The sequence below is a fragment of the Equus asinus genome, chromosome 23 (assembly GCF_041296235.1).
Source record: "Equus asinus isolate D_3611 breed Donkey chromosome 23, EquAss-T2T_v2, whole genome shotgun sequence".
Taxonomy (NCBI): domain Eukaryota; kingdom Metazoa; phylum Chordata; class Mammalia; order Perissodactyla; family Equidae; genus Equus; species Equus asinus.
This window is the reverse complement of record NC_091812.1, coordinates 27,108,624-27,175,000: the sequence shown is the minus strand read 5'-3', so window position 1 is coordinate 27,175,000 and position 66,377 is coordinate 27,108,624. Positions and strand designations below refer to the sequence as shown.

General features: G+C 42.0%; 1 protein-coding gene and 1 pseudogene across 1 annotated transcript; both read left to right on the top strand.

The window, feature by feature from the left end:
* Positions 1-5,269: 5,269 nt before the first annotated feature.
* Positions 5,270-7,974, top strand: FOXB2 (forkhead box B2). Its single transcript, XM_044766679.2, has one exon. It carries the CDS (start codon positions 5,307-5,309, stop codon positions 6,606-6,608), a length of 1,302 nt encoding a protein of 433 aa, XP_044622614.2. The 5' UTR covers positions 5,270-5,306; the 3' UTR covers positions 6,609-7,974.
* A 33,788-nt stretch (positions 7,975-41,762) lies between these two features.
* On the top strand, positions 41,763-43,526 carry LOC106825646 (replication factor C subunit 5 pseudogene; annotated as a pseudogene).
* The last annotated feature ends 22,851 nt before the right edge of the window (positions 43,527-66,377 follow it).

The following is a 66,377-nucleotide window of genomic DNA, read 5'->3' as shown; positions in this document are numbered from 1 at the left end:
CCAGCGGCACTTGGGGAAGGAGCCGCGTGCGGTCCGCAGTGGACCAGCCCTTCGGTGCCCCAACACCCACCCACTCATGCACCCTTCTCGGGCTCCATTTTCTCTAAGCCTTCTTGAGTACAATTCAATTAGGAGAGGGAAAAGATTAGCGCATGGAGCTCAAAAAAACCAATAATAGCGTCCTACGTGTTCATCATGCCCTACAGTGCGCAAAGCGCTTTCTCAGGCCGAGCACACAGTAGGCTCTCAATAAAGGTTTGCTGGATGAACATGTTCTATCCCACTCCTCATAATCACACCACGAGGTAACAGAGTTAAGGCCACTTTACGGAAGAGGAAACTGAGGCCCAGAGAAGAAGCAATCACAGCCAGTAGGTGGCGAAGCTGGGTCTAGAGTCTTATCTAATAAATTCAAGGCCAGTGCTTTTTTTCTCTAAGAAATAAATACCCCGAGGCTCAGCGTTTTCGCTTCTGCCTTCCATCCGCGGGGAGCCAGAGAAATTCCGGAAAGGCAAATCAAGCCTTTGCGCACAAATCCAAGGGCCGCAGCGAACACCTGTGCCCCCGGCGCCCGCTGGGCCAGGCGCCGGGCTGGACCGCTCGGAAACGTTGGGGGAGGGCTGCACTTCACGAGGCTGCGGGGCCCGGTGGCGACGCTAGAGATGACGAATTCCTAGGACGCCGTGAGCGGAGGGAGGCCAGCGCTGCTGCCCCTCAGCGCCCCGGGCTGCACAGGTCCTGAGCTCCCTGCGCCAGCGCCCAGGCCCCAGCACACCGCCCGTCGGGATCATAGCCTCGAACCTCAGCTCCTTGGAGCACGGGGCCTTCGAAGGTGCAGTTCTGACTCCTGCATATTTCCGGGGAAGAAAATAAAGCCCAAAGAGAGGAAACGACGCCTCCAGGGTCATCCAGCCGGTGGTGCCAGGGCTGGGGCTGGAAAGCATGTGTCCGGGATCCAAGGTTGTACTTCTGCAACCATCTTCAAGCCCAAATTAGGGAGTGTGGCTGGGAAAGATATGGGAGGAAGAGTCAGCTGGGGTCAGGCGAGAGGCCGGATGGGGTGACGGTGAAGGCGTCTGGGAGAATCCCAACCGTAATTAACCGAGGCAACCTTCCACACGTCCGAGGTCAGTGGGTAAAGAGAGAACCCATGAAAATCGAGATGTGCGCAGTAACCCTTTATCTTCTTCCTAGTCCTGCACGTCATCCTAGCCCGGTCGGTGACCCGCGCTCCTCCTCACTCTGGGCACAGCTGTCCGCGGAAGTTATGGGACGGCCTGGCCTAGATCCAGGCTAAGGAGTGTGTGGGACCTTCCGGGGGCTGTGGGGATAAAGGAGAGAGAATGAATAAATAGCTTCTCCGAAAGTTCCACATCTTATTCTGGCAAATTTTTACTCCCCTCCATAGAGCCAATTAAACGCAATAAAACCTTGCATGGAACCCCTATTCCTAGCAAAGCGTCGCCAACAATTGCCTAAGGGGTAAACCAAATACGCCTGAGATAATTACACTAAGCCCGGGGCAATGATTTGCCTGCCAGCGTCATCAGCGCCAGCCAATATTTGGATAGTGTAGTGGTTGTTTTGGTTTTTTTTTTTTTTTAATTGCACGAGGAAACTTGAAACCGACTGCTTGGTGCCAGGGTGGGTTACATGATCTGTTTTTTTTGAACGGGGGTCTGCAGGCAGCTGGAGCGCCCGCGTACCGGCCCCCGCCGGTGCTGCTGCGCGCCTGCAAAACTTGCCGGAATTAAATCAACCTCGGGGGAAGGAGGGAGAGAGAGAGCGCGCACCCCCCACGGTGGCCCAAGCTCGGCTGCCAGGCCCCCGCGCCAAGCCGGGAATCCCCCAGAATACTCTGCGGCGGCGGCGGCGGCGGCGGCAGCCGGCCCCTCTCCAAAAGGGACACGCGGCCGGCGCACTGGGTCTGCGCTCTCCGCTGCGACGGCGGCGTGGGCTGGCTGAGGCTTCCAGTGTCCGGGAGCACTTTCGATCCGCGACAAGTCCACCTGGAATGCGAAGGCGTGAGGCTTGGGGCGCTTGGGTCGACCTTCGCGGCTCTGTGTTGGTCCAAGTTGTGCGGGGCCGCTCTCAGCCAGCTGAACGCGGTTGCCTCGCCCAGGCCGAAAGCACCGAGCCCGAGGTGGTGGCGGCGCGTCTGTGGGCTGTAACGGGCTTCCCCGGTGAGAGTCCAGCTCACAGCCTTAGAGTTCAAGCGCTGCGCGTAAAGCTTGCCAGGCGCGCCCTCGAAGGGCCCCTCCCCTCGCCTTGTCCCCAGACGCCGCGGAGCCCGCTTGCCCGACGGGAATGAGCTGCTCCCAAAGAGGAAGCGCTGCTTTTCAGGGAGCCGGCGAAAAAGATACTCTCGCAAGGCGTCAAGGAGATGCTTTCGCCCGCGCTGCGTGCAGGACCGGGGCCGCAGGGAGCCTTTGAGCTCTCCGCACGCCGAGCTCTCACCAGCAGCCTTTCGGCTGCTCCTGGGCCTGGATAGGGCTGTTCTCGCACCACATCGGTCAAGGGAGAAGGGAACCCCCGGCCCCAGCGGGCTCTAGCTGTCACTGTAACTGTGGGCGTCCTCGGAATTCCTCCATGGCTGCGCGAGGCCAGGAGGCCGTCTGCTGCTCGGCTCCTTAAACTGCCTCAGCAGACCAAAAATCCCGTAGAAACTTCATTGGTGGAAGGAAAGTTCCTAGCATGGAGTGACAGCGAAAGCATCCTCCTCTGAAAGGGTCTCCTTTTCTTAGGACGGGCGAAGAGGCTGCCCTTTCCCCTGGGGGCCTTTTTGCACGCTTCACCTTAACTCCTGCTCTAAAACGTCTGCTGGCCCAGGACAAACTGGCCAAACAGCACTAGCCAGAAATCTAGCTCCCGACTAAAGCTGAAAATCACGAATCTGCCCCGCTCCCCGCACTCCTACCACCAGAGGAAGCAGCCCGACGGGCACAGCCCCTCTCGTGGTCCTCCCTTCGGGCTGCTCAGCAAACGTCGGAAGCTAAAACCCTCGACCTGGTGTTGCCAAGGTTGGAGGGCAAAAGGCAGTCTCCCAAGTAGTCTGGGCCCACAGCCTTCTGCCTTCTGGGTTTAGAAGAAATTAAAAACCGAGTGAGCCACAGTCCCCAAGTGCTGTCTTCTCCTCAAATCGCAGGACTGGAAGGGCCCTGTGAAATTTCCAGTTTCAGACATCTCATTTTACAAATAATGAAACTGAGGCCCAGAGACAGGAAGAGAGTATATATTTTCTAAACTTTTCTTTTCCTTTCAGCCTAAAGACAAAGGCAGCCAAAACCAGAATATAACTTCGGGTTCCCCCGGCAGTCAATTGGGATTCGCTGCTGGGTGTGCTGATGAGGGCAGAGAAGGAGCCTGCTTCCCAGACTGCAGCAAGCACAGGGACCTCAGCACTGCAGCTCATCACCTTTCTCGCAGGTCACATCAGAGCCCTATGGTCATCATTTGGACCTCCTATTTAATTTTAATTATCTCCCTTTGCCCGAGAATAGCAAAGACTTCGTTCCGATTCACCCAGGTAATGGGACCTCTGAGCTCCCAACTCTTCCTTCTGGCCCCAGATCAGACGTCACCATCCGAGAGAAATGCCTCACCCTGTCCCATCCACCCGCTCCTGACCAGTGCGGTGGAGCCTCCATCCACCAGGCCCTTAGTATCTACGCTAATTTTCTGGTTACTGTCAGTCTCTCCTTCTAGACCGCGGTCCTGGAGCGCAGAGACCTGTCTGGTGCCTCCGTGTTCCTGGCGCTGACCACTGGGCCAGATATACAGTTGGCGCTCAAAGAAATTGAGATGAAGGTGGCATTTGAAGAAAACGCCCCTGGCTCTCTTCCCCTTTTCTCTCCAACCCTCCGGGCATTGGGATTTCTTGCAGAGGAGGCCTTGAGACCACGGTGCTCCGAACTTGGCCCAGAGTGGCTAGTACAGGAGAAAGGTGGTGTACGGAGAGAGAAGCTCAGAGCGGGTAGGTGGGAAGAGGAAGGAGTGAAAGAGCAGGGACAGGCAGAAGATGCAGGAGAGCAGCGAGAAAGCAGTGTCCTCTGCCTTGCGTCGCGACCTGGGTGGGGTGCAGCGGCGGGGACCGCACCGGGCGCTGCGCCCCTCCCTGAGAACAGCCCGCGCATCCCGCCCCACTCGGCCGCGGCTGGGGGCTGCCGCGCGGGTGGTGAATGCTGGGGGTGGGGGCGCCCGAACCCAGGTGGAGGAGGGGGCGGGGGCGAGGCTCAGCGCCTTCTCGCCCCTTCCGCAGCTAGAGACGCGGCGGCGGCGGAGTCCCTCAGCCTCGGTCATGTGATAGTCTCGAAGCGCGAGCTGCGGGGGTCTCGGCGTCTCGGGGACCATTACAAAACGCAGCCAGGAGAGCGCGTCGCTGCCACAGCCGCCGCCGCCGCCTCTCCAGCTCAAGACGGGCCCGAGAGAGCGGCGGCAGCTGCGGCGCGGACGGCTGAGCCGGCCCCGGCCAACCTCGCATCCTCCCGGCATTCGCAGACGCCCCTTCGGCCGGCGGCTTGCGCCCCCCGGTCCGGAGCCCCCGGCCCGGAGCCCCCGCCCCTCCGCAGAACCCGCGGGCGCCGCTGCTGCAGAACCACCAAACTTTTCCCCCAAGCGATCGCCTACAGCTCCAACCCCGGCCCCGCTGCGAGCCGCCGGAGAAGAGGGAGACGCAGGCTGCCGGGAGCGAGCTTCCCTTCCCCTTACCTCACCTCTCCCTTCCAGGAAAACAAGAACTCCAGAGCGACTTGAGGGGCCGTTCAGGGCGCAGCGCTCAGGTCTCTGTAAGTCCCGCAGTCCCCAGCCTCCGGGACATCGAGTGCCAACTTGGATTTAAAGGGCCCGAGAACTGACTGTCCACTCCTACCTCCCAGCCCGCTTGGCCTGCGCTTCCCTGGGACCGAGAAAAAGCAAAGAGGAGGCCAGAAGGGAACGCGGCCCCTCTCCACTCCTCGTCCGCCAGCTCCTGCGCGCAGTCTCTGCCCACCCGCGGGAAGACGCCGAGAGGGTGGCGGTGAAGCTGGCGCGCCCCGCTTGCGACTGTGCGCGCCGGTCGGGGACCGTCGGGGCCAGAAATTGCGAGCGTCAGAGAGTTAAGTTGGCCCAAGAGGCTAATCGCGGAGACCCTGGCCAACTGAGAGAAGCACGGAGAAAAGCGGCGAGAGGGTCTAGGGGGAGAGGAGGTGGGGTGGCGGGGCTGGGTGGGCGAAGTCGGGGTTAGTGGAGACAGCCAGGCCCTGGGAGCCGGGTGCGGAGCGGCGCCGCCGTCCACTGTGGGCCGGAGGGCGGTAGAGGTGCCGGGGGCGATGCCGCGGCCGGGGAAGAGTTCGTACAGCGACCAGAAGCCGCCCTACTCGTACATCTCTCTGACCGCCATGGCCATCCAGCACTCGGCCGAGAAGATGCTGCCGCTGAGCGACATCTACAAGTTCATCATGGAGCGCTTCCCCTACTACCGCGAGCACACGCAGCGTTGGCAGAACAGCCTGCGCCACAACCTCTCCTTCAACGACTGCTTCATCAAGATCCCGCGGCGGCCCGACCAGCCCGGCAAGGGCAGCTTCTGGGCGCTGCATCCCGACTGCGGCGACATGTTCGAGAACGGCAGCTTCCTGCGGCGCCGCAAGCGTTTCAAGGTGCTGCGCGCGGACCACACTCACCTGCACGCGGGAAGCACCAAGGGCGCGCCGGGCGCGGGGCCCGGAGGGCACCTGCACCCCCACCACCCTCACCACCCGCACCACCACCACCATCACCATCACGCTGCCGCGCACCACCACCATCACCACCACCCGCCCCAGCCGCCCCCGCCCCCGCCCCCGCCACCGCCGCACATGGTGCATTATTTCCACCAGCAGCCGCCTCCGGCTCCGCAGCCGCCGCCGCACCTCCCGTCGCAGCCCCAGCAGCCGCCGCCCCAGCAGTCGCAGCCTCAGCAGCCGTCTCACCCCGGCAAGATGCAGGAGGCGGCGGCCGTGGCGGCGGCGGCGGCGGCAGCGGCGGCGGCGGCGGTGGGCAGCGTGGGGCGCCTGTCGCAGTTCCCGCCCTACGGGCTGGGCTCGGCCGCCGCCGCTGCCGCCGCCGCCGCTGCGTCCTCGTCGGGCTTCAAGCACCCGTTCGCCATCGAGAACATCATCGGCCGGGACTACAAGGGCGTGCTGCAGGCCGGCGGGCTGCCCTTGGCGTCCGTCATGCACCATCTGGGTTATCCTGTGCCAGGCCAGCTAGGCAACGTTGTCAGCTCCGTGTGGCCGCACGTCGGCGTCATGGATTCGGTGGCCGCGGCTGCCGCTGCCGCCGCTGCCGCGGGGGTCCCAGTGGGCCCGGAGTACGGGGCCTTCGGGGTGCCGGTCAAGGCCCTGTGCCATTCGGCAAGCCAGAGCTTGCCTGCGGTGCCGGTGCCCATCAAGCCCACTCCAGCGCTGCCGCCGGTGACCGCGCTGCCGCCGACGCTCGCTGTCCCCGGGGCCGCACCGCCGCCGCCGGCGCCGTCCACCGTGTGCCCGGCGGTCTCGGCCTCGCCGGCCGCCTCCCTGCTGGAGCCCACGGCCCCGAGTGCGGCCCAGAGCAAGGGCGGCTCCTTGCACTCGGTGCTGGTGCACTCCTAGAGTCCCCAGAGGGCTGGGGGTGACAAACGCATGAGAGACGCCTGGCCCGGGAGGGCCGGAACCGGAGAGGGTGCTCTGACGGGGCGGGGCAGGGTTGGCCAGCCCCAGCCTTTGCGCGAAAGGACCTTATTTAAACAGACAACCCCGAAAGTGGATTCTCCAGTGGTCTGAATAAATATAACACTTCTGGTGTCCGTGTTTATACTATGTTGTACAATCACATGAATGAAAGCCAATTTTCAGGTAAGAGTTTCTATTGTAATTAATATTATGAATCAATAAGTTATGGGGGGAGGGAGCGACGGAGGTTGGGGAAACCTCATTTGCCGGCAAATTGGAAATGGATTTCGACCCTAATCCCTGAGAGCACAAGGTGGTGGAGCTAACTTCCCCGGGAGAAACCCAGCAGAGTGACCCCGAAACAGACCTGGGCCACCAAGTTTCTCTCCGCTGTCTCGTCCGCGGGCAGTCGCCTCTCATGAACATTCAAGACAAAACTGCTGTTCACTGAGGAAATCTCGTTTTATTTAAGAAGGAAAAGAGGGAGAGTTTGTTGCCGTTATTTTCTTGGTTGGTTAAATGGGCGAGGACACGGTATCCTGAATGACCGCCGCTTTTGGGGGGCAGTGGGAACCCCACGAAGGATCTTGGCAAGCAGTTAAGTTTCTTGGCTCTGACTCGGGGGTCGAGAAGGATAGCAGGAACAGCTAAAGCAATTAGTTTGCACAAAAGAGAATGGCAGCAGCTTAAAGAGCAAAGCCCCAGATTCCAAAAGTAAAGTTCGGGAAACACAACCAAAGAGAGTGGATGAAGGTGACTTTCCTCCAGCACTTCGTTTGTGCATCAATCGGATGAGACCATTAAGGAGCCCCCAAAATAAAGTGAATTCCCACGATTGATCCATTCCATCTGGGATTTTAAAACAAATCGCTTGAATCACGGGATTTTGTTCCCCTAACTCATGAACGCGGGAAAAGCCTACTACATCACCCGACAGTATTGCTCTCAACGCTTCCTGGAGTGTTTCGTGGCCGGTGCCTTCCAGCCTCCTCGGGACCGATGCGCCAGGACGACCCGGGCACCTGTGCGCGCTGCGGTCGATTTGGTATTCCGTGGGCCCTTTTGAATTCTTCAGTTTCAGTTCGTGAATGGAAAAGAAACTTGCCTCGCGGCTGTTGCTCCTTCCCCCTTCAGGAACCCCAGGAATAGCACTTTACTCCAACAAACTTTGGGGAACGAAGGGGGGCGGTTGGGAGGAGGCGGCTGCCCTTTGTCACCTCTGGCTCGTGTTGGCGCCGCGTTCGGGTTGTGACTTTGTGACAAGTTCTTGTCTGCCAGTGTTGTACGCGGTGTTCTCCATTAAAGCTTCTCTCTGGATCTGCCGGTGCCCGTGTGAAGGTGTTTGCCTTCTCAGGAGACGAGGCCGCGGTCTGAGTGCCCACTGGGCGGTCAGGGGACTTCGCAAATCCTCCCCCTCCCCTTTATTTCTTAACTTCAAAACTTTAAAGGAGTGAGTTCACAGGAGAGCCGCCAGCAGGGCCAGGTCCCTCCTTTGCTCCTTTTATCATTTGGCGCAATTGTCTCCTATTCTACCTGCTCTATAGTCCAGCTCGGTGCTGGAGACTGAACTTGCAAAAACCAGCCACCGTGAATTTTTTCTGTTCCTACCTGAGGTTCATTTCAATATAACGTCACCATCACCGCCACCTAACACCCTTTGCCCTTTTCTGAGCGCCTCGAGGGCGGGCCACGGCCGGGGACCCAGTGCCATTGGGTGGGTGCCCGCCAGCTCTCCCTTTAGCCTGTGGGGCGGGCCCGGGGTGGGGACGCTGCCGCTGCCGCCTAGGCTGTATTAACGAGGAGCGCGGCCCCGCCACGGCGGCCTGGGGGACTTGTTGCATGCGGGCGCCGGGCCACATCCTCGGCGAGCAAGGCCTCGGGGGCGGCGGCAGCCTGGGGCCCGGAGCCGCAGGGCGCTGGGCCCGCGAGAGCCGGCGGCTCCGCAGCCCGCGCTCCCCGGAGCTCCTGCGGGCTGCAGCCGCTGCGGATGCTGCGCCGGGAGAGGGCGAGGCGGCCCGCCCGTTGGCAGGACCCCGCTGGGGCCAGGGAAGCCGTGGCCGGGCCTCTGCTCTCCATCCTCCAGCAGGGCTCCATCTTGAACCAGCTTGCTTCTGCCCAGCCTCGCGAAAGAAAGCCTCCTCTAACCTTTCATTAGAAGAAAATAAAGGGGCAACACGATGACCTGTGCATAGCCACGACACTGGGGGGATTTTGGTTTCATCTTAAAAATAGGTGTTTCCACGCATCCCTTATTTACAACTCCCATCGCAGCGTGCAGTGAAGTTTTGGCCTCGCTGGGGAGACTCGTCTCAGTTTAGGTCGCTGACCCCTTGGAGGCTCAAACAAATCTTTCATCCCGTTCTTTCAACTTGGGACTCTGCAAGGTGTCCTGCAGGGTTTTTCTCCACACTAGTCTGAGGCTGCTGAAAGAGAGACGAGGGGAGACACTGAATGGGGGTCACACATTTCATTTCGGGGGACTTGGGAGTTTGGCGTCTTGGTACACCTCTGGGTGAATTGGTGCCTGGAAGTCCGGGGTTGGGGGTGGAGGGGAGGGTAGGCAGGGGGAGAGAGCGAGTCACTCGCCCAAAGGAGGGGTTGCTGGATCCCAGAGCTTTCTTCAAAAGAACATCTCGTCTTCCTTCTCCACCTGCCGGAAAGGGCCAGAGTGCTATTTAGCGGTGCCCACGGTCCCATTTCCGGGAAAGGGGTGCAGCCCAAAGTGACGTTTGGCGCTCAGAGGGCTGGCCTAAGTGACAGCCCCTCCTGAGGAGAGAAGAGCCTGTGGGCCACCGCAGCGGTTAAGGAGAATAATTGACTCTCAGTGTTTTCCCAGACCCTCTTAGCGCCCAGCCCCATACCCGCACACCCCGGAGGACCCCCTCCTACCTCTGTTGGGAAAACACGGTTGTTTTGATTTGTTTTTACCGTAAGGAGAAAGAGAAATGAGAAGGGAAGGCAAAGTGAGCTGAGAGATGATTCTACTCAAGTAGAATCTACTCATCCAGTAGGAGACCCCGGTACCCAAAGGAAGCTATGTGGCATTGAGACTGGAGAACATGGGAATTTATGTAAGTAAACAAGGTGGGAGGAGCTTTCCACCACAGCTCTGGTCCCAAGGGAGGTCCCAACTAAAGCCCTAGACACCACTCTGAAGACCCCTCTTAACTAAGATGGGATCTGGAGTCTAATGTAACAGTGTTGTGAGGGGCGTCAGCCCAAGTGACCACTGCCCCACTGCCAAGCCAGGAAGCTGGCAGGATTAATGTTGGCAGACCTCCTGGATACCAGGACTGGGAGGTCCCCAGGCCCTGACTCACTGCTCCTCACCAGAATCAGATTTGCATACCCATATGCCAAAAATCACCCACCCAAAGACACTGGAGCCAGACTCAGTGCTTATTTTAAATATGTTAATGGGAGTCAAGCCATTACAAAAGTATTGTCCTGGTAACAATCGAAGTATATAGAGAACCACTAAAGCTAATAAGAACAATAAACTGATGGTAATATTTTGATAATCCTCTCACCTGAGTACGTGATCTCATACGATCTTACAGGTATTCTTTCTCTAGCTACATCTTGGGATAGAGAGAAAGTAAGTTCTGGACATAAGTGAGGTGGAAGTAAAGGCATTTATAAATTTATGACCATCTCAGTTCACAAATTTACTAAAGTCACTCTTGGCCTGCTAAGCACTGGTGGAGATAACATGAAATTATGCTCCTGGTTTCCAGGATGATAGAAAAGACTGTAGTTGCTCAGCCTGTATCCCACTTAACTGAAAACACAGAACACTGAGAAAGATGAGGAGAAGCAAGGAGGAGAGAGAACGGTCTTGGTGTAGATGTCCTTACAATAAAGGTAGAAGGAAAACAACCTGGAATGATCTGTTTGATTATATTTCCTTGGGAAGCTGAGATGAGAGCTAAGGACTAAGGGAGGACGAAGCTAGTTTAGCTGTGGTTCCTAGAAGAACAGGCCTTCCTGTAAAGGCCAGAATTGGCACAGTTGGCATCTGGCACTTAGGAAGCCTGTCAGTCAGGCTGGCTTGTGGTCAATTATCTCCCTAAGTAGACTGGCATTAGTCCAGCCAGGGAGGAGGGCTGGTTGCATCCATAGGAATCAGAGCCAGTGAGCTGGAAGTGGCATGCTGAACTCCAAGCATCTTTGCGTTGGGGAGTTTGGAAGGCTGATCAACACATCTCCTGGGACTCAAAGGTGACATTTGCCTGCTTGGCACTAGTACAGAGTCTGGAAGAGTATGGAAATAGAATGCCTTAGGAGAAAAAGCATTGATCATAAAAAACCGTTGATTCCCCTAAATTTCAATCACCAAGAAAATGGCCATTTCTGAAATGCACAAAATTATACAAAGATCCTTGTAAATGGTGGTGGGATTTTCCTCCTCCGTTGGATAAGAATTCTCATTCTTCACTGCGAAATGGGCAGAAAGGATAGTTCAGGGGCATGTTCAGGCTTGGATATGTGGCAAGGGTTTGAAGCGGTATTGGTGTTAATCGAACTGTGTGTATGTGATTCTATGTGAGTGTGTGGGGGCAAGACGGAGATGGCACTGAAAAGAAGAAACTGAAGAAATGGCATCAAGGGCTGGTGATAACTTCTTTGGTGGAAAGGCAGAGTGGGGATCCAAGTGGAGGTGGGAAGTTCTTAAATTCCAGAGGACAAAACAATTTCTTCAAGCCCAACGTTCTCATTTTGCTCATTGAAAGTATTTTCATTAACTTTATCTTTCAAAGCTGAAATGCTACCTTATGCCCTTTGGGGGAGATTGAAGAGATCTGCTTGGGACTTGAATTCAGTCTTAAACCATTGTTTAAATGGTATGAGTTTGGCAAGACTCCAGATGTACTCTGTCCCAAGCACTTTTCCCTCTTAACTATCCCCTGTGTATTTTAAGGAAAATTCAAGCCACATGTTGCTCTTTCCCCTTTGCATCCAAATGTAGTTTTATTGAATTCTAGCGTGGTCCATGAAATTCAAATTCTGAGTTTTAAGCCATAATATATTCATATGATCTACATTCAGTCACATGATATGCACATATATCATTAAGCAGAAAATAAAGAATCTGAGAACTGTAGTTGTATTATTATACTAACATTTCTGAAGACGGAGGGCCATGCTGAGAATGCCATATTAAAAAGGATTTTATAAAATTACCCAAAAATTCAAAAAAGCTAACAGTGACTCATGAAGATATTTTTAAAAGAATATTGTTAAATGTATATTTTGGTTATGTTTAGTTTGATCCAAATAGTTCTTTTCTGCCACAAAGAACAGGTCTTTTGTGTGCACAAGACACCCAAGATTTGCCTGTAAGTCACAGATCTCATTATTGCAGCATCATTTAAAAAATGCATTCAAATACGCTTTCCCATCTGAGCCACTTCCAGTCCTGTCAGCACCTTCACGGACAGCGTGTTTTTACTGTTACTGCGGATGGATGCTTAGCAAGAGAGGAGCTGGAGAGCTGTAGTCCAGGCCCAGCTGAGCTAGATTCATTCCAGAAAGAATTCACAACATCGAAACACACAGATGGGAAAAGGAAGGAAGGAGAGAAGGAAGCAAGGAGGGAAGGAGGGAGCAAAGAAGGAGAGGGGGAGGTAAGAAAGGAAGGAAAAAGAGACAGGCAGATGTGTGCATCTAATACTGACAAAGCCAAAATTTTTTTTAATTATAATTTTCTAACCTAATATTGCTTTGGTTTTCTCTCAGGAAATTGTAGATCAATTTTTTCAATGTATGTGACTATATCTGTAGCAATACTTATTCAAAGTAATCTTGCTTTAAAAACAATACTCCTCTTCTCTTAAAAATGTTTCTTAGCTAAAGAGGACAGAGCATTGTACAACTGACAGCTTCATTAAGTCCGTAAAAAGATGAGGCTTTAGTCTGCCTAATAATTCATCCCAGGTGAGGATTTTGTGACACTAACTCTGTTGCAATTTATTTTATAGGGATTAACCTAAATCCCCATAGGGAAATGTTTAAATAAATGATGCTATTTGCATACTATGGAATATAATGCAGCCATTACAAATAATGCTTATGAAATTTTACTCATATAGAAAATGTTTATGAAATTCTATTGAGGGAATAATATCAACACTCTAATGTACATTGAAAATGAACTAGAAGAAACTACACCAAATGTTAACAGTGCTCCCTTTAGATTGGTGAAATCAGAAGTCATTTTATTTTCTTGTTTTCCACATGTTCTAGATTATTTTAGGTCATCTATATACACCAATTGTGTTTTACTCTTATAACCAGGGAAAGGATTACTCAAAAATCTATCCAGTCAGTCTAACTGGCATTTCAACAAAATATGAATAATTATTTTTAAGGGTAGTATCTTAAGTAGGGGGAGGAGAGAAGAACTAGCTGATTGAAATATACATTAGAAGCAAAGAGCTACAAAGATAAATGGAACTGCATACACCTTGCTGTCCTCCTACTGTGCCTTTGACAAGAGCCCCTTTGCAGCTGACACTTCTGGCAGGAAGAAAAGGAGGCTGTCACTTTAAGCTTTGACTCTTGGGGAATTTTCTGAGAATCGCTATCCCATGAAGCTGGAATGGGAAAATATGAAGGGGTTAAAATTACAAAGGAGGTTTGCTAAAGAATAAATCTCACATTCTTTTACTACCCTTCCTACTAGCTTCCTTTCTCCTCATCTTTTGCATTTCATGTATTTTTGTAGTAGCCTGGATCCCTTTTTGAAACTAGGCAGATAATGAACATGAAATAAATGCATTCTACATGCTTAGGCATTTCCTTCCAAATGAAAAATAATATGCAGTTTTTCAAAATAGTAATATAATTTTTCTTTTTCCTAGTTGGCAAATCTTTTTTGTGTAGTGACAACGGTTTCAAGGGGAAAGTTTTCGATACTATTTACACTAGTTTGAATAAGCCTGTATTGTAGCTTGCCTATCTACACTGAAATAGCTTATTGTCAGAAAAATGCAAAAGCGTGTAACTATCCAGAAGATGCATGTTTTCAGAAGATTCAACATGTCTCGACTTTTATGCTAGAAGCCTAATATCCTCCCAAAATGGCCCCAGGTCACTGAGATTTGAGTTTTTAAATAAGTTGCACTGAATAACTAAAATTGTTGAAATTATAAGACTGCATTTTTAATCCAAGAGAACGAAGGAACCCAAGTAGAATCAAATACATCCTGCTTTACCAGCTTGGAGAACAAAATAAGACCCTATTTCTTTGATACACAAAAAAATTTGAACCCTCATCCCAGTTACCACTGCAAAATTTCTTCTCCTCTTCCCTGCCAGGGGAGCCCAGGCTGGCTCCTGCCTTACAAAGAAAAAGTGAAAAGTCTAACCTGTCTGCTAACATTGCTTCTCAAACTTTAGATGCACATGGGTCATCAGGAGAGGTTTTCAAAACAGTGTGCTGGGCCCCACTCCTAAAGATTCTGATTCAGCAGGTATGAAGAGGAGCCTGGAATTGTGCATTTCTAACCAGCTCCCAGGGATGCTGATGTTGGCCGGACCCCAAATCACATTTCCAGAAGTTCTGTGCTACAAGAGATTCCTTTTAGTCAGTTTGTCTCAGCTGTAGCCATCTCAGTCCATCAGAGATAGCCAAATAACTCCGAACATCACAGAAAAGACGTTAAGATTTCTATCCCTTTTCTCTCAAAAACTCATTGGTGTCTATCAAATCTACCCATCCCTTTCCCAGCGACCTTTGAATACTATATAAATGCACAAAGGAGGCATAGAAAAACTCCATATGCCTCCAGAATTGGAGCATTCCCCATTGTATGTCACATGAAGACATAGAAAAGTCAGGTTGGAAAGCAAGCGTCTTATTTCATCAACAAGGCAATTGAGACATGAACTGCTTGAAAAGGAAATTAATCAAAACTAGACCTAGAAGTCAGTTCACTCTTGCTTCCATTCCCATCTTTACATCATAAGCCAACTCCATCACAAAAGTACTTTAACCAATGGCATTAAGGAGCTACTGTGTTACTTCACTTCCTTCCTTAATGTAGTGTAATTATGTTCGCATACCATGCTTTATTCATTATATTGAGGGATTTTTATATCTACTATTTTATGTAGAGGGAATAGGTTTGCTCAGAGTTTATATATACCCAGGCTCAGATCCACAACTTGGACGATGGGGTTCACACAGACATTCAAATGATGCATCATCTCAGCGACCTCACACTTTGCTGGAAAATGGAGCCATTCAGCCAAATATTTATGAGATATTTTGTTCTTCAGCACTGAGGCACTAAATGGTGTGCAGTTGAACAAAACAAATGTTACCAGGATACTAGAGGAACGAGGGTCCCCTCTGATCTTTGAGAGTTCATGACATTTCCTATAGCCTCACCACGGACTGTGGCAGACTCCCGTCCCAGTCTCTCCGGGGAATTTTAGTGAGTGGCAAGGAAGGTGTAAGGTATGTTGCTCCCAGCTGTCTCTGACTTATAACTCAAGCTCCTACAGATTTGGTTCAACTTATGAATCATCTCACCATCCAAAGCATACTGCCCCTTTCTTTGTAAATACTCCAGACGTAAACCAGAGTGAGCAGCAAATGCCAACGCCTTGAAGATTTTATTTTACCTTACTTCAGAGTCACGGTCATAAACTGAAATTCAAATATTTATCATTTCTCCTTCTAGAAGTCCATCCAGCATCTTTCTACCAGGAATTTCTCCTTGGTTACCTTTCGCCATCCACTGCAGTCTTCCTACCATGTGCTTGGCCTTGACTCTCTTCTTTGACGAGTTGATCTCCCCTCTCCTCTCCAGCTGCTTTCTTTGCCCCTCAACCCACCTCACCTCAATTCCTGCTAACTCCTTATGAAGTGCACTTTAATTCTGTTTCTCTAACTCTTTCCAGACCTTAACAATGGGACCTCACCTTGTACAATGAAAGTGCTCTATCAAATTATTTTCCCAAATGAAGACAGCTCTTTTTATAAGAGGAATTAAGATGTTAGCTATTAAAATCACATTTTTAACCTAACTGTACACACATATCCATTCCACAGGAATTTATTCAATAATGTATTGCAGGACCTATGCCAGGTGCTGACGATACGACATGGTCCCTACTGTGCCAATTACTAAGCTATTGTCTCTCATCTCCAAACCTACCCTTTCCAACTCTGCTCTGAGATGCTGGGGCTGGAACTTTGCAAACCACATTTCTGCTTTGCCAACTGATGATAGATTGGGTCCTGGTAATATGGGGCTCAAGTGGGAGTTAGCAAGGATGGAAAAAGAAGGGATTTGCTTCTTCCTGTTTGTTCCCTCTGGGGCTTCCTTTCTGTTTGCACTTCCTGGGAGCATCAAGAAGGCAAAGTTTATCCTGCTGTTCCTTCCTACAGCAGCCACTAAATCTAGTTGGAAGTTTTTCCAACACTTGAAGAACCAGCCTCATCACGACCCATCTCAGAGACACCAGCACTGGTCAACAGGTTGCCTCCTGAGGTTCTGAAGTTTAGCTCCCTGGGGACCACCTCTAAGTTTCTAACTGTTAATAATTCCAACTTCCCTGGAGTGGTAGTTGCTTCCTACAGTTGCTATGTCTGTGGCATCTTAGAGTTCTCTTTCTACCCTTTCAGTTATTAACATTCTTACACTTAGTTAACAATTCGTTATATTCAATTCTGTCTGTAAAAATAACTGGAGTGGTTTCTGTCTCCTGACTAGACTTTGATCTGATTTTTTGAAGGAGAAGATTGTCAAGTGCAGGGGAGTATGGAGGAGAACGTTAAGGTTGAAAATTATAATATAAAACAATATGTATAGACATAGATATGCTGCTAATAGATATCAACCAAGAAAAACATTTAAAGAAATTTCTTCACCTTTGCAAATAATAAAACGTATGCTTAAAGAAAACTGTTAAAGCATAACTTCATTGCAACACGGCTTTGAAAAGTTGCTTTGGTTTGCAGATAGGGTCTGCAATCTCAGCGTGATAGATCCAGTCCGGGAGCTAAGTCCCCAGGGTGAGGCTGCTCCAGACCGCACTCTTGGGGCTACACCCTCCCAGAATCAAGGGACAAAAATGATCCAATTCTCCCTGGGAAGCTAGGAGACTAGGGAGCAAAGTGCTTAATTAAAAAAAAAAAAAAGAAAAGAAAAAAACTCACCATTGGGAACAAAACAACTAATCAAGTAAGTTGAAGGTAAATAGGGTGTTTTTTGAAATTTCTGAATTTGACAGTTCTGCTTATGGATGTAATATGAGGATATCGAAATGTTTTAACTGCTTAGAATAATGAAAGCTAGTATTTATTGAGCTTTCTTATTTAGCTTCTATGAGCTAACTGCTTTACATCCTAAATCTCATATAACCCCACAACAAATCTTTAATTCAGTGCTTCTATAATCCTCATCTTACAGACGAGAGAACTGAGACATAGGCTGTTTGAGGAACTTGTTCAAGTTTTGGGGCACTTTGCTTAACCAACCAAATAGCTAATGAAGGAGTTCAAGACAAATTTGAGCACTATGGGGTCCACGCAAGATTTGTTTTGATATCAGAGACCAAGTTGACACAGTACGTATTATTTTTTGCTTGATATGAATATTTGTGGAAACTTTTTCAAAGTTTCTCTATCTTTTTCGTCTTTGTATCTCCGCTGCCTAGTGTAATACCTGGCTCGTGGTAAGTTCTTAATAAAGATTTGTTGAAGAGAAAGAAGAATTTAGTTAATACATACCTCCATACTGATTTACTGAATATTCAAATGTGTGGACTCGTTACCAAACCAGGTCCATTTTTGCCCATTGCCCAGAAAGCCAAACACTTAGATGATGAGATCACAGGAGAGAGAGGCTTTTAATCACAAGGCAGCCAAGTGAGGAAGTGGGAGAATGAGTCCCAAATCCACCTTCCCGAAAACGGGGGCTCAGGGACATTTACGGGGTAGGAGGCAAGTGGGCTGAAGTGTGAAGATAGATGACTGGAGGTGAGGTAACTGATGATGTACACAAGCATAGTCAGACTTCATGCCTCTTCATAGGACATGTGTTCATAAAATGGTGGCATTAGCATGATCTGAGGGTGGAGTTTTTAGACTCGACGTCGAAAGGTCACTTATTGGGCATCGGCATGGGCCCTGTTGATGGGTTGGTGGTCTCAACCAGCCTGAACTGGAGAAGGGGGTCCTAATTCCTGAAAAACAGCTCAAACACCCATTACCATGGTGAGCCAGGTGCCAGGGAGATGTTATCTATAGTCATCCGGTGGGAGTCAGACAGCATATTGCCTAAGCAGCACAGTTAACAGTGGGCCAAGGGACAACTAAAACCTATAATCAGTAATTGTGAAAAAGAAAAAAACCTTTAGTTACTGGCTAATCATCAATGGCTAACTGTTTGCCAGTTTTAGACTGTCTGCCTAAATGGTTAAAAAAACAAACTTAGATAACCAAATCCTAGGTAGCTTAAATGGCTGAGAGAGAGAGAGAGAGAGAGATTCAGCTACTTTGCCAAGGTCATTTAGCTAGTTTGTGATGGAGCCAGGATTGGGTTTCACGGCAGTCAAACTCAGCCCAGCTCTCAGCCACAGTGTTGAGCTATTTTGAAGTCTCTGAACTTCTCTGTTTCTTAGTTTTTCACATCTGTAAGATTGGACAAATAATACTTACCTAATTAGGTTTAACTTAACCAATAAATAAAATCAAGTATGATGACAATCAAAATTGAAATTCATATTTTCAGAAACCTATTGAGAAATGTTTCTTAGTAATTGGAGACAGATTGAAAAACTCTCAAAAATTAATATGATTCGGTAAAGAAGGCCAACTGAAAAGAGGAAATTGTTTTGGACAATATTTAAAAAACTATATCCAGGCAGTACTTCTTATAACTTTTCAAAGCTGTGTGATGATTTTAAAACCATATTTATAGAAACAATTTCCTATCTTTAAAATTAATTTTGGTATTATATGATGTTTACTTAAAAGTAACTTTTCCTGGTTTCAAAAATATTAAAAGCATATTAAAAGAAATTGTAAAATGATTTGAACATTATTTAAAATGAAATTTTAGACTATATCATGACAGACCTTGAAATTGACTGTAATTGAAAGTTCCTGTGAAAATGTGGATTCACCCAAGATGATGAGTAACCCTGTGCCGTTTAAATCATAACTACTCTCAACAGCCCAGGCATATTTCTCTCTCTCTCTCCCTCCCTCCTTTCTATACCCATCTATTGAGTTTTGTCTTTCCTTCAAAATTCAGCTTAAAAGCCATCTCTTATGGTGCCTAATAGATTGTAGGAACACAATGTTTCCTTTCTATCTTTTTTCCAAGAATTCTCTGTTGTTAATCTTCCTTTCCTCATTCTTAGAGCGTGTTGGGAGATCCATGGCGCAGCATGCCTTGATTTGGACTGGGTGTGTCACTGGCTCTCCTGCCAAAAATAACTGTAGAATAGTGTGGACTTCGCCTTTATAGACATCTTCATATTCCTCACCGCAGGATGTTTTCCACACAGTATGGACTCAATAAGTGTGTGTGTGTGTGTGTGTGTGTGTGTTTGTGTGTGTGTGTGTGTGTGTGTGTGTGTGTGTGTGTGAGAGAGAGACAGAATTACCCTTTGCTGGTCTCCTTCAAAGCTGATTTCTAAAGACACAGGTAAATTCTTCTTTCTTGACTCCATTTGTATCTCCTGGTACCCATTTCATGTCCTGTAACTTGAAATTATGTGCGACTGATGGCCTCTATCCCATATTCTTGCAGCCATTGATAGCAGTAAATTTAAGACATTACAGGTGCTCCCATTGTAGATGGGCAACTTGCTCCACAGTAGCTTTAAACTGACCAGAAAGGGCATTTTAAAGTTCTAATCCCAAATATCTCACTATGACAAATTCTGGCCTTCATGAACATCATTCAAAGGGCGACATGGTGCAACGAGGACAGCTTGAGCTTTGAACCCCATTTTGGAAATTTACCACCTCAAGCGCTTTAAAGATAATAATTGATTGAGTATTTAGAGTCAGATATTAATCCCCAAAACAAGTGAATGCAGTAGGTCCTAGTCCCAAATCCCGTCCCTATTTTACCGGTAAAGAAACTGAGAATCAGAGAGTCAACTTTCTCCCCAAGGTTGAAACTGGCAAACAGCTAGCCATTGATAATTAAGTAGCTAGTAACTAAAGGTTTTTTTTTCCCTTTTGCAATTACCAATTATAGCTTTTAGTTGTTCTCCGCCCCCCCCACACACATACGCACTGTTAACTGTGCTGTTTAGGGATTATGCCATCTGACTCCCAGTAGGTTCCTAAAGATAACATCTCCCTGGAGCCTGGTCACCATAGTAATGGGGGTTTGAGCTGGAATTAGGATCTCTTGTCCAGTTCAGACCGGTTGAGATCACCAACCTATCAACTGGGCCTGCACAGATGCCCAATAATCGACCTTTTGACTTCAAGAAGCTAAAAACTCCACCCTCAGGTCATGCTAACACTGCCATTTTGTGAACACATGTCCTATGAAGAGGCATGAAGCTTGACTACGCTTGTGAAGATCATCAATGACCTCACCTCCGATCATCTATCTCCATACTTCAGACCACCTTGCCCCGTCCTCCATAAATATCCCTGAGCTCCCTTTTTCAGGGAGGTGGATTTGACTCATTCTCTTGCCTCCTCACTTGGCTGCACTGTGATTAAACTCTCCTTCTGCTGCAATCTCACATCTCAGTGTTTGGCCTTCTGGTTGACAGAGAAAGATAAACCTAGGTTCAGTGACAAGGTCACAGTTAATAATTGTGTCAGGATTGGAACTCAAGGCAATAAAACTCAAGCCTCAACTTTTAACTTTCATGTCATATTGCTTCATTAAGTTCCTTAGCCTCTCCATTTCTCAGTTTTCTCACCTTAAAAATCAAAGAAATAGGGGCTGGCCCCATGGCCGAGTGGTTAAGTTCGCGCGCTCCGCTGCAGGCAGCCCAGTGTTTTGTTGGTTCGAATCCTGGGCACAGACATGGCACTTCTCATCAAACCACGCTGAGGCAGTGTCCCATATGCCACAACTAGAAGGACCCACAATGAAGAATATACAACTATGTACCAGGGGGCTTTGGGGAGAAAAAGGAAAAAAATAAAATCTTTAAAAAAAAATTAAACAAATAATTTCTACCTCATTGGGTGGTTGAAGCAGCAGCCCAACGAACATTAGCTTCCTTTCACCTGGAACTGTGGAACTTCAAGCTAAATCAATCTGAATTAGGACTGTCAGTAGAAAAAATGGAATATTCTATGTAATGCCCTAAATTTCATCCTGTTTTGCCAACAATTATTGGCTTCCCAGTGACCCACTTCCTCCCTGGATGCAGAATTGGATCTCCAACAGAGAGCAAGAATTCGAGATGCCTTCCTTGATCCTCAGCAATTTAAACACATTTGCTGTGAGTGATTCAGGACTTCTAAAAGGCACTCACCACGTTTTGTTGACAGCAGCTTTTCCCTTTACAAATAGAAATAATTGTCTAAATTTACATATGTATCCACCTAAGATGGGATAGTTGTGTATTAACCACTGATGAGGAAAACAGAAAGTCTGGAAAAGGAAACTGTCTTTAGTTTCACAAAGGAGAGCAAATCTGACTCCTGCTTCCCACTGAGAAAAAGAATGGACAAGAAAGTACAAATGACCTACGGCAACATTGCTAAATCCCTTCCTCTTTTTCCACAGCAAAGGGTCAACATCTAGTGACGATATAATGATGCCAATTTTTCTAAAGCTGGTGCATCATCAATTTTAACTTGTTTTTTTTGCCATTCTTCATGCGTGGTGACATAAGGCCAAGGAATATGTACTTGTTGATGAATTATTGCCTTTTGATCTTCTCCCTAACTTTTATTCAACTAAGACACCATGAAGCCATTTCCATGGGTTTACACACGACTTTTTGTTTTATTTATGTATATTTTTGTCTCTCATGTAATAGATGAGGAGACCTCAGTTCTAGTGTCTGCAACTCACTTTCTGCCTGTCTGATCCTGGGAACCCTATGGAAATTCTCTGAAATATAGTTTCCTTGTTTACAAACGTTAGTTCCACAAACAGTTATCAAGTACTCCTTCTATAACACACAGTGTCCTGGGAGGTGTGCAAGGAGAATAATAATGCAACGCTTCCTCTACAAAACCTTTGCAATATAAGGTGCCCAAATGCTCTACCCAGCTCCAAAGGGTGATAATTCTCATTCTGAAGAGGCCATGTGAATGAAAGCTCTTTGTGAACTTAGCATGCTACAAATACTGGCGATGGAGGCGGTGATGAGCAGGATAGCAATGATGATGGTGACAGCCATGAAGAGGAGGAAGATACTGACAATAGTCACTAACCTGTGTCTAGGAAAGGGTTGATCAGTCTGCTCTTCTAGACTGGCTATGGATTTTGAAGAGGCAAACAAAACCCTGATGGGCATGAAAATGGAATAGGAAATGGGAGAAGTTTTTGCCTTGAACAATAGAAGGTTGCTCTGTGGAGCCTCTAGCACACATAGAAACATTGAGTTCAAGTTCTCAGAGATCAGATTCCCTGGATCTCTACTACATGGGGCAATAAGCTTCTTCTTAACGCATTTTATGGACAAGATCCCAGGCAGAAACTCAGATATAGAAAGGCCTAGTGAATTGTTTGTAATTTTCTAAGCTGCCCAATGAAATTTACAAGTTGAAATCTTTTCAGAACATCTCACTGTAAAAAACAGTCCCAGAACTGACTACATGCCCCTCCTCATATTGAGCATTATTTTTAGAACACTGAGCACTCTTTGCCAGAAAAGATAAAAATGAAACACTTGACACTCACACTAGTTTGCTCGTTGAGTTAAACAAGACTAAAATCTAAGAATTAGAAATTTTTATCTCTCTCTCTTTTTTTTGACATGATATCATACAGCTTCTGAAAAAAATCCCAGTCACTACACCCTATTACAATCATTCTTGAAATAAGCATAATTGAGATTTCTGAATTTCTAAATTGGATAGCTCTATGTATAGTGTATTATGATTTTCACACTAAAGCCGAGATTAAGAACTCTACAGCCAAATATCCATTTCTTTCCTTTTTTTTCTTTTTTTTTTGGTGAGGAAGATTGGCCCCGAGCTAACATCTGTTGCCAATCTTCCTCTTTTTGCTTGAGCTAACACCTGTGCCAATCTTCCTCCATTTTGTATGTGGGATGCTGCCACAGCATAGCTTGATGGTGCACAGATCCACACCTGTGAACCCTGGCCTGACCATTGAAGTGCAGCACATGAACTTAACCACTATGCCACCAGCCTGGCCCCCCTTTTAGTTTTTTGTAATGATGTGTCATTGTGGATATAATCAGCATGGATGAGAATCCAAAATAAAAGTTCAAAATTATTTGTTTAGATACAAATCCAAACACTTAATGCTAGATATATTTATTTCATACTGCTGCTGTAACAAATTACCACAAACTCAGTGGCTTAAAACAATGCAAATTTATTCTTACAGTTCTGGAGGTCAGAAGTCTGAAATCAGTTTCACAGGGCTGAAGGCAAGGTATTGGCAAGATTGGCTCCTTCTGGAGGTTCTAAGTAGAGGATCTGCTTCTTCGCCTTTTTCAGTTACTAGTAGCCACCTGTATTCGGTTTGTGGTCCCTTCCTCCATCTTCAAAGCCTGCTTTCATTATCACACCACCTGCTCCTCTTCTGTAATCAAGTCTCCCTCTATATGCCTCTTACAAGGACTTATGATAACATTTGGGGCCACCAGGATAATCTCCCCACCTCAAGATCCTTAATTTAATTACACTTGTAAAACCCCTTTTGTCAAATAAATTAACAGTCACAGATTCGGAGATGAGGATGCAGACATTTTGGGGAGCCATTATTCTGTCTACAACAGAGGTGAATCACTCATTGTCTGAGGGCTGATCAAGACCTCAACCAGATTTCCCACTACATGGAAATGATAAAACAACTTTTTATTTCATGTCTTGATTTGTTCATTCCAGTGAGTTCTATGGAGAACTCCAACTACAGCAGCTGGCATTCAAGACCATGAGGCAGGAAAGAATCGAATAAAAGAGAAAATGATAACTAAAAAGGTCCCATTATGCATCCCTCAGATTAATTGAGAACAAGATGATTTCATACCGGAAGAGATTTTTTCCTTGCCCTCAATTTCCATCTCTTTAATTAAAGACACACTCAAAGGCAATGGAAGCCAGCCTATGCGGAAAATCTTTAGGCGTCAACAAACAAAAGATATTCAATGGAGATGTGTTAGTTCTTTGTCCAAGTGGTTCCTCCTGGAATAACTGTCTTTTAGTTTTTGATGCTAAGATAATATGAAAAATCAAGTCAGAAATCTGATTCAGAACAATCACCAAAAAAGAAGCTCAGTTTTCCAGGAATAGCTAATTCCTGGAACTTGAGATGGGTCCTCAAATATCTAGACCAAGTGTGTAAAATCTGACTAGAAAGACCATAAAGTGTATTTGAAAGAGCACTTAACTTGACTTAAAGTGAACAATAGAAATATTTAAGCTTGTTAGGAAAATGCAAATCTATCACAAGAGAAATCTTCATTTGACCTTTGAAATGAGGATGACAAGATAGGGAGAGTTTGATTCTTCCAACATTTAGGATCTCATCTCCTAAAGGCCGGGATGGGTGGGGGGCGGGGGAGGGGGTTGGTGCGGGAGGGGGATCTGACCGTAACAATCGCTGTGGATTTGAGAACCTTGGATCCACCCCTAAGTGTTGATATGCAAAGAAACAGCAAGGAAAAGGAAAAACAGGCAAGGATAACTGGTTCTCACTGCAACGAAGCAGAGGTTTATACTGTTCGTAACACGCAAGGATCCTATTTCCACATTTAAAGGAACTCTGTGTGTGTGTGTGTGTATATATATGTGTGTGTGTGTGTGAGCGCGTGCGCGCATGCATGTGTGTACTAAATGTAAATTTCAGGACTTCAGCTGACAATACCAGGAGACTCCTTCACAAACTATATGACACAGAGCAGGTGTCTTTCATAAATAAGCCAGCGATTTTTTTATAAAATTGTGCAGAATACTATATTATTTTCAAGAGGGTTTATGGTATGTGCTCAAGTAATACAGATCTGTTCATCTAAAAGTTGATATAAAGCTCTATTTTCCACTCCTGTCATTACTGAGCATATGGGGAAAATGTTTTGAATTCCAAATAGTGCTTTTCCCCCAAACCAATTTCAAATATTCTTTCCAATAATAACATGAGATGGTGTACTTCATTTGTCTCAATAGTTATGTTCTTAAAATACAAATTACATTTTAATAGTTCAAATTGAATCTTGCTAACCCCGAACTCCCCACTACGTAAAGAAATCAGTGGGTGTGTGTTAAAAGCAGATCACACATGGATTATACATTATTTCCAATAATAGAAAAACTGAGACACAAGAATATTGAGCGATCGGCCCCAAAACACCAGCAGACAAGTCTAGCACTGAGAACAGACACCATACTTTTGACTTCCAGCCAGGACCATGAAAAATATACCAACTTCCCTCCATAAAGCTGAACAATTTTTATTAAAATTATTTACTGTAGATCTGAAATGTAAAAAAAAAAATTTAAGCCTTTTTATCCTCTAAGGCATTGTTTGAAACACGATTTCCTTGGATAATTACTTCAGTTGTTCACTTAGTCGTGTCCTATGTTGACCCAGACTTAGTTATCAACAAGATTTTGTTTTGTTTTATTATTTGATTAAGGCTCATCCAACCCTTCTCCCTGGCAATCAAGGGAATCATCCATCTTGGATGGAGCATTTAGATTTGCTACCTTTTAACTCAAGGATTAGCTTTGCACTTGGGGAGTCTTTGGGTACCATCAAACCCACCCTACAGAATTCTGCAATTTAATTTCGCTTATGAATTTAAAGGGCTTACAGCTGTCTTCACAGTTAAATAAGGATTTACTGAGATCTTGTCCTCCCCAGGGCCAGAGAGAAATCCCCTACCAGCAGGACTTCTGCACTCCCAGATGTAGATGGTTTGACCAAGGAGGATGAAAGTAGCACACACGCAAAACATTCCACCTGAGACTTTCAGAAAATGCAGATCCAGGGGGAAATCTTAGAGCATAAATTACCTTTTTTTGTTCGATCTTAGTTGGAGAGATTTGTGTTCTTTCACATGCACAGCTGTGGAGTCTCTGGGGGAATTTCTTTCTCTTTTTCATTTTTGCATATCAGCCAAAAACCAAAATCTAAGCATCAAGTGTAGCATCATAAGCCCCACATATGATATCAGTGGATTTTCCAAAGGATGCTAGATAACAAACTGATTAAAATCCAAGATGAGAATTCTGACAGTTAGGCAGCACCATGGGTAGCAGGATAAGGGGAGAAACAGCTGAACAGGTGGGATCCAGGACTTTGTTTTTTGATTGTGTTTGTTGTTATTGATGTTTGATTGTTTGGTTGGTTCTCACTCTAGCTCTAATCATTTTTATAGACTTGGCCAAATTAATGGAACTTTTGTTATCTCAGTTATATCAGTGAGATAAATATTTGTTGCACGAATAAGTCACTGAACAAACCTGAGATTAATCTTTGCTGTGTGACCTTGGCCAAGTGATTTGGTCTCTACTCCTCTATTTCTTTGTCTGATGAGTTAGTCTAAATAAACTAAAATTTATTCTGGTTCCAGATGTTAATAGTTAACATTTACAGAGCACTTGCTATGAGTTGGGCACTATTCTAAGCACTTCCATATACCAACTACTTTCATCTTCACAAATCCTTAGAAAGTAGATAATAGTATTACCCACACTTAACAGACAAGGAAATGGAGACAGAGAGGTTAAATAACTTGCCCAATGTCATAGAGCTGGTAAGGGGCAGAATCAGAATTTAACTAGAAAGATTGACTCCAAGCTTCATGCTTTAACCACAATTCTATACTACCTCTCTAAAATGCTGCAGAAAAAAAGTGAAGAAGAGAATTTTTATGTACTGTGTCAAACTAGGTCTTACCAAAATGTGAACATTTTGTTTTTATTAGCGAGGAATACAGTGACCATATCTTCGAATTCCATCCTAATCTTAATGCTCACCCCCTTCCAAGGACCAATCCTATCTCTTGGTACCCCGCCTTTTATGCCATCTCTTAGTTTATGTCATCTTTCATCCATATCATGATCTCTGCATGTGCCTTGGAGATCAGAGGAGAGAAGGCACTGCCCGTCATTGGAAAATAAACCATAGCAGAAAGTTGAATGTCGTGCTTTGGGGGATGCATAGAAATGTCCCAGGTGTCAACTGAAAGTCCAACAGGAAACAGATCACACATTTGAATCAGAGTAATTAGGGGGGTTTATTTATATTTATGTGGAGCTTAAGGGAACCACAAGGAATAATACACCAGCCTGGGGTTAGCAGCTACAGAGCTGTTACCACCTCGTTGCTGAGCAGCCCTCTTTGGGGGAGCAGTGACCTTAAATGGAGGGCACAGGCAGCCTGAGGCCACCCCACAGAGAGAGGGTGAGGGAGCAAACACCTGACCGCTCTTTTCTCCCTCTGATCTCCTGGGAGAGTGCCCCACTGGCCACACCCCCATTAGGCGAGCCAGTTGTGTTTTCTACAAAGACTAGCCTCCAAGGGTTGGCAGCAGAGTGGAAAAGAATGGAGAGTGTAGGTGACAGCAAATGGAGGCGCCCTGGCAGGCCGACATCAAGCTGGTGTTCACCAGAGAGAGCTGCTGTGGATCCAGGGAGCTTAGATTTACCCAGAAATTAATTTTGAAGTCTAGCACGCAGCTCCAAACTACTGTCCAAACCCCAAGAGCCCTTAACACCATGTGGTTTGGTTTTATCATCTTTTGTCCATAAAACATCTATTTCGTAAGTAATTTTGAAGAAATTTTTCCTTCATGCTCTAGTCTAAGACCTAGAAGTCAAAATGTTACAGATTTCCCTAAGAACATTGTGTAAAATTTTCAGTGAAGTAACCACTGCAACTTCCATCTCAAACCCATCCCTCCAAAAGTCGCTTCACCATGTAGCGGGATATAGTAATTACTAGTTTTCTCATTCAAGTCCCGAGAACTTGCAAAGAGAAAGAAATGATATTCTGCATGCTTGTGGCACCCATCAACAAAGCACCTAGCAGCTTCATATCTCTTCCATTCAAAGCACCTTTCCATCCTCTTATTAGTGATTCCTTTCATTATCTATTCAAAGTAGAGCAAAGTTTGTTTTGTTCTGTTTTTTCCAATTAATAAAACTTAAGGGAAAAAGGATTAGGTGACTGCCTAAGATCATGCAGTAGAACAAAGGTGGGAGGTGGAAGAAATCTAGGAATCTAATTAACGTTAAACAGCAATAATACCTCAAGGAGCAACTTCTGACTCCGAGGTCAGGATTATGGCTAACGGAATAGTTTCTACTGATTCAGAAAAAGATAGAATTATGCATGACCAGAGAGCTCTTGAGTCACAGAGCTTGCATTAGTCCAAATAAGCCAAGGTATGCTGTGCTAACGAGCAACTCTAACATCAGAGTGGTTAACACATAGAATCTCTTTTCCCCCTGCAAAATCTGCTGGAGTCCAGCATCTTTTCAGGTCAGCTCCCTTCCACGTGGTGAGTCAGGGATGTAGGCAGTTTCCGTTTTCTAGCTATGTCCTCCAGAACACGTGACCTCCAAGTTGCCACAGCAGGGAAGAGAGAACCGGAGGGTTACAATTAAATGCTGTAGCCCAGAAGTGACATGCGTCACTTCCACTTAACAGCCCATGGTCTGAACTAGTTACGTGGTCCTGCCTATCTGGTAATGCTGGAAAAGGTGGCAGAACATGTGGCTATTTGCTGAGAGGTGAATGTCTCTGCTACAGCCCCATCTCCAAATAGTTATGCACGCAGGATGGGAGCTGCGGGAGCAGAGTGGGGGACCCCTGCAGGACATAAAAAAGGATACTTTTTAGTAAAGGAGACTTGTTCTCTCTACCTTCCCTTGCATCTAAACTTCTTTACAAAAGAAGGTTAAAAATAGATGTGTTTATAAAGGCACCATCATCATTAAATGTTATTCAGGGATGTGGCTAAAGCAAATAGGATGTAACGGCAACAGCACAAGGTTTAGAATCAGATGCTGTCTCCTCAGCTCTATCACTTAACCTCGAGGAAGCGACTGATCTTCTCTGAGCATCCATTTTCTTATTTGTAAAATGGGAATAAAAACGCCTCCCTTTAAGGGTTGTTGTGAAGGTATGGTATTTTTCCTTAGTCTTAAGAGCCAGGGAAGGAGTTCTGAGGAGAAATAATTGATCAGAGACGTGAAGGCAGAGGAGGAATTTACAGATGAAGGGGGCTGGGGAAAATGACCCAAGGGAGGAAACTGTTCCTGGATTGGGAAGGACAACTGCAAGTAGGAGGAGTGAAAGAAAGTCACGTGGGTGGAGCATGGAGAGGGAGACTGAGCACGGACCTTGTACACTGTTGTTGGCATGTAACCACCTTCCCTGATGAAATCTGGACCAGTCCTTGCCTTTGCGTTCAGAGGGCAGGGAGAGACGCAAGAAAGAGGAAGCCCAGCCCACTCCAGATTGGTAGGTGACAGTTTTAATCAGCAAGGGAACCTACCAAAGAGACTTGTTTGGGGCATAAGGTGAGCAGTTTTCCATATCTGCCCACCAGAATCTTAAAAGTTTGTATAGAGGCTTTAACTGTGTTCAGCCACGTACACAAGAGGCCTTGACTGGTTTAGTCACATACCCAGTCCAGATAGTCTCATCACCACATTATTATCTCCAGGCTGTATCTCGCGGAAGCTTCAGGGAGTGGGGAAGGCGAGTGGGGAGCACATTCCAAAGCTGGGGGAAGGGGTGGGAGGCCTCCAATTGCCCAGGTCCAGCTCACGGGTCAAACAGATGGTCACGGGATGACCTTTCCCAACAGTTCAGAATTTTGGTCTCTTAGGATATCTAAGAGCAGAGGGAGGATCTTGATGGAAACCTCTTTCATTTGAAATGAAGGGAATGACACGTTCTGGTTTGTGTTTTAAAAAGATCACTCAGGTTGCAGTGAGGAGAAGACACTGGAAGCAAAGAGTAATGTAAGGAGACTCAGCAAGAGGCCGTGGGAGAACGTCAACTGAGAGATGAGGATGGTTTGGATTAAGGAGGTGTGGAGAAAGAGATAAGAAGGAGGGAAGTATTTAAAAGGTAAAATCAACAGGACTTGCTGGTAAATGGGATACAGAAGAAGGAGGCGTCAGGAATGGCTCCTGGGTTTTTGGCTCGCCTAGCTGGATGATTGGTGCATCATTCCCTGAAATTAACCCTGAAAGGGGACCAGTCTGGGACACGGGAAGAAGCTCAAGAGTTCACTTTTGAATGTGTTGAGTTTTAGTTCCTTTGAGTAATTCAAGTAGAGATGACAAGAAGAAATCTCCCTAATGTGCAAAATGCCAAGTATTGTTCCCGGCACATAGTTAGTACAAAAAAAATCAGAGACTATTATTGTTGTTATTGTTATGGTTATTACGATTATGATTTTCAGGGCCTCCCACAACTTGTGCCCAGTTTACCTGTCCAGACTGAAACAGTACTATTTGCTTTCCAGTATAATTGTCATCTTGTTTTCATCTAGTCTATTTCCAACCTACCCATTCTTTATGGTCCAGTTCAGATGTCACTTTCTCCATGCACAAAGCCTTTTATTATTCCCAATAAAATCTCCAACCTCGGAAATCCTGTAAAAGTTTGTGATTCTCAAAATCTGGATCTTAGCATTATTCCAAGTTGTGCTGCTCTCTGACCAGAATCCCTGATCCTTCCGGCTCTCGCACTCAGTTATCTTCTCTTAGGCAAATTTTGGATCTCCAGTTCCCAAGGTCCCTCTCATTTCCCTATCAGCACCTCTCCTCCAACTTCCCTTCCTTCCCTACCCATCATTTCAATCACATTCTTGTCAATACTCCCAACCCCTTTGTTTTTCAGTCCTTTTATTACACCTATCTAGCAAAATCTAACTCTGGACCAATCTGATCATCCACCACCTCCAGGATTTTATCTAGGCTTGTGAAAACTAGTAGGGAAAATGACCCACCTTGAGAACAGTCAGTACATTAGTGCAACTGTAAATTTGTGTTATGGTTCCTACGCACAATTGGTTCCCTCCCCACTATCAAGCAATTCTTCCAAGTTTCCCTAAACCTGATGAGCTTCCCTTCAAAAGAAGGCTCCAAATGAGGCTGTTCTACTTTCTGGTGAGAACTCTTAAACACACCTGGCTCTATACCTACACTCTCTTAATTCTCTCAGGATATAATGAAGAAAGGGTGCATCGTTATAAGGCGACTTGTTATATAAACTCCATTTCCACCCCAACCACACCTTCAGGAGCTTGATCCTCTCTCCTTTATCACCAGCATCTTCCTTTGTACTGGCTCCCTCCCACTGTCATTTAAACAAGTTCAATTCTCATCCACCTTTAAGTCAAAACAAAAAGATTAAACTTGCGGTCACAAAAAATACCCACTTACAGTCCTGTATCTTCCCACTCTGCTCCCTCTCCCACCATCTCAACTTCAGCTTCCATTTTATCTAACTGGAAGTATTTGATCCTTTTTAAAGCACTCTTTTCTCTTTGCTCTCATGATATTGGGTCCACTAGTTTTCCTTTAACCCTTCCAATCACTCCTTCTCCATTATGGGCTCCTCCTTAAATGATGGTTTGCTCTGTCACTCTCTCTCACTCTCTTTGGGCAAGCTTACTACTCAAGTGGCTGCAAATTATCACCTGTGCTGATGGTCCCCAGTGCATAATTATCTCAAGCTCCAGTTTTCCTCTTGAAATTCAGACTCACATATTCAACCATCTCCTGAATATCTCTAATTGGTTGTCCCACAGGCACCTCAAGTTTATTATGATTATTGTGTCCATTTTCCCCAAAACCTGTTCTTTCCTTCCATATTCCCTGTCTCAATGGATGGTGGCACAATTTGCTTCAATAGAAATTTGGGCATCACACCCTAGTCTCTAAGTCCCTTAAAGCAAGAATAGTATCTGTTTATTCACTGTACATCCAGCACCCAGGGCGATGCTTGGCACATAGTAGGGACTCAATACATACCCCAGTAATGAATCACTCACTCCTCACGCTCTTTTATTCCTCATATTCAATAAATTACCAAGTCCTATCAACTCTTCCTTCCAAATACTCTTTCAATCCTTCTTGTTATTGTGGACACTACCCCAGTTCAGGCCACTATTATCACTTCAATAGTTTCTTAATTGATCTCTTTGCCTCCACTCTTGTCCCCTATAGCAGAGACTGTTCATATCCATATTCCCTTCTTCCTCTTGGTAATAGAACTGAACACCATGCCTCCCAGCTAGAGACCACATTTCCCAACCTCCTTTGCTGCTCCATATGGCCAAGCTACAATGTCACCTGACTAAGTAAGTTCTGGTCAATAGCCTGTGAATGGAAGTAATGTGTGCACCTTCTGGACCATGTTCTTAAAACAGACATGCTCATCCTCCTCTTCTTTCTCTCTCTGCAATCTGGATTTTAATGAGATGGTGGGGAGTCAGGTTCAACCTTGCAGGTGAAAACAGCACAGCAGGGGATGAAGGAGCCTCAAGATAAAAAGAATCCTATCCTCCTGGACTATTTGCCACCTCAAACTTTTATGTGAGACAGAAATAAATATTCTTTTTTGTGGAAGCCACAGTTATTTGACTTCTGTTAAAACAACTAAACCAGGGTTGGTCCGGTTGCATAGTGGTTAAGTTCACACACTCTGCTTCAGCCACCTGGGGTTCACAGGTTCGGATCCCAGGCACAGACCTACACCACTCATCAAGCCATGCTGTAGTGGCATCCCACATAGAAAATGAAGGAAGACCGGCACAGATATTAGCTGAGGGCCAATCTTCACACACACAGAGAAACTAAGCTAAACCAACACCCTAGCTATTAATCCCTTCTGTCTCCCAGCCAGAATCTTTTTTCTGCAGTGCAGCTATGATCCTATTATATTGCAAATCTGATCGGGTCCTTGTCTTATTTATTTTCGTAGCCTTCAGAGGGCTTGGTTTATGATCTTGTTTATAGCAAGCATTCAACAATATTGATTGTTGACTGATACATTATGAAGTTCATTTTCTAGTGGTGCCTAAATCATAAAATTTCACTTTTAATTGTATGTGACATCATGCATAATCAGAGGATGAGACAGCAGCTTAGGCTTCCTCAGCTTCCAAAATCACCCTAGGTGGGCTTCACCCCCAACTCCATTATCTGATGACCAGGCAGAGGGTCAGCAATCCTTCCATGAGGGAGGGAATTCTGACAAGTGCCACTGGCTACCTTAAAGACAAGGAAGGATTGTAACAGGAAAGAGGGAGAAGAAGGGAAAACAACACAGAACTCTGTTTAGTGAAAGGCAGTAGAAAGTCGTTAGAAATTTATTCATACTTGATGATGAAAACTGTACTCGTGACCACTACAGATCAAGCCATAATAACATCTTTAGGTGCTGCATTTCTGCTAGGAAAATGATCATCACAAATTTAGATTTCTATCCAGCTAATATTTGTTGAGTCCCTGCTGTATGCCAAGAACCGTGCCTGAGTAAATCTCCGAAAATATTTCAGTGTTTTGAAGCTCCACTCGCTCTCCAGGGAGGGTTTCCAGACCGCCTGAGGCTTGGCGGGATCTCCTAGAACAAGACCACATTTGAAGTCGCCTACGTGAATCCTCTCAACTTCTAATCAGCTCGACTCCTAGACTTTGGCTAAAATGAAGATAGTGTCAGAAACTCTCCTCCCCAAAATGTATGTTTTTAAAGGATTTACTGATTTTTCTCCTAGTATAAATTATCTTAAATTTGATAACCATGAGTTGTCAGTGAGACTCCATCATAAACTGCCATCGATAATGCAGTTGTTTTTCACAAAGCACTCCATTACACTTGTCATTTGGAAATGAAAGCCGCATTTTTGTGTGACACACAGAACAAATTGCACCAGACAAATAAAGGCACCTGGGCGACGGATGCCTTCAGCTGGGTCCCTGCAATTCCTGACTATTTTGTATTCACTTTCTCTTCTTGTTTTTTAATTTATTCAAATTTTGTACCTTAAAGAAATTAACTAATCTAGATGTTAAAAGGCATTGAGGGTCACTTGGAATCCAAAGTATCCTTGTTTGATGTGAAGTTTTTAAGTGAGACAAGTTTTTGTTGTTTTTTCCCCCATGGATTGTATTGAACAAAGCAACAAGTTTTGAGGCAATGTAAATAATCCAAACTCCCACTTGCTGAAAAAAAACCAACATACTTTCCAAAAATTTATCTTAGTTTTAAACCCATTAAAGTTTTGAAAATTCTTGAACAGAAGAAACACCTGAAGCCTTGAGGCAGAGTAGCTTTCTAAAGAAAAAAACACACTAATATTTCATGTGGAAGGAATTTTTCAAGGTGCCTATCAGTTCTCCAAACCAGTGGGATAGCTCACATTCACAGCCAGCGTAGGTCTTCTGAGTTCCATTTGGGGGAAGGGGGTCAGATAAATTCTAAACATTACACACCTGCTTCCCTGGTCAGCAAAAGCACCATACTCTGAAAGACGATGAGATCGCCAAATCTGTAAGAGAAAAGAAAGAGTAATAATAATAGCTGCTAACATTTATTAACGTTGCTTACTCTGCACCAGGTTTTACAATAAGCTCTTTATCTGGGTTATCAATTTTTTTTATCACATCGACCCTTTGAGATGGATGCTCTTGTCTTATATTACAGATGAGGAAATGGAGGCCTAGAGAAGTTATTTGTTAATGTTGCACAACTGGTAAGTGGTGAATTAAGGATTTAAATGCAATTTTAAAAAAATTAACAGACTTTTTTAGAGCAGTTGTAGGTTCGCAGCAAAATTGAGTGGAAAAGACAGAGTTCCCATTTACCCCCTGCCCCTCCACATGCGCATCTTCCACGAGAGGATACATTCATTACAGTCGATGAACCTACATTAACACATCATTATCACCCTAAGTCTATAGTTTACATCAGGGTTCACTCTTGGTATTATACGTTCAATGGGTTTGGACAAATGTATAATGACATGTATCCACCATTACAGTATCACACAGAGTAGTTTCACTGCCCTAAAAATCTTCTATGCTCTGCTTATTCATCCCTCCACACTCCCTACCCCTGGCAACCACTGATCTTTTTATTGTCTCCATAGTTTTACGTTTTCCAGAATGTCATATAGTTGGAATCATACAGTATGTAGCCTTTTCAGATTGGCTTTTTTCACTTAATAAGATACATTTAAGCTTCCTCTACGATTTTTCATGGCTTGATAGTTCCTTTCTCTTTAGCACTGAATAATACTCCATCGTCTGGATGCACACAGTTTATTTATCCATTCACCTACTAAAGGACAACTTGGTTGCTTCTACGTTTCGGCAACTCTGAGTAAAGCTGCTCTAAACATCCATATGCAGGCCTTTGTATAGATGTAAGTTTTCAACTCCTTTGGATAAATACCAAGGAGCAAACTGCTGGGTTGTATGGTAAGAATATGTTTATTCTTGTTAGAAACTACCAAACCATCTTCGAAAGTGGCTGTACAATTTTGCATTCCCACCAGCAGTGAATGAAAGTCCCTGTTTGACTTCATCAGACTAAAGAGCTTCTTCAAGGCAAATGAAAACAGGATTGAAACAAAAAAACAACCCACTAACTGGGAAAAAATATTTGCAAGTCATATATCTGACAAAGGCTTAATATCCATAACATATAAAGAACTCTCACAACTCAACAACAAAAAATCAAACAACCCAATCAAAAAATGGGCTGGAGACATGAACAGACATTTCTCCAAAGAAGATATACTGATGGCCAATAGGCACATGAAAAGATGTTCATCATTGCTGATCATCAGGGAAATGCAAATCAAAACTACACTAAGATATCACCTTACACCCGTTAGAATGACAAAAATATCTAAAACTAATAGTAACAAATGTTGGAGAGGTTGTGGAGAAAAAGGAACCCTCATACACTGCTGGTGGGAATGCAAACTGGTGCAGCCACTGTGGAAAACAGTATGGAGATTCCTCAAAAAGTTAAAAATAGAACTACCATACGATCCAGCCATCCCACTACTGGGTATTTATCCAAAGAGCTTGAAGTCAGCAATCCCAAAAGTCCTACGTACCCCAATGTTCATTGCAGCATTATTTACAATAGCCAAGACACGGAAGCAACCTAAGTGCCCATCAACAGACGAATGGATAAAGAAGATGTGGTACATATATGCAATGGAATACTACTCAGCTGTAAAACAGAACAAAATCATTCCATTTGCAATAACATGGATGGACCTTGAGGGAATTATGTTAAGTGAAATAAGCCAGCTAGAGAAGGATAATCTGTGTATGACTCCACTCATATGAGGAATTTAAAAATGTGGACTAAGAACAGTTCAGTGGATACCAGGGGAAAGGTGGGGTGGGGGGTTGGCACAAAGGGTGAAGTGGTGCACCTACAACACGAATGACAAACATTAATGTACAACTGAAATTTCCCAAGATTGTAACCTATCAACTCAATTAAAAAAAAAAAAGAAAGTCCCTGTTTCTCCACATCCTCACCAGTATCTGATGTTATCAGTGTTCGGGATTTTCACCTTTCTAAGAAGTGTCTAGTGATATTTTGTAGTATTAATTTGCAATCCTTGATGACATATGATGTGGAGCATCTTTTCACATTCTTATTTTCCATCTGTATATCTTCTCTGATACAGGCCAGCCCAGTGGCACAGTGGTTAAGTTGACACATTCCATTTCAGCAGGCTGGGGTTCACCAGTTCAGACCCTGGGTGTAGACCTACGCACTGCTTGTCAAGCCGTGCTGTGGCAGGGGTCCCACATATAAAGTAGAAGAAGATGAGCACAGATGTTAGCTCAGGGCCAGTCTTCCTCAGCAAAAAGAGGAGGATTGGCAGAAGATGTTAGTTCATGGCTAATCTTCCTCAAAAAAGGAAAAAAGAGTTCTTTATATATTTTGGATAACAGTCCTTTATCAGATACGTCTTTTGGAGAAGACGTTACAACTGATACCACAGAAATACAAAGAATCCTAAAAGACTACTATGAACAATTATGTGCCAACAAATTAGATTACCTAGAAGAAATGGATAAATTTCTAGAAACATACAACCTACCAAGACTGAATCATGAAGAAATAGAAAATCTGTACAGTCCAATAATCAGTAAGGAGAGTGAATAAGTAATCAAGAACTTCCCAACAAAGAAAATTCCAGGACCAAATGGCTTCACTGATGCATTCTACAAAACATTTAAAGAAGAAATAACACCAATCCTTCTCAAACTCTTCCAAAATTGAAGAGGAGAAAACAGTCCCAAACTCATTTTATGAAGCAAACATCACTCTGATACCAAAGCCACATAAAGACACTACAAGAAAAGAAAACTACAGACCAATAGCCCTGATGAAAATAGACACAAAAATTCTCAACAAAATATTAGCAAACCAAATTCAATAACACATTAAGAGGATCATGCACTGTAATCAAGTGGGAATTACCCCTGTGATGCAAGGATGTTTCAACATATGAAAAACAATAAATGTGACACACCATATTAATAGAATAAAAGATAAACGTCATATGATCATTTCAATAGATGTAGAAAAGCATTTGACAAATACAACATCCTTTCATGATAAAGACACTCAACAAATTGGGTGTAGAAGAAATATACCTCAGCACAACAAAGGCTGTATATGACAAGCACATAACTAATATCCTACTCACCAGTGAAAAGCTGAAAGTTTGTCTCTAAAATCAGGCAGAAGACAAGGGTGCCTACTCTCAAAATTTCTATTCAACATAGTACTACAAGTTCTAGCCAGAAAGAAAAATAAAGGCATGTAAATCGGAAAGGAAGAAGTACAATTGTTTTGTTTGCGGATGATATGATCTTACGTATAGAAAATCCTAAAGACTCCATCAAAAAACTATTAGAACGAATCAACACATACAGTAAAGTTGCAGGATACAAAATCAACATACAGAAATCAATTGCCTCTCTATACACAAACAATGAGCTATCTGAAAAGTAAAGTAATCCTGTTCGCACTAGCATCAAAAACGATAAAATACTTAGGAATAAATTTAACCAAAAAGGTGAAAGATCTGTGCACTGAAAACTACGAAACTTCAGTGAAAGAAACTGAAGAAGATACAAACAAGCGGAAAGATATCCTGTGCTCATGGATTGGAAGAATTAAGATCGTTAAAGTGTCCATATTACCCAAGCCACCCACACATTCAATGCAATCCCTATCAAAATTCTGATGGTATTTTCCCACAGAAATAGAAAAAACAATTCTAAAAAATTGTATGGAACCACAAAAGACCCTGCATAGCCTAAGCAAAAGCTGGAGGCATCGCACTTCCTGATTTCAAACTACACTGCAAAGCTACAGTAATCAAAATGGCAGACTACTGGCAAAAAAAAAATAGACACAGGCACCAATGGGCCAGAACTGAGAGTCCAGAAATAAACCCATGTATATACGGTCAACTAATATTTGACAAGGGAGCCAAGAATCCTCAATGGGGAAAGGATAGTTTGTCTTCAATAGGTGGTGTTGGGAATACTGAATAACCACATGCAGAAGAATGAAATTGGACTTCCATATTACACCACTCACAAAAATTAATTCAAAATGGGTTAAAGACTTAAATGTAAGAACTGAAACCATAAAACTCCTAGGAGAAAACAGTGGAAAAGCTCCTTGACATTGGTCTTGGCAACAAATTTTTTTTTCAGGGCAAGATTTGCCCTGAATTAATACCTGTTACCAATCTTCCTCTTTTTTTTTTTTTCCTCCCCAAAACCCCAGTGCATGGTTGTATATCTTAGTTCTGCTATGTGAGCCACCACCACAGTATAGCAACTGACAGACGAGTGGTATGTTCCCTGCCTGGGAAGCAAACCTGGGCCACCGAAGCAGTGAGAGCAGCAAAGTTTAACCACGAGGCCATCAGGGCTGGCTCAACAATTTTTGATATGACACAAAAACACAAACAAAAAAAGCAAAAGTTAGTAAGTAGGATTACATTGAACTGAAAAGTTTTTGCACAGCAAAAAAAACAATCAACAAAATGAAAAGATAACCTACAGAATGGGAGAAAATATTTGCACATCATCTATCTGATAAAAGGTTAATATCCCAAATATATAAAGAACTCATACAACTCAGCAAAAATACAAATAATTTGATTAAAAATGAGCAGAGCAGGGTTGACCCAGTGGCATAGTGGATAAGTTCACACGCTCCACTTTGGCGGCCTGGGGGTCATGGGTTTGGATCCCCGGTGCGGACCTACACACTGCTCATCAAGCCATGCAATGTCGGCATCCCATATAACAGTAGAGGGGGACTGGCACAGATTTTAGCTCAGTGAAAATCTTCCTCAAGCAAAAGGAGGAAGATTGGCCACAGATGTCAGCTCAGGGCCAATCCTCCTCACCAAAAAAAAAAATTTTTTAAATAAAAATAGGGGCTGGCTTGGTGGTACAGCAGTTAAGTGTACATGTTCTGCTTCAACAGCCCAGGGTTCACTGGATCGGATCCCAGGTGTGGACATGGCACCACTTGGCAAGCCATGCTGTGGTAGGCGTCCCAGATATAAAGTAGAGGAAGATGGGCACGAATGTTAGCTCAGCACCAGTCTCCCTCAACAAAAAGAGAAGGATTGGCAGCAGATGTTAGCTCAGGGCTAAGCTTCCTCAAAAAATTAATTAATTAATTAAAAATTTAAAAATCAGGGGAATTGAATAGACAATTTTACGAAGACACACAAATGGCCAACCAACCAGGTACCTGAAAGGATGCTCAACATCACTAATCATCAGAGAAATGCAAATGAAAACCACAATGAGATATTACCTCACACCTGTAAGAATGGCTATCACTACAAAGACAAGAGATAACAACTATTGATGAGGATGTGGAGCAAAGAGAACTCCTGTGCATTGTTGGTGGGAATGTCAATTGGTGCAGCCCCTATGAAAAACAGTGGGGAGCTTTCTCAAAAAATTAAAAATAGAACTACTGTATGATCCAGCATTCCCACTTCTGGGTATATATCCAAAGGAAATAAAAAACAGAATCTCAAAGATACATCTGCACTCTCATGTTCATCGCAGCATTATTCACAATAGCCAAGATATAGAAACAACCTACGTGTCTATTAGTGGATGAATGGATAAAGAAAATATCGCATATGGATACAATGGAATATTATTCAACCACGAGAAAGAAGGAAATCCTTCCATTTGTGACAACATGGATAGATCTTGAGAGCATTATGCTAAGTGAAATAAGCCAGACTGAAAAAGATGAATACTGCATGGTCTCACTTATGTGTGCAGTTTTAGAAAGCTGAACTTACAGGGTAATTCTGGCTTCACAAAATGAGTTAGTCAGTATTCCTTCTTTCTTCTGGAAGAGTTTGTAGAGAATTGGTATAATTTTTTCCTTAAATGTCTAGTAGAATTCACCAGTGAACCTATTTGGGCCTAGTGCTTTCTGTTTTAAAGGTAATTAATCACTGATTCAATGATTTTAATAAATATAAGCCAGTTCAGATTTTCTGTTTCTTCCTGTGTGAGTTTGAGCAGAATGTGTCTTTCAAGGAATTTCTCAATTTCATCTAGTTTACCAAATTTGTGGGCATAGAGTTGTTCATAGTATTTCTTTACTGGTGTAATTTTTATTATTTCTTTTCTTCTGCTTACTTTGAATTTAATTTGCTCTTCTTTTTCTATTTTCCTAAGGTGGAAGCTTAGATTATCAATTTTAAATCTTTCTTCTTTTCTAATATGTGCAGTCAGTGCTATAAATTTCTCTCTAAGCTCTGTTTTACTGGATTCCACAAATTTTGGTAAGTTGTATTTTTATTTTAAACCATGTAAAAATTTTTAATTTATCTTGAGATTTCTTCTTTAATCTACATGCTATTGAGAAGTGTGTTGCTGATCTCTAGTATACTGGGATTTTCCAGCTATCTTTCAGTTACTGATTTCTAGTTAATTCTAGTCTGAGAGCATACATTCTATGTATGTATAATTTCTATTGTTTTAAATTTGTTAAGGTGTGTTTTATGGTCCAGAAAGCAATCTCTCTTGGTGAATATTCCACATGAGCTTGAAAATAATGTGTATTCTGCTGTTGTTGGATGAATTATTCTACAGATGTCAATTATATCCAGTTGATTGATGGTGCTGTTGCATTCAAGTATGTCCTTACTGATTTTCTGCCTGCTGGGTCTGTCCATTTCTGCTAGAGAGGTGTTGAAGTCTCCAACTATAATACTGGATTTATCTATTTTTCCTTGCATTTCTATCAATTTTGCCTCATGTATTTTGATGCTCTGTTGTTAGGCACATACACGTTAAGAATTGTCATGTCTCTTGGAGAATTGACCCCTTCATCATTATGTAATGTCTCTCTTTATCCCTGATAATTTTCCTTGTTCTGAAATCTGCTTTGTTTGAAATTAATATAGCTACTTTAGCTTTTTTTGTTGATTAGTGTTAGCACGGTAAACACAATATGCTTTTGAAATTCTCTCTTAACCTAAGAGAAATTACCTTAGTATTTGGTATAATTACTTCTGGTCTTACTTTTACTGTGTATTTATCTCATAAAGGTAGTTACCATCATATAGTAGTAATAATAACAATAATAATAATAAAGTCTACTTAATATTTTCCTCCTGAGTATTACGCAATAAGCATTTTGTTGATGCTGCTGCGTGCTCTTCACAGCCACTGCAGTAGGCAGAATAATGGTCCTCCAGACGTTCACGCTCTAATTCCTGATCCCTGGGACTGTGTTACCTTATGTGGTGAAAGGAACTTTCCAGATGTGCCTTAGTTAAGGACTTTGAGATGCGGGGGACTGCTTTGGATTATCTAATCAGATGGGTCCTTAAAAGTGGAGAACCATTCCCAGCTGTGGTCAGAGGAAGATGCGACTACAGAACAGTGGTCAGAGAGATGCAACATGGTTGGCTTTGAAGATGGAGGAAGGAGATCATGAGCCAAAGAACATGGGTAGCCTCTAGAAGCTGGCAAAGGCAAAGAAATAGATTCTCCCCTAAGAATGTTCAAAGTTGGGGACCTTTTTATTATTGGTATTGTATTATTTGGGCTATGCTCTGGTGTGCTCATGTAATATTTCTAGTGAGCTAGGCTGGGCAACTGAGCAGGGCATAAATCGAGATGGAAAAATAGAATAAATAAAATAAAATATAATAGTTTAATTTTATAGTTACCTTAGGTTGTGTTCTATTTTGACAAAAGTTTCTGGTGCCAACCTTGGAAGTGCCCTTTTCATTGTGTCCTAATGAACTGGCAAAAGTCATCATAAATATTGGGAAGGTGACCATAGGAAAGTGGGAACAGGACTTCACTGAGGCATAATAATCACTTCCTCCAGGGCGGCCAGGCACATACTGGTTGATCAGACACTTGTATCTTTTTTTACAGATATTTATGATATGTTGGTAGAAAAAGAAGCTAATAGCACAGTATAGAATATTAGCCAACTTTTATTTGGAAAATTTTGGAAGGCTTATATACCAAAATATTTCCAATGGCAATCTCTGGTCAGTAGGCTTTCAGGAGAGGTATTTTCTGCTTGCTTATCTATATAACAATTTTTTACAATCACTGTGAACTACTTGTACTATAAAAATAACACAGTTTCTAAATACTTATCAATACGAATGTGAACTTTCTAGAGTTGGATATCCATTAGTAGCTGTGTAGACATCCTGGGGATATAACAACTCCCCTTGGAGCCTCAGAGCTGGCCACCTCCATTGCAGACAAAAGTAGGAAACTGACCTGGGTTGAAAAATACCAGTCGCATTTCTCAGACATCCTGAGAACCACTCAAAAACTTGCCAATGAAGACTGATTGCCCCATCTGCTTCTCAATGGCCCTCCAGAGACAGGAAAGACAGCCACTATGCTAGCCTGTGTTAAACAACTATACAAAGATTAAAAATTTAGCACCTTGCTCTTGGAGAAATAGATATCATTCAGAGACCAATTCTGAGCTTTGCCAGTTCAGGACAATGTTTGAGAAAGACTTAAAATTAGAAAGTAACGCCATGACTCAAGATACTCAGAATGCCTGAAGAAGAGTGATTGGAAATTTATGAAAAATACCATATTTTGCCTCATCTGTACTATCTGTCAAAGATCATCCTTGCATTGCAGTCCTGGTGAATGAGGTTTGAAGTTAGTCCTTCACCCCAGAACTCATCGTTGCCTATGAAAGACATACCATGGAAGAAGGGAAAGTCGACACAAATGAAGATGGATTGAAAGCACTTGTAATTCCCTCCGGTGGAGCTATCTGAAGGGCTCTGAAGGTCTTACAGAGCACCAATATGGTTTTTGGGACAGGTCAGACTGTAAACATGTATATGGAACATCCTTTCAAGTCTAATTTCACCAACATTCTGGACTGGATATTGAATCAAGACCTCCTCACGGCCTATAGAAATATTATGGAGTTGAAAACTTTGAAGAGGGTGGCATGATGTGTTCTCCTTGGTTGTGCATAGCGTGGACTTTCCAACATCAGTTCAAATACATGTATTGACCAAAATGGCAGACATTGAGTACAGACTTCGTGTTGATACCGACGAGAAGCAGATTCCGCTGAGTTCCGTCATTACTGCTTTTAAATCACCAGAGACTTGACTGCTGCAGAGGCTTAGACTTCTAGCTACAGCTCACAGGACCCAGCAATATTTAGAGAACAAAACACACAGTCATGCGACTGAAATAGAATCAACCAAAAGTATTGGGAAACTGAGTTCGAGGATTGAGTTGGAAGAATTTTAAAAAGTACTGCATTTGTGGTATGGTAAAGACATAGAAAGCAAGATTTGATGTACAAGTGTTTTACTGCACTATTTGTCTTTTATGGTTAAAAAAAAACAACTTTTGTCAGCCTTAAGGTTTTTACTTTTTCAGTTGCTTAGATGAAGGACAACTGGTCTAGCCCATTCTGGTTTGGAACATAAGGATTTCAAATCTTATATGGTCAAAGTTTCTTATGCACATCTTCAAAATTAGGTTTAAAAATATAATCTCAGGCATTTGCCTGTATTTACATTGAAATAGGTATTACTGGATTTGTGGCCAGAACTATTATATAATAAGTTAATTTATAAGTTTGATTTCTATCCTTGAAGAGGAAGAATTAATTGTGGTGTGAAAGTCAGATGAAGGAAAGTTATATGTAGGGGGGCCAGCCCAGTGGCACAGCAGTTAAGTGTGTATGTTCCGCTTCTTGGCAGCCCGGGGTTTGCTGGTTCGGATCCCAGGTGTGGACATGGCACCGCTTGGCAAAAGCCACGCTGTGGTGGGCGTCTCACATATGAAGTGGAGGGAGATGGGCATGGATGTTAGCCCACGGCCAGTCTTCCTCAGCAAAAAGAGCGGGATTGCTCAGGTCTAAGAGGAGTTAGCTCAGGGCTAATCCTCCTAAAAAAAGAAAAAAAAAGTGTATATAAGTATAACATACAACTAGCCTTTAAGTGATACCATTTGATACCAGTGATTATACAGAAGCATTGTTTGATGCAGGACACATGTGATTAACCTTATTCTAAACATGTAACTGTTGAAAATAAAGGATGTTTTGTACAAAATTAGCAGCTTATTTTACAGTAATTATGTTGCATTAATGTTAGTGCTCTTCACAATTTTTTTATAAAGCAAATTTCTGCTTGTTCCTGTCATACATGACCCTTCTTTCTTTAAGGAGACAGTTATAAAGAGGTTGTCCTACTTAATTTGTGTTAATCTTCAGGCTTTCCCTGTCTAAGGATCACATAATTGCCATTCTTAGTCATTCTAAACTTTCCTTAGGAAGTTGTTTTTTTATAAGAGTGATAAATTTGTATACTATTGACAGGGAGAAGTCTTATTTCATCATCTGTGATTTCTATAGATTTCACCGTCTATCAAAGACATCTTCAGAAGTTTGAAGGCTAATGACCAAAGTGGAGCAGTTTCATATTTCAAGATAACCCTTAAAACAAAAATGTTTACTAAATGATTCCCACCAAGAAAAATGTTACCAGTCTCAGAAATATATGAGTACCAATGGCCACTTACAATTTTGAAAAATGTGTTAAGTGAAATTATAAGCTACAGTGGTGTCTTTGATTGCCTGGGGCATAATCAGTGAAACTATAGCACAAAATGACGTCTCAACTGCCAGGAACCCCAAAGTATTTGAAATAGTGTCTCAGGCAAGAAATAAAAAAATATATTTAAGGAAAATTTTTGTTTTCCAACAGCGATCAGCTAATTTAACCATGGTTTTACATTTCAGCACCTGCTGGGAGAGAGTGCTAAAATAGCAGCTTCCCTGAGAGGGGTTGACAGCCTGCTTCCTAGATACCAAGCTGGGGGAGCAGCGCCACTGTTCTGTAGTGATAAAGAACGTTGTGGTTCTTAGCTCTTTCCACGGTGTCCTGACTCCAGCTTTCCTCGGGATGCTGGAGATGGACAGGTGGTGCCAGGTCTGTGCTGACAAAATTCTCAGGAAGCTCATGGAAATACACAAATTCACAATCAACTTGATTTAAGTTACTAGGTGGCCAAAAATTTACTTCTTGCTTGTGGATATTCCAATAGGCAACATGGAAGACCCAATCAAAGAGTCTACCTTTCAACTTGTTCATAAATGTTCATAATTATCATTAACATTTTGGGGCTTACTCTTTGCTAGGTACTGAGTTGTTAACGCCGCATGCATTATTTATCATTCTTCATTCTTCCACGACTCTGAGATGGATGCTATCATTATCTTCATTTACAAGAATGGAAAAAGAGTTAGACAGCTCCTGTTTCACACAGTGACTAAGTGGTAGAGTCTGGTGTTTAATCCGGGCAGTCCAACCCCACAGCCCATCCCTCTTAATCATTATGCCACTGACCATTCATTAAAGGAAAAAGAATTAATTGTCATTGGAAATTTTACAGATCATAATTATGCTAGTGCTGTATTCATCACTACCAACTAAGCAACCATGTCATCTTCTCAAAGAGCTTCTCCGTATTTTCTAAAATGTCTCACTCTTGCCGTAAGCATAAACACTGGGGAGTGGGAGGTGCGAGCAGAAAGAAGGGAGTCTTCTCACCACCGGAGAACTGATTAATTTACCATTAGCAAAAGCTAAAAGGTCCCTTACTAAAACTTTTGCTTGGGGGCCTAGAATTAAAACTTAGTCACTGAATCCTCTCTCTTTTTTTTTATATTTATTTATTTTTTTTTAAAGATTTTATTTTTTCCTTTTTCTCCCCAAAGCCCCCCCTGGTACATAGTTGTATATTCTTCGTTGTGGGTCCCTCTAGTTGTGGCATGTGGGACGCCGCCTCAGCGTGGTTTGATGAGCAGTGTCATGTCCGCGCCCAGGATCCGAACCAACGAAACACTGGGCCGCCTGCAGCGGAGCGCGCGAACCCAGCCACTCGGCCACGGGGCCAGCCCCCTCTCTCTTTTTTGGGGAAGAAGATCCATCACTAGACAAACACGGAACTTTCTAGGTCTCAAGTTTCCTCGCCACAACTTAACTGAGACAGTCCCTTGACGTGGAGTTTCAGTGTGGAGCCCCTGCGGGCCATCTGTATGCGCCTTTTGAGCTGACTCTCAAAACCTGATCTACTACTTTTTCTACTGTGTATTATGAAGAAAGTTAAACATACAGAGAAAACGAAAATGTTTTTAAAAATAATAACGAACAGCCATAGACCCGTCACCCGGATTCACTCACATATACCTACTATCTAGATGTTAACATAGTTTGGTATATTTGAATATATCCATTTATTTATCACGGTCTTTCATTACTAAATACTACAATGTACATCTTCTAAGAATAGGAACATTCCGGGGCCAACCCCGTGGTGTAGTGGTTAAGTTTGCGCACTCCGCTTCAGCAGCCGAGGGTTTCGCCGGATCGAATCCTCGGCACGGACATGGCACCACTCATCAAGCCATGCTGAGGCGGCATCCCACATGCCACAACTGGAAGGACCCACAACTAAAAATACACAACTATGTACTGGGGGGCTTTGGGGAGAAAAAAGAACAATAAAAAATTAAAGAAAGGAGCATTCCCTTACATAATCACATGACATTAACACATCTAAGAAAATTAACAATATTGCCCTAATATCATATAATACCCAGTCCAAATTCAAATTTCCCCATTTAATCCAAAATTGTTCTCTATGGCTGATTTTTTAAGCCAGTATTAAGACAATGTGCATGCATTGCATTTGGCTGTTGCATCACTTTATTATTTCTTATTCTAGAAGAATCTTCCCCATCTTTCTTTTTTTTTAATGACACCAAAATTTTGAAGATACCAACAAGTTTTTGCATAATGTTCCACATTCGGTATGTGTCTGATTGTTTACTCTTGGAGTCATTTAACTTGTTCCTCCAGCTCTTACATTTCTTGCAGAGTGGAAATTTAAGGGCTCGAATAGATTTTTGGCAGGAATACTTCGCAGGTGAAATTTTCATGCTTGGAGGACATGATGTCAGGTGTGTCATTCTTTCTGAGCTATGTTTAACCATTGCTTACAGTGGCAACAATGAGATCTAGACTTCGTACAGACATTACTTTCTCTTTGAAATTAGCAAGAAATCTGTGAGATTATACTTTACATCATTCAAGCATCCTGTTCCACTGCATCTTTTCACTTAGTGGATTTATAATCCACTGATGATCCTTCCATTTACCATTCCATCTTCACTGATTGGTTTTCATTCTGCTGTGAAGAGCTCAAAATAATTATTTTTCTCTGTGTAGTTATGACATCAATTTAGTTGGTTCATGTGTTTTCAATTTTGTGGTTTGGTTTCAATTTTAGAGTTTTTCTTTTTAATTGATTTTACTTTTTTATATAAAAAAACACTTATAGAGTTCAAAGTTTAAAATATATCAAAAAGTAAATTCCCAAAAGAATTGAAAGCAAGGACCTAAACAGATATTTGCATACCCATGTTCATAGCAGCATTATTCACAGTAGCCAAACGGTGGAAGCAACTCAAGTGCCCATTAATGATTAAATGGAGAAACAAAATGTGATAATACACACAATAGAATATTATTCAGCCTTAAAGAAGGAAATTCTGACGTAGTTATAACATAGATGAACTTTGGGGACATTCTAATAAGTGAAATAAGCCAGTCACAAAAAGACAAATACTGTCTGATTCCACTTATATGAAGTACCTAAAGTAGAAAATTCATAGAAAGAGAAAGTAGAATGATAGCTGTCAGGGGTTGGGGGAAGCATAGAATGAGAAATTGCTTAATGGATACAGTTTCAGTTTTTCAAGAAGAAAAGAATTTTGGAGATTGAATGCATAACAATGTAACTAGTAAACACTATTACTTGAACTGCACACTTAAAAATGGTTAAAATGGTAATATTAATGTTATGTGTATTTTGCCAAAATTTAAAATTTTTAAATTTGAATCAAAAGTATATGAAAAAGAATCCAGGACAAGATGGCCTTGCTGGTGAATTCTACCAAACGTTTAAAGAATTAACACCAATCCTTCTCAAATTGTTCCAAAAAAATTGAAGAGGAGGGAACCCTGCTAAACTCATTTTCCAAGACCAGCATTACCGTTATACCAAAGCCAGACAAGGACACCACAAGAGAAGAAAATTATAGGCCAATATCCCTGATGAACACAGATGCAAAAATCCTCAACAAATACTAGCAAACTGAATTCAACAATACATTAAAAGTATTGTATACCATGCTTAAGTGGGATTTTTCCCTGTGATGCAAAGATTATTCAACATATGCAAATCAATAAATGTGATACACCACATTAACACAATGAAGAATAAAAATCATATGATCATCTCAAGAGATGAAGAAAAAGCATTTGACAAAATTCAACATCTGTTCATGATAAAAACTCTCAACAAACAAGGTGTAGAAGGAAAGTATCTCAACAGAACAGAGGCCACATAAGACAAACCTACAAATAACATCATACTTAATGGTGAAAGCTGAAAGCTTTTCCTCTAAGATCAGAAATAATTGGCCCACTCTAGCCAATTCTATTCAACATAGTACTGGAAGTTCTAGCCAGAGCAATCAGGCAAGAAATATAAATAAAAGCCATCCAAACCAGAAAGGAAAAAGTAAAATTGTTCCTGTTCACAGGTGACATGATATTATATATAGAAAACCCTAAAGATGCCAACAAAACATTGTTAGAACTAATAAACAAAGATACTGTTGCAGGATACAAAATCAACATACAAAAATCAATTGCATTTCTATACAGTAACAATGAACTATTTGAAAAAGAAAGTAAGGAAGCAATTCCATTTACAACAGCATCAAAAAGAGTAAAATACTTAAAAGTAAATTTAACCGAGGAGGTGAAAGATCTGTACACAGAAAACTACAAAACACTGATGAAAGGAATTAAAGAGGATAGAAATAAATGGAAAGACATTCCAGGCTCATGGATTGGAAAAATTAATATTGTTAAAAGGTCCACAAGACCAAAAGCGATCTGCAGATTCAGTGTAATCTCTACCAAACTCCAACAGCATTTTTCACAGAAATAGAAAAGACGATCCTAAAAATTGTATGCAACCAAAAAAGACTCCAAATAGCCAAAACAATCCTGAGCAAGAAGAACAAAACTGGAGGCATCACACTTCCTGATTTCAAATTAGATTACAAAGCTATAGTAATTAAAGCAGAATGGTACTGGCATAAAAAGAGATACATAGACCAATGGAACAGAATAGAGAACCCAGAAGTAAATCTACACATATATGGGTCAATAGATTTACAACAAAGGAGCCAAAAAAATACAACGGGGAAAGGATAGCTTCTTCAATAAATGCTGCTGAAAAAACTGGACGGCCACACGCAAAAGAACGAAACCAGACCCTTATCTTATATAATACATAAAAATCAACTCAAAATGGATTAAAGACTTGAATGTAAGACCTAAAACCATAAAACTCCTAGAAGAAAACATAGGGAAAAAGCTCCTTGACATTGACCTTGGTAATGATTTTTTTGGATATGACACCAAAAGTGCAGGCAAGAAAAGAAAACATAAACAAGCGAGACTACATCAAACTAAAAGCTTCTGCACAGCAAAGGAAACCATCAACAAAATGAAAAGGCTACCTACGGAATAGGAGAAGATATCTGCAAACCATATATCTGATAAGGGGCTAATATCCAAAATATACAAAGAACTCATACAACAGCAAAAAAAAAAAAAAAAAAAAAAAAAAAGCAAAGGATCTGAATAGGTATTTCTCCAAAGAAAACATACAAATGGCCAAGAAGTGTATGAAAAGATGCTCAACATCATTAATCATCAGGGAAATGCAAATTAAAACTACAATGAGATATCATCTGTTAAGATGACTATTATAATAATAACATTATTATATAATTATTTAAATTTAATTATTTATAATCATTATATAATATTATGGAGTGTGCTTAAAGTGGGCTTTCAGCTTCTGATAGGTTGACAACTTGAAAAATGAGAGTATGAAAGCTGTATAACCAGCAATCCAGGGTTTGGAGATCATGTTAAACAATCAAACAGTCACTCTCACTGAGACTTGCTCCAGGACCTGCACTGATGGAAGAACATTTCCAGCAACCCTCATCACCACCAAAAAAGATTCAGGAGAGCCACCCAGAGCTCCTGTGTTCCAAGGACCTTCAAAGGCCTCTTGAAGAATTAGAGTTACTCCCTCCCTCAATGTGCTGGAAATTACCTAACAAGGCCTCCAGAAACTCAGCAGGAAATGAAAACCTCTGCCTTTAATCTTGCAGGAATTTACAGAGTAGCAACAATGTCTCAAACTGGGCTGGAAGAATGTGCCCCGATGGAAGACTCTATGAGGACTGGGAAGGCCGAAAGCTCTCCTGTAAATCACTCTGGTTCAAGTGCCTACATTTCAGGGCTGTTCGAATTATTTAGGAAATACGGAAAAGTCATGATGCGTCTTCTCTTGTTCCCACTGATTAGTGAAGATGAAGCACCAGGTCCCGAAGAATTACTGTGAGGGCGTGTACGCTGGTGTACGCGTCATCTGGGAAAGGATGCCTGACCTGTGGCTGCTGTTTCGCAACAGGACGTGCAGACAAACGTCACATCCCATGGGTTCCCAACAGAATTGTTTACGAAGGCTGAGCATTTACCTGAGGCCATGAGATACTCAAAGCTCAAGATGGAGTGAGTCACACATTATACCAGCCCGGGAGGGTTTTTGAGGCAAAGGGATAAAAATTATACAGGTCTGGCTGTAACTTGGAAGATCAGTCCAAAACAGAAAGGATTTTGAAGATGTAAGCAGGAAATCTGTGAATATTGACACTGAGCAAAAGGGCAAGTTTCTTGACTGAGTATTTCTTAGAGATGTGTCTATTTCACCAGTTTCTAATATGTGGCTTACACTCTAAAAACTCACTGTAGACCATTTTTGTAACTTGTTTGCAAAGAATTTTCAAGTTTTGAGTATGCTACTTTCTTAAATGCCTTTGGAAGTGGAAATCAGGAGGCTGACACATTTTCTTCAACAGAATAAATAAATGATTGACCCATATCACATTTAACCAAATAACTTTTAAGGTAAATACAGAAACATAAAATTGAGGGAGTGTGTAAAGAGGTAAAACTGAGCCTGGTGAAAGTCATCCGGGGCTGCTCAGACTTGAAAGCCATCGGGCTCCTTAAGTTTCCTTCTTAGAATCTGACTTTTCTAGAAAAGGGTGAGATCCACATGGACCAGCATATAGCAAAGACCTACACGTTGGGTAAACTAGGAGGTTTAATTTTTCTGTTAAACTTGGATAAATACGAGGAGATTAAAGACCTCTTCAACTGTTAGGCAGAGCCATTGTCCAGAATGCCATCCGTTTGCTGGCTTCTTCCTTTGGAGAAGTGCCAATCACAGTACACAGAGAGCAATAATAAAGACTCTAGGAGATTCCCAACCAAGGAGGCTGGGAATACAGAGAGTAACTAAGAGTTTTCCATGGTTGTTGCACCTAAATGACGAAATTTGTCAGACACATTATAATACCTACTACCTCCCTCCCCAAAATAAAAAAATGTATTTTGTTCTATTTTTTGGTTCAAGTGTGCATGAGTCTACAAAGCATGAAAGAAGGAGAAAGTGAGGAGGGAAGCCAATACAGCAATTCTGTCCAAAGGCTGTGTTTATATTCCATGCTTACTAGGTTTGGTGCTAAGAAAGAGTTTTCTAACAGTCACTCTGTGTTATAAACTAGCCGAGCACTTCATTTTGGCCCTTGGGAGATTAACCAGCCACTTGAATGCTGATTTAGTGCTTAAAGGACTAAAGACTTTAAAAGTCAGGGGGCTGTAGCTTGCAGAGTTTTCAAAATAAATCTTGCAGGCTGCAATGCCAGGCAGTGCAGCTGCATATATTTTTAAAGGGCCAAGGTTTGTATTCACCTCAAACAATTTCCGTGAATTCCTAAGTAAGATAATGTCCTCAAACTATAGTATAATTTCTTTCTGTAAAGTTTCACCTGCAAAGAAACTATTTATTGGAACATTTTTGAGGCTAGCACTTTAATGTGAATACATATGCACCACAGCCTGTTGGCGCAGTAGACACAAATACCATAGTTTGTTATGGGGCAAAAAATTTGATTAACAAATGACATTAAAGGAAATATTTGTTCATGGTGCTGAAGTTAAAGATCACTCTCCTTTCACCCAAGAAAAATTTTTGTTCTAGCCTTTGTTGATAGTAAGGGAAACCAAGTTAAAGTCTCATTAAAGAACCATCCCAACATCACGTGGGCTTAAAAGAAAGTCTTAACACATTAATTTGCAGAACAAAGCCAGCCCAAGCCTACAACAATCCATTAGCACATTTGGCAATGCAAGGCTTTAACACCCAGTTATTCCTACAACCTCAGGAAGCCAGGGCCTTCTTGCAGCCTTTCTCCATCCTTACCCCGCCCCCAACCCCTTTGCACCTGGACTCTGGTTTTTGTGTGTGTGTTATGAAGAGGGTTATTTTGCCACGGAGAGAGGAGGACTTTCATGACTTCAAACATGGACATTAGATCAAGTTTTTATCTTCTCCCATAATCCTGTCTTTGATGTCACCAGACTGAAACCTCTCAGAATAGAAAGGAGGAGATGTGAAAAGAAGGCTAGTTAATTTATATGTTTAAGTGCTGCTGCCCTAATTCGCCTGGGTAGCATTTTCATTGTCTTCTGCTTTGCATCCTAAAGGCAGGCTTACACTAGGCAATTATGAATGGCCCCTCTGAACAAATAATTGAAATTCACAAGTTGTGGGGTATGGTTAAACAATGTCTGGGTTGGAGGTGTGAGGTCATACATATTCCTTTGGGCATTATTAAAGTTACAGGCACTCTCCTCACAGAATGTGTATTTGTCTTACATTAGCTTTAATGGCAACTAATCAGGTAAGCTACATGTGCTTTTAAAGACTAAACAATCTTGGGGACTCACTCTTTAGAAAGCAAGCAGGGATCTGTGGCTCCTTTACTCTGTGAAAACAGCAAATTCTCCAGGAAACATAGGGTTCCAACATGGCTATCCAATTTCAAAATAGGAATGAATATAAAATGGATTTAATTTCTGGAAAAAAAATCTTTTGAGAGTAACAAAAAATGGTGACCTACGGAAATTCTAAGAGTTCTGCAATTTTAAGAGTTCATCCTTTCTCTTCCCCACTGTAGTGTCATCTACACAGGAGGCTCGGGGTGAATGTTCCAAGATGAGTATATTTGCACATATGCATTCACACTCACACACCCTTAGCTAACTAATTACAGATTAATTACTCCAAGCCAGATTCTGCCCTCTGCTGTGTATGTCCAAATTGCTTAATACAGTGGCATGTTCTCCAAGGAAAATGTTGGTGCTGGCTTATAAAACATAATCAGATCTTGCATTATCACGAGTATTTGTTCTAAAGCAGAATTCAGCATGAGGCAGCACAAGTAGTGGTCTTAGTATGGGCCCTGTTCAGTGAACTTTTAAAAGAGTCTCTTAAAAAGGTAAGGAGACTCTCATTTCTGAGGCCGTCTTACTACTCAGAGCTCCAAATTAATGGCCCCTAGTGCATCCTAGTGAAAAAGTCAATGTACCTCAACAGAACTGTAGTAATAATAATAAAAAAAAAAATTGACAAAGAATCTTGCCCCTCCTCCTTGTTTCCTAGTATCTATGAGCTACTGTGTGGAGTGAAAAGAAAAAATAAGCAAATTGGAAAGTATATAATGATAGTGTCCCCTGATGAAAATGGTGAGTCAAATTTCCTGGAGAACTGCAAACTCCACCAACTACACCTGTGAAACACTCGCAAACTTTTTCTTCAAAGTACAAGGAGATTTGTTGTATATTCCCAAAAAGATTTCTTGGAATTAAATTTTAGAACAACGAAAGAAGAGACTGTTCCCTCTCTCCAGAACCCTAAGTAATAGTGTGATCTTCTCATTCAAAATTCTGTTTCCTCTTCTTTCTTGCAAGAAGTGTTTGAATTGTCAAGGAAATCTCAGAACCCAATTGAGGATTGGACTGGTGGGAATTTAAGGCCATATGTACAGATGCATGTATACAGGTAAGCAAAAGTAAACAGATGCAGAAACAGATGTTCATTGCAGCATTGTTTACAACCATAAATGGGAAATCTTGGAAATGCCCCTTAATAGGGACTGCTTAAATGAATATGGTACTTGTGCGAAATGGATGGGGCCATTAAACATAATGAGATTCAGAGATGATTTAAGAACTTTAATGCCTTAAGCATTGAAAATATTATGGTGTTCCCCCAATATGTAATTCCAATCTAAAATAACTTGAAGCATGAAACGCAAAGCTCCTTGCATGCTAAAGTCAAAATAGCTTCTCTCTAGATTTTTTAGATTCTGAAAATATCTTGCAACCCAATTTGTACAAATTTCTTAAAGTTAGTTTCTTCTTCCTTCCTTCCTTTCTTTCTGCCCCTGCTTTGCCAGTGCCCCAAGCTATGCAGCTTTCAACAGATATTTGTAGAAATGCTGTGCAAGATATATTGTTAAGTTAACAAAAAGGGTAGGATATCATGTATAGTGTGATAATATTTGTCTAAAAATAATAGTTGTTAAGTGCCTAGAAATGTTGTCAGTGCCATCAAGTTGATTCCAGCTCCTAGTGACCCCGTGTACAGCACAATGCTAATCACAAGGTTTTCATGGCCAATTTTCAGAAATGAGTGGCCAAGTCTTTCTTCCTAATCTGTCTTAGACTGAAGCCCTGCTGAAATCCGTACAACATGGGTGACCTTGCTGGTTATTTGAAATACTGGTGGCATAGCTTTCAGCATCACAGCAACACCACAGTATGACAATCGACAGATGGGTGGTGTGGTTCCCTGACTGGGAAAGGAACTTGGCCCACGGTGATGAGAGCACTGAATCTTAACCACTAGACCACCAGGGGTGGCTCTATTTAGAGAGATACCTAGAAGGAAGGGGTAACAGTGGTTAAGACTAAGAAGTGAGATAGGACTCGGGGGAGCATGAGGAAAAGAGATATTCTCATTTTTCAGTTACGCCCTTTCATACTGGTTTAAAATGTGTTTTTATCATAAGAATGTATTTCTTTAATAACTTAAAGAAAAATTAAAAGATTAGAGAATTGGGTAAAGGGAAGTTAACTGGGAGTGTAAAATGACAAAAATCCCATTGGTGTGGATATAGCTGCCCAGATGAAGCCCCTACATTTGGGGCTTTTTAGAACCCAATACTCAAGCCACCTGAATATAAACAAAAATCATGAAGTGAATTGTTCCAACTTCAGCAGACAGAACCCATTTACACTGAGACAAAAGACGGGCTTTCCATTCTCAATGCCATCTGGGTTTGGTTCCACGAGGCAAAAGATTCTACGACCCTCAATGTTTCTGGTTCAATAGAAAGAACTAGTATTTGAAAAACAAAAAAGCAGAGCAGAAAAGAACAGTGGCTAAGAGTGGGACTATGTCAGAGAGCCTAGGTCTGAACTTTGCCCTCAATACTTACTGACTTTGTGACCTCAATACTTACTAACTTAATGTCTCTGTTCTTCAGTGCCCTCTATATAACAGAAATAAGAATAGTTCCTATTCTAAGAATTGTTGGGAGCATTAAAAAAAGACTATGTAAGATGATTAGCACAGTGCTCTGCACATAATAAGCATTTAATAATTACTATTATTAAAGATTCTTTACCTTTAATACATGCTGGGAGTGATGAATTCACATACAGAATCTGATTGAATCCTCAAAGCAATTAGACAAGAGGTTCAAAAACCTGGGTTGTAGTCCATAGGACTAGCCGTGGGACCACTATAACACATATTTTGTTCTTTGGTTTTCCAGAGATTCTGAATGTATTTATTAAACAAGTTGACTTAGGATCCAAGATCCTCCATGATTGAGAGCCTATCCTCCTGTAGAAATTTCAGATGGGCAGGCTCAGCACAGAGGACTAACCTCAGGGAGGGATGGGCCAGCCATAGGACGTAAGACCTTACAGCTGGCACTCTTTCTTTTGGTGAATTTACCAAGACTCAGACTCCTCAGACTCAGAAACTTGGTCAATGTTTTGTTGGGGACAATTTGCTTTATCTGAGTTCTAAAGCCTGTATAAAACCAAATCATGAGAAATATAACTGTGATGTAGAAAAGGTCATGTTGCATGACCAGTGTGGGCTCCATGCGGGCAATGTGCACAGGAAGGCAAATGAGAGCATGAAGATTGTTTGGCAGATGTGGACACAGAGCTGGGGGAGTTAGATGTGCATTTTTACAGATCTCTTCCAGAGATTCATCCTTGCCAAAACAACTGAAAAAATGCCAAGGGCTGAGATTCCTCTAGGATCAAATTTAGATGGGCTCCTTTTCTTTAGCTGATGTAACTGTCAACCTTCTCTGGATTGACACATTCTTTCCTTCAATATTTTAATACTGTGCCTTCTGTCAGGCCTAGGTTTGCGTCAGTCTCTTTTGGGGGGGACTCTTCCTGGATCTTACTGACTGAGATAAGAAGAGGCTTCCCCTTTCTTTCAAGCAAAGATGAGCTTCAACAGGGTTTTGCAGTGCCCGCTAGGTCTCTCCACTTCGTGTTTCCTCTAGGAGCCAAAAGATATGTTGCACAGTTTAAATTTAGGATTTTGGCAAACATTTAACATCTCTTTCTTCATGCTCACCATCTGCCAATGGGGATGAGTAGTATGCTGTTCATCCTATTGACCTCATTTGGCTGGGAGAGTAATGTACGTTGGTTAGTCCTTCAACAAACATTTTATAAGATCCCGAAGTGTTGGAATTCTTATAAAATGTGTGATGTAAATATAAGTATGTATAAATGTTAAGTATAATCCTTCTCACATACAGCTGTATAAGGAATTTTATTCACTGAAATGCCATTAATTTTACTGTGCCCAGCACAGAGTATCAATTGTCCTATTGAATACAGTGGACAAAATTCCTAGCCTTTTTCCTTTAAAAATGTAGCAGAGTGGAAAGTATCTCCAGATAGATAAATACATGACTTTGTGCTAACGTATTATGAAATGAATTAGAATATATTGGGGTTGCATGACTTTCATTTTAAGATTAAAGTTTTCCTCCTTAGGAAGAGTCAATATTTGATTTCGTAAATAACCACAAAATTGGAACAGAAAGTAATATTATCACAATAAAATTGTGTTCAAGCATTACAAAATAAAGAGATTTTGCACTTATCTGGTTGCATTTCATTCTCGGCTGAACTAGAAATTCAGGTTAAAAACCTTTCACTTCAAAACAAAGTATAACCAAATTCAAGTTGGTTTTCGAAAACAAGCCTTTTTCATTTAAGAATTTGTTAGACAGAATTGACCATCTTTGTAAGTCTCTGGCTCCAAAATGCGAATAAATGGTCCTCTAGCTGCTGCCTATGTATTGTTACAAAACCTACATCCTTTTCACCTCTTTTATAGTTCCTTTTATGGCTATTAATTTTTAATTCTGGAGACACAGTCACTGCGTTTCTGGTTCTCTGGTGGGAGATAAATGTGATTTAGATCCTGTTTTATGTATGCTGGGGGTTGATGGGTCTGATTGTGTCTATTCCCCAAGAGAAAAATTGCTGGTTGCCACAAGCCCTTCCTAGCTGGTCATAAAACAAATATTAAATAATGGCAATAAGCGATGAGCCTCCTATGGTGCCCCAATTTTTAATTAAATGATAACTGATGAAATATGGCTGATGGAAAAACAGATTGTATAAAGAATTCACACGATATACCCAACGTGTAGCCCATACATATTGCTTGGGCCTTTGAGACCTACTAGAATATGTACAGAAAGTCAACTATTATTTCTTGAGCCATTTTTCGTAACTTAGAGCCCTCTGGTATGTTGATGGGAGCACAGAGCCTACCCAAATTGTGTTCTTTCCAATTTGGACTTCAGATTCCCAAACAGAACTGGTTTTGACACTTAAAATAAACAAACCCTATAAATCTGTTACATTTAATATTTTACATACTCCCTAATAGCCATTTAATGTGAGGTTTGTGGAGGAGTAAAAAGCTTTTGAAACTTTCAGTACCTCTATTATTTTTAGCAACGAATCTACAGAAGAGAGCTGGAAGAGCTAAAAACGCAAGTCTTCACCATATTCTGGAGCTCATCTAAGTATACTCGATCTAATCACTGATAATTTTGTTTACAGAAGTATAATCCACTCAGTGCCGTTATTGTCGGTCTTCCAAAGATTCTGCAAAGATATCAGCTAAAGTGTATAGGATCTGTCCTAAAATGCTTCGAGGAAAGATGTTTAAGTAGGTATTAGGATCAAATTATGTGTGTGCGTGTGCAGAATCTTCTTCTGTCTTCTCCCTCCTCCTCTCTCACCAACATATATTAAGGCAAACAGAGACCCTGCTACTTTTTCATGTATCTTTTAAAAATCCTTTTAGGGAACAACTGAATATGTCCCTCACTCTTCTCAAATCCACACAATTTATTCTTCCTCCCAAAATTATGCTAAATTTTTTTCCTGGTAGCAGCAAAAATATTCATGAACATTAACACATATCTAAGAAATAAGCCAGAGCTAACTGGTACCACTTAACTAGGAATCTCTGCAGATTGCTACAATGCTAAGTACTAATTTAGCTGATCCCAAATACTCACTTACTCTATAGCTACATAACATCATCCAAAGGATGGACATTCACCAGAGGCAGAGGCCGTTCAGATAGATTCAAGTAAGTGATTTGCAAAGAATCATCAAAAATTCAAACCTGTACCACACTAAATGCTTGTGCGATTCAGTTATGAGAAGGAAAAAAAATGTGCTTTGACTAGCTATGCATCATCCTTCACTAAGAAAGAGAAGAAAGAAAGACAAAAAAGAGAAAGAAAACTTCAAATTTTACCACGAGGTGAAAGAGAGCTGGATCGAGGTTGGAAGGTGTCCAAAAATTGGTCCTGGAAATTTTTATTTCATCTACTAACTGTGTCACCTGAGGAGAATCAGTTCACTTTGCTGAGCTTCCGTTTACTCTGCTGAAAACAGGAATGATAATACTCACCTTGCAGGGAATGAAATGAGATTTACTTATGAGAGTTTTGGAAACCATAGTGACATAGGTCAATGCAATATGTTAATTCAGCTTGTGTTTTTATTACATCCCTGGGTGAGAAGTGAAAAGTTTTGTTTTCTCACTTTAGTTGAGTTCTATTTGTGATATTATGGTCTTAAATCGTGTCCTAAAGAGTGAGTGGCTTAGGCATTAATCAGATCTTCTATAGATCAGTGTTTCTCAAACTTCAATGTCCATGCGAATCACCAGAGATCTCGTTAAAAAGCAGTTCTGGGGTGAGGCCTGAGATTCTGCTTGTCTAACCAGCTCCCAGGTAAGGCCAAAGCTTGCTAAGCCCACTTGGTTCTTGATCACATTAGAGGCTGCTTCAACACTTCCACGCACTGAGCACACATTATTTATTGGATCAGAGCACAGAGTTGTAAGTGCTGCTGCTGATGTCATTTGGGTTTTTTCCATGGTGATAACTACATCCTCTGGGAATGACTGCAGCCAGCAAAGAGGACTGTAAACTGAATGACAGGGTGAGGTGAGTAGGGGGGAGAATGATCTGTGGAAGAATCTGCTGCTTCTCCTCCTTCTCTTGGTTGTCACTCATGATGAATGGCTCTATGCAGAAAGGTTGGACTCAAGTGCAGCAGTGACTTGCAATTAAACTCCTCATGTATCCTTTGCCATGCCCTTCATTAGCATACTCTCCATAATATGTACCATAATTATGGTCCATAATACGTACCACATCAAGCTGGAGACAAAGTTTTATTTTGGTGGCTTGTTACAAACATAAGAGTCTCTCTCTCTTACTAGGGAACTTAATTTCATACCTCAAAGCACAAGTTTTAGCTTCATAACATGAAGATGAAGCAATATAAGAAATATGGATGCCAAATTAGAATAAAAAGTACAAAAACAAGCTTATCTTCACTAATGTCATTTACATATCATAGTCTCCATCATTTTATCAATTCACTCACCCAACAAATATTTATTGAGTCCTACAACATGCCAGATGTTGTTCTGGGCTCTAGGATAAAGCAGTGAATAAAATAAACTCCCTGCCCTGATACAGCTTACAGTTTGTATAAACAAATAAATATAGAACATGTTAGGTAGGAATAAATGGTATGGGGGAAAAAAGATAAAGTAAAGTAAGGAAGAAACAGGAAAGCTGATACAGGAGTTCTATTTTATGTGGGCGGCTGGGAGCAGTGGTGGGAGGGGGCAGAGAAGAACTAAAAGAAGTGAGAACAAGATACTTCGATATATAGCTGAAGAATACCCAGGCAGAGGGAAAGAGACAATCAAGAAAAACTTCAAGATCTTTGCCCCGAGCAACTGCAAAAATCAGGTTGCCATTTTAATGAGGACCTTATGTGAGCAAAAACGAACCAAGCATTAAAATATTCTGGGCATCATTCTTCCAAATTCAACTTCAAATTCAATTTTAAGCTGATAGAGAAAAGAGGAGAAAAAGAAAATGGACATTGTTGTATACAAAAATCCAATAAGCAATCTTCTTTAAAATATATGCCGATGATTTTTTTTAGAACTGGAGAATACTATTTCATATAAACTATATTTTACATAACTAATCATTATTCTTTTAAATACGCAAGGCTTCTTTTTGTTTAAAGTTTATCTGATTTGCATACACATATTCCTATAACCTATGGCACACATTTTTTTTTAAAAAAAACTAGTACCATGTCTTTGTTTTAGATGATCTGTTTATGAACAATAATACATCAACAGGCCAAATCAATACGCCAAGAAGAAAGATTGTATCTATAAATTTAGAAAAAGCTTCTGATAAAATTCAACGCTAGGGAACTTCTGCTTCCAGGAATATGGAATAACCATACTTTTTCCTATTCCTCCCACTAAATGCAACTAAAAACCCTGGACATTATATATTAAACAAATATAAGAAGACTCGAACAGGTAGAGAGAAGAAAGGAAACTGGCTAGGGATTTTGGACCCAAGAAATGACATAAGAGTGAATTCCCCAGGTTTTCTCTTTACTTCATACATCCCAGACTCAGAGCTGAAGAAGCCAGTAAAAGCAGAAACACCAATGGACACAGATGAAAAAAAGCACCAACAAAGCCTGCTTTCTGTAGCTAAAGGACCAGGAAAGGGGCAGTCTTGGAAAGACAAAAACTTTCAGTCAATAACCACCCTACTCCAAACAAGCACCACAGAGCAGACTGTGATCCATCTCCAGCCTTACCAGCAAAGACTGAGTGGGAAGCCTAGATTTCTAGAGATTTTTAGAGAGCCTTAGCACCTCTCATGGTGGTATCATAGAAGGCCAAATAGGGAGCCAGGACTTTTATCCCCACTGTTGGTAACAAGGCCCTCCCCACACCTCTGCTATGTCAGTGGAGACCAAATGGGGAGCCTGGACTTCCACAACCACATGACAGTAATGAGCAGTTCCTTTTCTCCCCAGTGGGGTGATGTCAGAGGACACTAGTAAAGAGTGAGGTCTTTTGCCATTGCCCAGCAGTAATGAGGTCACCACAGTGGTGGCAATGGAGATCACACAGGGAGCTGAAAATCCCACCCCCTACTAGCAGTAACAAAGAATCCTTCCAACTCAGGTATCAACTGAGGCTGAATAGAACTGGACTTCTACCTTCACCTGGAAGTAATGAGACGGTGCATCCTTCTGCTCTGACAGAGTACTGCCAAAGAAAGCCAGCTAAAACAGAAGATGTAAACAAGATCCAGAGCCTTACAACATGATATGAAAATGTCCAGGTTTCAACTAAAAATCACTCATCATACCAAGAAATGGGAATATCACAAATTGTATGAAAAGACAATCAATAGATACCAACGGAGACAGAATTATCTGAAAAATATTTTAAAGCAGCCATGATAAAAATGCTTCATCAAGATATTACAAAAATGCTCAAAACAAATGAAAAATAGAAAGCTTCGGTAAAAAAAAAAAAAATAGCAGACATAAAGAAGAGCCAAATGGAGATTTTAGAAATGAAAATACAATACTGAAATAAAAAACTCAGTGGATAGGCTCAATGGGCTCAATAGCAGATTGGAGGGGACAGAGGGAAAAAAAATCAGTGAACAGAAAGAGAACAATAGAAATTGCTCTGAAGAACAAGGAGAAAACATAATGGAAAAAAAAGAAGAACAGATCTCCAGAAACCTGCAGGACTAAAACAAAAGATGTAACATCATGTTATCAGAGTTCTGGAAGAAGAGGGGCAAGAGGGATAGGCTGAAAAAGTACCTGAAGAACTAACTGAAAACTTCACAAATTTTGCAAGAGACATAAACCTACAGATTCAAGAATTTAAACTAATGCCAAACAGGATAAACCCAAAGAAATCCATACCACGGTACATCACAATTAAACTTCTGAAAACTGAAAATCAAAAGAAAATTTTGAAAGCAACTAGAGAAAAACAACACGATACCTACATGGAAAAACAGTTAGAATTATAGATAATTTCTTATCAGAAACCATGGAGGCCAGAAGAAAGTGATTTAATATTTTTCAGGTGCTGAAAGAAAAAAATTGACAATCCAGAAACCTATCCACAAAGGAAATTCTCAAGAAGTCCTCTAAAGAGAGGGGAAAAAAAGAAGGACACTTGGAATATCCATAAGAAAAAAAGCAAAACAGAGGCTTAGTAAGAGTAAGCAACTGGTGAGAAATGGAGTCAGGTTTTGAATCCAGGCAAGCTGACCCAGAGAATATGTTTGTAACAATTTTTTTAACCAGTGTTTAGTTATTATAAAAATATTCTGCAACTAGCCATAAAAAAAGAACTAACAAGAGATTTGTAAATTGATATGGATATTACTAGATGTATTAATTCCCAGACAGATTAAGTGGGGGAAAAAAAGCATTAAAAATATATTTATTTTGCTATTGTGTAAAAATGAATGGAGAATATATTTTCTTAGTTTTAAAAAAAGAAACAAAGAAAGCATAAAACAGAAACTAATGAAAATGATTACCTATAGGTGATAAGTGGGAATGGAGTAGCATGAAAAGGGATAGGAGAAAGATTCTTGAGTACTACCTTCTTACATAATTTTGCTTTACACATTATTTCAAAATCAAATTAAATTGAAAAAGGTGAAAAAAAGTCACTACCATTAAAAACAAACAGAATTTGATTGTATATAAAATTGATTACACAATCAAACAGAAGAAAATTAATTCAAGCAATTTTCATACATGGAACTCTGGCTGAAAATCTTTAGTGAAATATATTCTAAGGACAAAAGTAATAACAAGGAAATGGTGAACTTGACTCTGTTGTTATTAGTTGTATTGGTAGAATAATTCTGAAACTTTCTGTGTATGCACAAGACAAAACAAATGAGTAAACGTTTTTGGGAACCAGTTTTCTCACAGTGAGAAAAGGAAGATACAGCTATGGAGCAGGGGCATGTGAGGGACCATGTGATGTTGAATTTGAATAGGCAATATCAGTAGAAATCGAGTTTCAGTAGCAATAAGCACTCCTAGTGCCCAGAATTTGGCTTCTAAATACCTTTCTCATAAAAAGGAACCAGGACTCAGGTCAATTCCAGGTCTGAGCGAGCCTGGAACATCTATCTTATGCCAAAAAGGAAGGAAGTGCTTCAAGATTTAAGGGGACAAGCAAAGATAATAAAGGAACCAACTGGCCTAATTTGGGATAATTTGGGCATCAAAACCAATAATTTTCAAAAGAATCTTTTACATGATCCAGCAATCCCACTTCTGAATATATATCCAAAGAAAATAAAATTATTATCTCAAAGAGATATCTGTACTCCTATGTTCATTGCTGCATTATTCACAATAACCAAGGTATGGAAACAACCTAAGGGTTCATCAATAGATGAATGGATAAAGAAAATGTAGGGGCAAGCCTGGTGGAGCAGTGGTTAAGTTCACACGTTCTGCTTCTCGGCGGCCCCAGGTTCACCAGTTTGGATCCCAGGTGCAGACATGGCACCATTTGGCAAAAGCCATGCTGTGGTAGGTCTCCCATATAAAGTAGAGGAAGATTGGCATGGATGTTAGCTCAGGGCCAGTCTTCCTCAGCAAAAAGAGGAGGATTGGCAGAAGTTAGCTCAGGACTAATCTTCCTCAAAAAAAAAAAAAGAAAGAAAGAAAGAAAGAAAATGTAGTATGTGTACACAGTGGAATATTATTTAGCCTTTGAAAAGAAGGAAATCCTGTCATTTTCGACTACATGGATGAAACTAGAGGGCATTATGCTAAGTGAAATAAGCCAGACAGAGAAAGACAAACACTTCATGGTATCACTCATGTATGGAATCTAAAACGTAAAAAAGTCAAACTCATAGAAACAGAGTAGAAAAGTGGTTGTCAGGGGCTGGAGGTTGGGGAAAATAGGGAGAGAATGGTAAAAAGGTAAAAACTTTGTTATAGGATGAATAAGGTCTGAAGATCTAAAGTATAACATGGTGACTATAGTCAATGACTCTGTATTGTATAATTGAAATTTGCTAAGAGACTAGAACTTCAATGTTCTCACCAAAAATAAATAAACTATTTGAGGTGATGGGTGTGTTAATTAACTCAATGGGGGGGATTTTCTCACAATGTCTACATATATCAAATCATCGTGCTGCACACTTTAAATATCTTACAACTTTGTCAATTATACTTCAATAAAGCTGAATAAAAAGAAACTTTTAGTCAATGGTGATAAGCAAAAAGGAGAGGTGGGAGGTACAGAAGTTCTTTAGAGAGAATGCCAACTAACAAATGTGGAAAGAAATACAGAATTAGCAAACTACCATTATGCAAGCATCTACATAATAATTGAGTCAAGCAAGGATATGAACGAATGCTGAAAACAATTTGGTAAAAGGTTATCAGGGAAGAGGATATTCATATGGTCTCAAAGTATCACCCTGAAGAGTCCTTACTAATTATAAAGGGAAGTATGTATCTCTTCACGACAGAGAAATCTCCGCACATTACCTTAATCAAATAATCAAACTTAGCATTATCAATGATGGGACCAACTGGCATTACACCTTCTCAGATGATATAATGGAAGGTGCATATCACCCCATGTTGTACTCTTACCAAAAATGTTTAACCCTAAGATCATCATGAGGAAATAATTTTACAAATCCAGATGGTGGGACATTCTACAAGACAAATTCTCTGGATTCCACAAAAATATCAATAACGTGAAAAACAAGAAAGGCAGGGGCTTATTGTAATAGATTAAAACAAGACTAAAGGAACGTGACAACTGAATGCTATGCGTAATCCTTAATTGAACACCGGATTTTTTTTTCAAAAGAGCTATATAGTTCACACTATATAACATTATCAGTCTTAAATATCTTGGGAGTGATAATGGTATAGCAATTATGAAGGAGAATTTGTGATGAAGTATTTAGAGGTGAAGGGTCAGGATATTTGCAAGTTACATTCAAACGAGGAAGGGAGCGAGGGAGCCCAGCGTGCACAAATGTGGCAAAATGGCAAGTTAATGAATGTGGGTGAAGGGTATAGAGGAGTCCTGATTATCTATAGCTGTATACCAAACAACTCCAAAACTTAGTGCCTAAAAAAATAATCATTCTATTCTATTTCACCATGTTGAGGATCAGGAATTTGGGGAGGGCTTGCATGGATGACTGTTCTGCTCTATGTGGCATTGCCTGAAGTCACTCTCTGGCTTTCAGCGGATGAATGGGCTGACAGAGAATTCAAAACTTGCCTGGTTCCTTGGTGGGGATGGATGAAAAGCTGGATTTAGCTGGAACCCTCTTCTTCTCCAGGTTATCTCAAGGTCTCTTCGTCAGGGTAGTTGAATTTACATAGTGGCTCAAGGCTACAAGAAACTGTACCAGAAACAGTCAGTCCTTTTAAAAGTTGGGT

What these genes read in the sequence shown, in the direction of transcription:
- FOXB2 (XM_044766679.2), top strand. Translation starts at nt 5,307, where the DNA reads ATGCCGCGGCCGGGGAAGAGTTCGTACAGCGACCAGAAGCCGCCCTAC.